We start from the raw sequence: 72,089 nt of genomic DNA on the forward strand, positions 1-72,089 counted from the left end.
TACTCGACAAAGTGTCGAAATTTTGCCCCTTAACTCGGTTTTACACCCTTATTCGTCTTAAAGTTTAGTTCTGTACACTTCCCTCATATGTGTAGCTGATTTTGTGAATTTAGTAATCGTTTTACATGCTCACTCGATGTAATTTCACAGCTTGTGTCTCCATTTATGTTCCGGGTATGAAGGGTGGTGTCGGGCCAATATGTTCGTCTTTTTATGGCCTGTTTTCACTATATTTTCGAGTAATATAAGGGCGAATTTGATGATTATTAATCACGTCCTAGATGTGTTTGTTTCCGTCTTAGTTCTGCTCTCATTTCCGTCTAAAGTTAAGGTCGATTATAATGTGTTATCCTCTATTCTCCAGCCGCGAAAAGGGTGACTTGTAGAACGGAAATGTGGAACGATTTGTGGTCTTTCGGAACAGTTTTGAGCTTGTGTTATATATGTCGCACTTATCTGATTGTTACTTAGAAAATCTGTCTCGTTTATACTTCTAGACTTGTGTTTAAAGTTGTCTCGAATCAGACTGTTTTTGGTTCGTTTTTATGCAGCTGTAAGGGCTATTTTGGAGCAGTTTTTGTGGTTGTGTATGGTCAGTTTGGGGCAGCCATGTAGGGGTGGTCAGGTGGGCTGCTGATGGCGGGCTGTGGCTGGCCGTGGGCTGGTGTGTGGCCACGGACTGGCTGCCTTTGAGGTGGTCTGGGTAGGAGGGGCATGGATACACTATATATGTACCCATCTCCCTTTGTTTTCCTTTTGTGTTGATATGCCATAGTTTATTTGGGCTTATTATAATTATTTAATTGGGCTTGTTATGTTTCCTCGATCGGGCTTATTACTTTTTGTCAGTTGGGCTTGACATGTTTGAAAAGTTTGGCTTGACATGTTTTATAAGTTAGGCTTGACATGTTTCATAAGTTGGGTTTTCCAAATTTTATTTATTGGACTTAAGAGTGAGTCATTTGTGTCAGTTCCACTCGATTCCGTAAATTTCACATAACGTAAATTATTCATGATTATTTATTATATTTTATTTAACCGTCATGTTTAATTATGAAATGAAATGTTTATTTATATGTTACAAGTATGAAAAGATTATTATAAATAACTACTTGCAAAGAGTCGTATTCTTGTAGAAATGCCATAATACCATCGTATGTGCTTGACATACATTTTCGCCCTGCTTGTCCTGTTCTGGCAGGCACGGGTTTGACCTACTTGTGCTATTCTGGCAAGTACGGTTTTGGCCTACTTGTGCTGTTCTGGCAAGTACGGCTTGTGGCCACTTCTGCTGTTCTGGCAAGTGAGTTTTATCTTAGTCTTTCCGCCACTTTCGTAATGTTCTGGCGATTGGGGTACTCGGTCTCCTTAGTAGTCGAGTCTTGGGTGCGTGTTGTGCTGGCGCACGTCGTATCGGGATGTACACCCGAGAATCTGCAGATTTAGACTAGGACCGTATTATTATCGTAGTCCTACCCGGGGAAATTATAGTCTAAGAGTGATAAATGTCTTGCATTATTTGGATGGTTACTTTGGTCATATCTCCTTGAAATACGTGCTTGTGGCTAAGTGGTCGTGTCTGTTTCCTTGTCTTCCTTCTCCATTTATTTATTGTTGCTTATGCTTTACTTACTTGTTTATTCCATCATTTCTTTTATCCTTGTTGGTTTTAACATGTATGATCCCATGTGTAGTTATAATCCGATTCACTCATGTCTTATCTAATATGATTGTTTGTTTATGTTCTTTGTTATATTCGTTTTGACATTTTGTGGCTGGGAGAACCTTGAGTTACTCCCCACTGACTGTGGCTTTCATGTTTACATGAATGACAGGTTCGTGAAGATGCATTTGTGGGGTTTAGACGTGTGAGCTAGCGAGTACCTTGGACTAGTAGTCGGTTTAGTAGGATTGTTTAGACTCACCTTTTATCATTTGTCATTCGAGGGATATATTTTCCCTCACCTTGACCATCACGTTTGTATAATTTAATCTTTATTTTCGCATTCTTTATTTGTGTTTTGGATTTTAATGAACCCGCGCTTTAAATTTTAAAAGTTTCAAAAATTTTCCTAATTTTCGCTTGAATTTATAATTTATATTTTCCGCGTTATTGCGGGGGTTCACATGCAGAGCACTTCACATGCCCACCTACCTGTAAAAAGGTTCCGTACGCATTGAAGAAAGCAGGGAAAGACATGGCAGCGAGTGATGACGTATGTATGTATAGCTATATAAATATAGCAATTTGAACAACCAACAACTAATATAATCTTAAAAAATTATATGTAATAAAATTGCGTCTGAATAAAAGATTTTGAATAAAAACCATCAATAAGTATATAAGCACTATGCAACAGTTAAATTTAAAGGGATACATAAACGTCATAAAGTTTTTTGCGGAAAATATTATGCTTAGACAAACAGATGTGCCAAACAGTTGACAGGTAAACGACGACAGAATGCAATAGCTTGCTGCCAAACCACAAATATTCTCGACACAATTATACAAAAAAAGATGCTCTGCGAAAGTGTGTTTGTCCATACATGGAGGAAAATTTATCAATATTAGACCTAATATCAAACCAACATCTAACAAAGCTGCATATAAATAACAATATGTCAATACACATCTAAACCATTATAGAAAATTTGAAACATTAACCCCAAACAACAACTAATACAAAATTCTAATGTCTATCACTTATATCAAACCATTTACCTGTATTTTAGCAAATGCACCTGGCCATTATGATAATGGCAGGTATGTTTGCAAGAGCTTTACAATTGTAAAAGATACCTTGATAAGCCTCGGTTACTTAGTCACGAAAACCCGAAGTTTGTGGCTTGCAACTGAAAATCGGTTTGCAGGAATCGTGATAATCGAGTTTGGTACATCAACTGACCATTGCATATCTGCTTTTAAGCTTTCCAAGATGTTTGCGAAAGCTAACCATGGCCGGGGAGATTTCCAAACAAGGAACCCAACACATACACTACCATACCAACCATACCTTTGGATAGCGACAGATTTTGATCGACAATACTTTGAGGGAAGAGATGTACAATATGTCCAAGTATCAAGTGTGTTCAGGAATGCCGCGGACTATGAAGCTAATGGGGAAGAACTCAGTGCATATGGAAATGTTCTAGCACCATTTATTCAAATTTACCTCTGAAAGGACAATGTCTGTGAAGTTTCAAATCAACCAAATAATTCTAGAGAGTAACCACCCATGTAGAGGTAAGAGTTTTCAATAATAGTTCACAACAGTATCGACGAATGTAGGTGTAAGAGTTTTAAATCATTAGATCGCAAAGTGTAATCCGGCAGATTTGGTGAAAACTAAATTCGAATATCAGTTTACAGATCTTTCTAGGTTAAATTTTATTATATGTGCAAAACAGTGGTCTTTGTGAACTGATGCTCATTGATCAAATCTTAGGCAACAAAGCTCCCAAACATAAATAAAAAATGCCCAGAACTACCTAAATGAATTGGCAGCAGTCATAGTTCATTAAACACATTTGGGATTTTTTGGATCAAAAGTGTGTCAAATTAATGCGTCGCTAGCAGATGAATTGAACAGTACATGGTCAATCTTCATCTCTTCACGATTTGTCTGGGATTGGACTTTGCGGTTAAATTGCTATAAACAAATCCTTTTTAAGTCACCGTTTTTCTGACAATCTAAACATCTTTCAGAAACTCATACTCACCATTTTTAATGTTTTTGCTTTGGGCTCCGTTTAATTGTTATGATACTATACCTTGATTAATGAGATTAGCCTATTTGATCATTTTTAGTCTCCGATCTCAGACGGTAATTAATTTATTGATTCTTCTCTTTCTCTTGTTCTGTTTTTTAACACAAAATCTCATTGAATACAGTACGTATCCATCACTTTGGAGTGACGGATACCATTTCCTCTCACAAATAACCCAAATAGAGGAGAGGGGAAATCACATGGGGGTGCCCCCACCTTGTCCCCCCTATCCGTTTTGTGAGTGGCATTACCCGTCACTTGCTCCGACCCGTCTTCAGCAAGACTAACTGGTTTTTAAAAGTTATCATCTTATTATTTAGAGAAGATGTTTCGTTAATTTAGCTTAATTTAACGACAAGACATATCGAATATATGCTCTCTTTTTTGTTAAGCTGACATTTGTTGATATTTAAATTTTAATTAGGGTTTATTTTGAACTTATAATAATGGATCTTTCTTTATTAAGATCTTTATTTACGAATGCTCTAAAGTTATAATAACGGATTGTATTTGGCAGCCTTAACAAAGGAATCCTCTTTTTAAAAATCAACTTACGATTTGTAGATTATGTATAATGAGGTAATTTATCAAATCATTTGTTTGATTAAAGTTTTTAGCCATATGTTTAGGGTCATATAACTCAAAGTTAAAGTATATAAATGTTCAATCTCCGCTTTATGTATATGTTTGATTGAAAGTTGTGCACAAAGAACACTTATCATTTAATAAATGTCAATTGAGTGTAAACAACTAATCAGTTATTAATAACAAAAAATGTTACTTTAAACGGTCAATATACGTATTAAACCCAAAATAATTTGTAAATGTTTCACAAAGGTGCTAATCATAAACAATTAGATGTATCCAATTACCACCAAATAACCTCCTACTTGCATTTATGTAAAAAACAATCTCCATCTTAAACTTAAAACAAATATAAACCATTTAGAATTTAAATTTATTAATGAATCGGTTTTAAAGACTTCCTGTTAATCCGACCTTTAAATGTACCAAGTAACTAGATAGTCGGAATTTTACTCTAAACTTACTGCACACACTAAATGACGTAAGCAAGAAATGACAGTTACTGTGCAATGGAGTGGCCCTTGTCTGTGCAGAAGTCAATTTCACATGGCAGTTTCAGGTTTCCATGCACAAGTTAACAGGCTTAATCATGACTAATTAATCTAATTGCCGCTTCATATTCTCAGTAACCACCCAAATATTTAATCCCATAATTATTTCACCATCTTCCAAAATTCATCCTCCTTAAAAAAAATATCAAATTGGAATCAAGCAATAGTAACTGCCAATTATGCCGCCATTCAAATGGCCACGACCTGTTTACAAAGACGACACTGACAAGGGAAAATTTGTTGAGGGGTACGAAGAATGGAAGAAAGAGACCTATGCATGCAAGGATATATTCATAACTCACAGTGTCGAGATGGCTATTCCAAATGGTGATGCACAAACACATGAATTCCTAACTTTAGAGCCTCTAATCAACTGTGTCTTTAACAAGCTCTATAAAGCTGATAAGCAGAGCATGTCACAGGTCTGCAAGTGTTGGGCCAAATGGTTTATCATAGGGAAAGATACTTCTAAGGTCGACAAGGATTATAAAAGACAGCTTGCGAGAGAAAACGACGATGGGTGATTACACTGTCAAGGAAAAAAAGGTTGGTACAACGTTTCTGCATCTGTGCATACTACAACTCAGACAAGGAAAAGCGGGCATATCACAAGAAACTGGCGAAATGGAGGAAAGGACACAACAGGTACGTGTTCTACGCTCTTTTGTCTGTTTAATTAGGCCTTATATAACTTAAGCTAAGAAGTTTGCCTTTTCCATGTAAATTAGTGGATGAAATATGCCAGTTGCAGACTTTGGGTTCATCATTGGCCAGTTTCAAACATATATGATATGTCTAATATATATTTCTATTTACATTTTGTTGCCTACTAAACAGCCATTATAAGTGTAACACCCCCATTTATTCAGGAGCCTTTAGCTAGACATTCCCAAATAAATAGAACTGTTACCATCTCGGTTTCCCGAGGTAGTGAATAACAAAGTCCAACTCACCAAAGTACTTTCAATTAAAACTTAATGATTACATGTTTATTACAACTTAACCAACTAAAACTTAATACAAAATAATTATAACTCGCAGCGGAAATAAATAAAGTGATTAAATATTCTATGTGGTCTAGACTTCTAGGTAGATTGGCCAAGTCCTCACGCATTCCCATAAGCTCTCAAGTCAGCTAATCTTTAGTACCTGCCAAATATGCTCCCCATTAAGGTTCACCACAGGTGTTCACGAATACACTGTCAACCACGAGGTTGAGTAGGAATAGCCAAACAACCACAATAAATGGATACAAGAACAATATTAAGTGGAAATGCAATGCATGCTCATGATCAATCCTCCGACGCTCCCGTTCATCCCGCCAATCCCTGGCCGGGGTACTCTCATCATCCCAACCGAAGTTGAGGTAGTCTCATCATCCCAGAACAGGTCTTGCAGAACCAGTTCTAAGGTATCTAATGCAAGTGCTCATGATATGAAAATGCAAACAATTGACCAACACAATTTCTTACCATCTCAAACACGAAGCTGAGGAATCCAATAATCAATATAATCATCTCAGTCACGAGCTGAGGTAGTCAATAATCAAATCATCTCAGTCACGAGCTGAGGTAGTCATTAAACAATATATCTCAATGCAACCAACCAACAATCATAAATCATCCATCACAATTCCAAATAATTCAACCAATAAAATTAGATAATACCATTCAAGTAAACATTAATAGTGATTGAGTAGCTATCTTATCTGGCAAGCAATATCCAATTTAAGCGGCTCAAAGCGATCCAATAATTAAAGCAATCCGACCGGATTATAATTTCTTCACAATCGTCACCTAATCAAAATATTATAATTCTTCTATCAATTATTATTCATTAATTCCATTACTATTTATAAATTATATTCATTCTTAAAATTAATTACTTATCATAATTATTAAAGGTTCATGATGCTTAAAACCCGATTCAATTATAACCCGATTAAATTGTAAACCCGAATAACCCAAATCAAACCCGTCACAACAACTCAATTTACCCCCCATGTAAAACCCATGAACATCGATCCTTTAACTCGTGTAAACCACCAACCCGACGTTTCCCCAAGTCAACCACCAACCCCCACCGCGAGTCCCTACTTCCGACAGCCCAACCACGGCCCAAACACCAGCAATGACCACCCTACTCAACCACTGTCATACGCCCTAGCTACCCACCTAGCAACATCCACAACAACCCCCTTCACGCAACACCCAACTCAATCCCTCACACACCACCACACACGACACCCCACCGTCTATGGCCACCACCTTCGTCACCACTGACTCACGGTGGTTCCATAGGTGGTCCCCTCGTCCCCTCAACAGCATTACACGGGCTATGACAGACAGTTTAAGATGGTGTGGACATGGGCCACGGGGGCGCTTGGGAACAAGCGTTTGCATTTGTGGAGTCGCCACCAATTTATTGTGGAAAATTGGAAACCGTTCGAATACCTCGTGCCATGTCAAGACACAAAGTAGTGACATGAACACTAAGCACTCGTTACCCTTAGCATTCTATGTCTAGAATGACTCTCGTGGATGCCAATGAACACGGATGTTCACAGAGATCTGGAGTAAGGGGTGAGGGTACGTATTAGGAAACTCTTTTGATCGAACGCCTAATCCCGCCCGCCTCGATAGCGGCCTCTACTAATGATTAGGTAAAATTGTCCATACTCGATATATTGTCGATTTATATCCATGCAATGCAACATCCATTAGATTAATCCTAGCATGTGAAGAATTAGACTAAGTCGGTGAACAAGTAATTAGCACATAAATTGGGGTCAAAGTGAATGTTAGATTAATTATATGTGAATGCCAAGTAAATAAATCATACATAATAAATACGAATACGAAATAAAGAAATAAATTACAATTGATAAACTTGAATTTACGTCATAAACATGCCCAAAAGAGTTTTAGAAATAAAATAAAAGAATAAATGAAAATTAGAAAATTGGAAAAAATAAGGAAATTGGAAATTGATTTAAATTAGGAAAATTGGAAAATAAGGAAATTTGAAGAAAAGGAAAATATGGAAAATATGGAAATTTGGAAAATAAGGAAAATATGGAAAATATGGAAATTTGGAAAATAAGAAAAATATGGAAATTTCGAAAATATGGAAATTATGGTGATAGTAAGAATAATGGTTAATTAAAATCCTAATTAGAAACCCTACGTCAAAACGAGAAGAGTTCAGAGGCAGAAACCACCTCAGAACAGGCGCAGCATCTCTGCGTCCTCTGGAAGAGGCGCAGCACTTCCTGCGTCTGTTCTTGAGTTGGGTTATGACTGTGAAAGTCAAACTCGCGGTTTTTAATGTTCGTTGGTTAATTTACATTGATATATTGATTGGTAACTCGAGTAGAAGTGATTAATTGATTTACATGCATCTGGGATCGTCATGAAGTGAAAGAAAACAATTTAAAACGAATTATTATAAGTTAGATATTATTTACGATGTTGGAATTGATTTATTTACAAACTTGAAGTTAATGGTGGAAACAAAGGATTACAAATTGATGAAGAAAACAGATTTAAAACATATATCAAAGACGAAATCAAGGGACTTGATATGAACAAATCGAGTCTCTAAAATCCGAGTTTGAATTTGTGACGAAAACCCACAAATATTAATTATAAGGGATTTAAGTCGAAAATTATTGAAATGGATTCATAAAAACTAATTTGAAAATTATTAGGTGAAATAAGGGAAAGAACGAAGAAGGAAAAATAAAAGACGAAAGGAACAAAAACCCGAGGAAGAAGAAGAAGTGCATCAATCGAAAGCGGCCCGGAAGAGGCGCGAGATGCTTGCGCCCTTTCGAAGGCGCATCAGTTGATGCGATTCTTCCCCACGTCAGATCTGTGTTACTTCCGTTAAAAAGGGTTTTAAAAGACGGTTTCGAGCATGCTTATGACATAAATTCTTATATTAATTATAATACAGAAAATAAATACACTAAATAAAATACATTAAATAAAATTTGGATTTTACACCCTCAGACTTACATGTTAGCGTCGCGAGATTTAACTAAATCGGTTTTTAGTGATAACTCGACTCGATCTATAATGCAAATATGAAAGTGCCCTTGAAAAAGGATTTAGAAGCAAATTGAGTTGATTAATTGATTATGGTGTAGTGGAGTTGGTCAAATTGGTTGGTCATGCAAAACGAGGCTGGTACTCAGAAGGATCTGAGCTTACGTGGTCGAAAGTTCAAGCACGTAGGTGCCAAAAAGCAAGAGCGTGGTCTAGAATGCAGAGGGAGAAGAGAAGGGCGGACACTCGCGTGAGAAATATGTGAGACCGAATGTCTCTATTTATACTAATCACGGAATTAGGGTTTAGGAAAGGTGAGAAAGATCCGGAAACAACCGACTTAGGCTAAAACACGGAAACTTGGACAAAAAGAAAACCTTGAGGAAAAGGCGTAGCAAGTGCTGCGTCCCTTGGAAGAGTCGCAGCACTTGCTGCGTCCTTTCCCAAGCGGGTGCCTTCTGCGCAAGAAAGCGCGTTTGACAGCCTGTCGTATTTTAGGCATAACTTTCTCTACAAGACTCGGAATAAGGTGATTTTGGTGGCGTTGGAAAGCTAAGAAAGAGATCTAGAACTTTCTCTTAAATAGGCCTAACCCAAAAAAGTGGTTATGACCTTGTAAAATGGGCCTAAAGGTCGGGTTATCATTTTAGCTAAAAGAAATGCACATTTTGTAACGTAAATTTTTAGTTTAGCCTAATGAAGTGACATGAGGCTCAAAATGAGATATAATCTCAACATTTTATGACATCCTAACCTTAGGTAGACAAGGACATTGCTTTGACTCGGGATTTGATGGTTTTAAGAAATGAAGACGGTTTTTGACCCAGACTCCAAATGAACTCTAATTACTGCCAAAACAACCGTAATGACACCTAGATGACGACCAAGGGGTAGACACAAGTGTTTGAGTTACCTTTTATTAACTGATTTCCGAAACGTCATAAAATCGCGACATATGCTAGACATGCGGCCCAATCATCACTGGGTGGTTTGCGGGAGATGCAGAAACGAGGTGTGTATAGAGCCCCCACTTTGACTGAGGCTTGGACAAGGCAAAAGTCAAAGTATAGCCATCAGGTCAATCGAAGATTACAACCTGACGACTATGGCGACGCGAGGCGGTTCAAGGGGTCTGAACCAAGGACCTGTCGTCTGGAACATTTTAGAGTCTGTCGGCTATCGGGGAGGGTCGTTTAAAGTCCATTAGACTACATAAGGAAGCTCGCCAGCCATAAGAAGAGACCATACCTGAGACTTCTTTCTCAAGATATTTCCGGAGGTGCATAGGAGCTAAGGGTAAGCGTAAGAGCTAAGGTTAAGCATAGGAGCTAAGCATAGGAGCTAAGGGTAAGCATAGAAACTAAGGGTAAGACCTAAAAGATATATAAGGATTGTGCTAGGGTGTGGGACCCTAAAGGAAAGCATCGACGGGAAGGAGGCCAAATATAAGTTCAACTTAAGGGGTAATCAAGGTTTGGGTGTAGGAACTCTAAGGGATACGATCCTAAAGGGTATAAGGTGATCCTAAAGGAATATGATCCTAAAGGGTATAAGTATATGAAATCTAGGGAGTTTGGGAACCTAAAGAGCTAGGTGTATGAACATGGGTATATGAACCTAAAAGGACGACGGGTATGGGAACTTAAAGGCTTATGAACCTAAGAGGAATTGGGATCCTAGGGTTAAGTTTAGAAACTAATGGGTTACTAATTCTTGTTTTAAACGTGTGCGCTTAAGCTTTTTGAGGTATGAGAACTCCAAAATAATTTATGGGTTTATGAACCTAAGGACGTTCGTGTGGGAGCTTAAAGGCTTATGAACCTAAAGGAAGCCATTTTGGGATCTAAGAATCTAGGGGTAAGAATCCTAACTTTGGGTTTACGAACCTAAGAAAGGAGGTTCTGGTTTAGGAACTTCTGGAGAACGGCACCTTGCCGAACTCTATGAGGAAACAAAAATGTCAAGGGTAGCAGGACGTAAGCGGGAACTGCTAAGGAAGCTGCTTGGGTCGTCTTCAAATAAACTTCGATAAGTCTTGGGGTTGATGTTGATCTCCACGTATTGAGAGGGATGATTGTCTGTCCGTGCACTCTCGTTAGGGGAACATAATCGAGAACTGATCTCCATGTCTCGAGAGGGGCGATCGGTTGTCCGTGTACTCTCGCTGGGGGAACATAATCGGGAACTGATCTTCATGTCTCGAGAGGGGCAATTGGCTGTCCGTGTACTCTCGCTGGGGGAACATAATCGGGAAATGATCTCCATGTCTCGAGAGGGGCAATTGGTTGTCCGTGTACTCTCGCTGGGGGAACAAAATAGAGGTGTGTCGAAACACCTGCCAAATAATATTCGCTCGTTGTGGCAAGCGAGGTCTTGATAAAGTATTGCTTCTGATACTTACCTGCATGGTTAGTAGCCATATAAGAATGCAATCTAATATATGCACGTAAGCGATTATCACATGGACCTCGAATGAGGAAACACATAGGTTTTGCAAAAGTTGTTTCTTTTTAAAAGTCGTTTAAAACTTGTTCAAAGAAATTTGTCGTTTGTAATGCGTTATGCATACTCAATGGGCTTTAGACATAGGACTTGACATGACACAGATATACTAGGACGCGACGCGAAATGTAGACTTAGGTTTGACTGACGCGACACTAACTTTGATTTGACGCGACACAGGGGATGACCTTGACATACTTTGCTTAAGTATGCGCAACCCCTAGCCAAGTGTGGGTGACAATGCGTATAAGTTCCAAAGGTATAAGAATTGCAAGAATTATGAAGGCATATAAAGGCAAGGCATGATCCATGGATCATCTGTCTACTAGGACTTCTTTCAACACCGTTTGCTGTAAAAGAGACCCCTCTTGAGGGACGATGACTTGGAGAATTGATCTAAGATCTTTGTCATTGTCCGGACCGAGTACTAGCTTGACTTAAAATAAGAGAGGAATAAAGGAATGGTGGCATCTCGGAAGAGAAGCCCCAAGATGAGAAGATGACTCTAGATTTTTGTAAAAAGGAGACTGGGCGACAATGAGGAGCCCCCAGTATAGAGGTGTTGGTTGAGTCTGGAAGGTTTAAAGAGAGGTTGAAAGTTGATGGTTAAGGTGGTTGATAATTGAGATTAAAAGTTAGAAGTGGGGATGGTTGTGTCCTTGAGGACTGCCTACGTATTCATGTGAAGTGAAATCAAACAAGATCGTAGTTCAGGTTTGGTTAATTTTATTTGGGTGTTGTGGTTGTATCCTTCTTGTGTAAGAAAAGACTGCCTACGTATCCACGTGAAAAGGTGAAATCAAACCAGATTGTAGTTTTGAGTGTGTGCCTAAGCTATGTTGTTAGGACCTTAAAGTGCAGGGGTCACAAGGGTATATTCCTTTGGTGGCTCGAAGAACTGATTTGAGATAACTCCCTCTGATCATAGATCAAAGAGGTATAATTAAGTTTGTAAAAAATTTCTTTGTCGTGTGAGCACATTTAGTGGACCCTAAGGATGATATGGGTATGTCCCATTCTAGCTAGCAAAGTATTTGAAGACTCCGTGTATGGGTCAAGGTGAAACTGGATTGGTTATTTGGAATGTGGAGCTCGGTAATAAGAGGCTTTGATAAAAAAAATCTCTGGAGTTTGATTTTGTGGAGTTAATGTCTAATGGGTTATGTCTTGTAATATGGCTTGGAAATGGAGTCTCTTGGCTTGATGTAGCCTGAGCACATAAAGGTAGGTTAAAATGACGTGGGATCAAGTTTCCATGTCTTGGCCCTAAAGGATGGGTATATTTGACAAGCTTGAGAAGATTCTCAAAATTCCTAACTATCTCCCTGTAACGGTCTCGAGAAGGACTTAGGGTGTATGAAATGTGAAAGGCTAAGCGAGGGTGCTAGCTGAACATCTTCATCGATGTCTTGATTCTATATAGACTTCAACATTATTCCGCTCAATATTGTACTTGATTCAGACTCGGATTCTTGGTCTAGAATATATCTCGGATTTTTGCTCAGATTTTTGATTCGGTTTTTTGAGTAACATTGACTTTCGATATTGACTTGTTTGATTGAGCCACTTCTTTTGACTCTTTTGTCTTGGATTACGGGCATAATTGTGGCCTTGGATATTGACCTCAGTTTCTCTTGATTGAGCCTTTTGTCTTTCATCATGGCTCGTATCGTCTTAGATTTTCTTGCTACCATGGTTTTGGGTCAGACTAGCACCTTTAGTGTGAAACGGGTTGGTCTTTTAGTAAACTGGTTGTTTATTGTGGGGAATGGTCTTGCCTTCCGTCATAGATCGTCAACAAGGGAGACGGTCTGGATTCGTCCTAGAATCTCTTAAGATATGCTCGTCCTAAACTGGGGTTATAGCCAGGTTTCTATTGCCAGACATGGAATAGGTAAGAAAAGTACACGGAGTTTCAGGTCCTCTACAACTTGGAATGGAACATCGTTTAAGCGCACTCACATCGACTTGGAATGTGTGGTTGTTGTTCGTTTTAAAAAATGCCTCAAATCAATTCTTGTTGTCACAGGAAATGGTAAAGGAAGAGATAGGATAAAATATGTGGGGTGAAAGTTGTACTTTTATTGAAATGAATAATGAATGTATTTAACATAGACTCGAGAAGACATGTGACTCGTGGGACAGCCTCCAGGTTGTCACTAGAAACGGAAATGGACACGAAGAAAGACACTATGGCAAAATTATGGGATAGAAAGCCTAAGAATCGGACTCGGACTCGGACTTTGACGCGATCTTAGATCCAGACTCGTAATCATCGGCCCACGCTTGAACGTTTACTCTTCGAGCAACTGGCTTTGGCATCTGACTTTGAGCATTCACCCATTTGAGCACCCCGTCCTCATCATTGGGAACATTGGAAGGATAACAGTCAAGAAAAGTTTCTTGATAAGTGGTATATCCATGAGGATTGCCTAACCTGTCGTGTGAGTTAAAGGTTGAGAGAGACAATTTCCCGCTTTCAATCATATCTTGGATCAAATGCTTGAGCTTATAGCACATCTCAATATCGTGTCCTTTGCCCCTGTGATATTGCCAATAGGCATTCTCATCCCTGAACCTAGACTTCTTTTCTGGATCAGGTGTAGGACCGATAGGTTTCAACATTCGTTGTTCTATGAGTCTATGAAGGGCATCAGTGTATGTAATACCAATGTTGGTAAATTTCCTAGGGGGTGTATCCTTCTTCTCGAAAGCCTTTGTGAATGACCTTGAAGAGTTATTAGGTTTCTTTGATGAAGGCTCCATGAGGTTGCCTTTGTTGATTTTGATTCCTGGATGAGAAGAACTAGGAATAGATTGCTCGCTTTTTGCTTTCTCCTTAAGACTGTCAAGTTTAGGGTTTGTCTGGACACTTTTCATTTTGAGAGGTTGGGCATCAAGCTTCTTACCCATTTCAGCGAACTGGTTTTCTATGTTGGAAAGCCGAGAGTTCAGGCTATCAATAGCTCCCTCTATTTTGGAAAATTTGTTGTTGAAGGCAATGGAAAATTATTATTATTATTATTATTATTATTATTATTATTATTATTATTATTATTATTATTATTATTATTATTATTATTATTATTATTATTATTATTATTATTATTATTATTATTATTATTATTATTATTATTATTATTATTATTATTATTATTATTATTATTATTATTATTATTATTATTATTATTATTATTATTATTATTATTATTATTATTATTATTATTATTATTATTATTATTATTATTATTATTATTATTATTATTATTATTATTATTATTATTATTATTATTATTATTATTATTATTATTATTATTATTATTATTATTATTATTATTATTATTATTATTATTATTATTATTATCATTATTATCATTATTATTATTATACTAGTCTTACCATAAGTAGGATTTCCTCATACTATCTTTACTAATTTATTATTGCCATAACTTATTATTATTATCAATATAATTATTATTACTTTTATAGATTATTATTATCAAAATACGGGGTATTACAATAAGTAGATGTCTTACTATAATGTTTATGGGGCAATTTATTAGGGAATGGTTTTGGCCATCACAGCATATCTAGAATGGTTATGTTTTTTAGATGATATTTGCATATTGAACATTGCTCTGAAATATAATACTCAGGCTCTGCAGCAAGTGCTGCAAAACTAATTTCAGAAAAGTTACATTCGTTTGACCTGGAATGAAATGTGAAAATGCCATGTTGTGTAGGATGCGAAAGTGTAGGTTAACAATGCTACCCAAATACGGTTTGCAAGTGAAAGGTTTGGAAGTAAAACAGTCGATCTAACAATGCTCAGTCAAACTGATGTTGTCAAATTTCAAATTGTCATTGATCTTCCAATATTTCTTTACTTATACTCTTTGATGCTTTCTCATTAATAGTCTTTCTCAGGTCAATATTCTGGATTTACCAAATAAACTTACACATGTCTAACTTAATACCATTTCTGAAACAAAAAATTACAGTTATTTAAGCATGTTAACCATTTACAGTTGAAACAAAGCAGACGTTAGTAGTTCTTATGGTTCAGGGATTTCTTCGGTTCGTAATTTCAGAGGAAATTAATTATACTGTGAGGTTGAAGATGCTTAGATGCAAAATGACTTGTGCCTTTGTGGATACAGCACCATCAATATAAAATAGTACCATGTTTAATAGTTTACATAATTATTTACTGATGTGCAGAATCAGTGATGAATAGATAGTCCTTCCATGTTAGTCTTTTTGATAGGATAATTGATTGTATGCTGCCAATGGTAAACGATGACAGTGGCTTCAATTCTAATTTTAGATTGACTAATACAGCATTATGCAGAAGTAAACTAGGATATGTCATTTTTTGGGGAAACGGAGACAGCTTATGCTCATTCCATATCAGTGTCTTAATGTATTGCAAAACAGAATGAGCACCGAACTGCCAATTTTTAAATGAGCGATGATAACAGAAAAGCTCTGCCTCCAATTTTTAACCCTTAAGTTATCAGTCTATAAAAATGTAGCTAATAATTCCTAATACTATTACCTTATGAAAGGTAAAATGTTTTGCGTGTCTCATTCTGATTGTGACTGTTACGGAAATGTTGTTAAATATAATCATAGATGAAACATGAACATCTAACAGCTCCTATTCAACATTATCTTAAACTGCAAGTATACTTTTATACTTTTCAAATGACATAACATGTGCCGCTTTCTTCAACAGAATGTGAAAAATTTCAAAACCGCTGCTGAATCGGAATTTGTGGAAGAGATGTGGATGTAGAAAGATGATGGATGCTGATCTTGCGAAAATAAACTTCAAGGATGTATGTAAATCGAAGAATGCATTTTGTCGGATTGAATGGAGCTGCAACGCAAGAATTTGTCAATCCATGAACTATCTTTTTTTTTCCATGTTTAGTTGTTGAACAATGCAGGGACAAACATTCCATCTATTTTGTCAGAAATGTAATGCTGCGTGTATGGAAACTTAATGCATCTTTTGTAAATATTGCCTTAGATGGGTTAGATGATGCAAGACTTTAGTTGAATCTAACAGTACAAGTTCTAAATGGAACAGCAGGTTCTTCAAACTTTCATTAAATTTCAAGGTTTTACATTTTAAGCAAAACAACTACTACAACAAAGATGAAAAATAAAGCATTAAGCCTAAACATAAACTTCATGAAAGTAGCAACTTCTTCACACTTCATCTTCAACCCATTAAGCTCAAATTTAAGTCCTTCTTCATTATTCATCTTCAATCCCATGAAGTCTTCATCTTCATAAGCATTATCCTTCCCAAAGCTTTTTTCTTTATAACATGTTCATCACCTAGCCACATAAGAAATTTGTCGCAATCAAGACACTTGAAATAAGCTTTTCGAGGATTCGATGTTGAACCCGATATCTTTAAAACCGCATTCCTACCACAGAAATTACAAATTTGATTTCGAAATTCAAGGTCTTCAATTGGGTCATTCCTTAGCCGTTTGGTAGATGAAGAAGGCATTAGAATGTTGAAATGAAAGACTTTAGGAAATTTAGAGAAAAGTAAAGAAGAATGGAGATTATTGAAATATTAATGAAAAAATATTAGGGGATGGCTGCTTATATAAGGGAAATAATGGAGGGAAAGTATTGTAGCAAAAATTTGAAAAAATGGGAGGAATAGCTTAGGGAAGAAATATTAAGGTAAGCGACGGTAGGAAGGAGGAGAATTGGGTTAGTTGAGGGAAGGTTTATTAAGTATTGGGCCCATTAGTTCGCCAGAAAACAGTCCAACCAACCCGCAAAAAAATGAGCAAAACGGACCCAGCCCAAACCACACCTAAACCCACCCGGCAGTGAATAAAAAATGAATAAATCTCAACTATTCATCCTACTATTAATAAGGAATAGTAATTTGGTGATGGTGTGTTACCATGTAACGCCTAACATTGACAAAATATGGTTGTTTAGTTGCAACTGGAAATTACTAATTTAACTAGACAGTACAATTAATATTGACATCTCAAAATATTACTAATCATTAAAAACTTAAACAGTTTAAAATTTCTAAAATGCGTCAGTTTGGCTTGTCTTTTAATAAGTTGTTTAAGCTAACTCATTTTCGTTTATCATCTAAGGTAGGCTATCTTGAACTTTAACTTAAATAGGCCTATTTATGATAACCGTCATCATCCTCATCACTAACAAATTAATCTTGATTCAAGTTGCCACTAAGTCAAACTTTTTTCATATCCATCAATCATTCATCCTATTAACATAATCAGTTTACAAGATTTACAAAAATAGTCCAAAAGTATTAGTGTAGAAACCTTGCAAAAATGGATTTAACAAAGTAGATACTTGAACGTTATAAAACAAAGGTCTATGAAAGTTAATTCCAAATCAAAATTACAAAACATTACCGAGGAATGAACCGACGAAAATAATTAATAAGAATTGGGAGAAATCTAATAATACAATTTAAACACCGAATAATTATAAAATGTAAGATTCTAAATAATATAAAATTAAATTTAAATTATTAACAGTTTAATATAATAATACAATAACTTACGTAACATTCAAAATAAACGGATTATATATCTTGGAATACCACGCGCAACGCGCGCGGTGCATCCAACTAGTTTATATAAATGTGGGAAGGAACGATGGAGGAAGTTTCCTTAAAATAATTATCTATATTTTCCCTTTTCTTTTTAGTTACTCCCATATTAGTATTAATAATCACAAACAATTACAATCTCGACTATATACTTAACATACACGGCCCACATTATTTCCATCTCAATTATTATTTTATTATTTTATTACCGTCTTACAATTTATTATTTAATTGATTAAATTATTAAATATCATTTAAAACATATTTTAATATAATTCTACCGTCTAAAATACGGGATATTACAATCTTCCATCCTTAAAAAGAACTTCGTCCCGAAGTTCACCAAAATACCCAAACAACAGAAATAATATCTCAAATAAATTCCAACTAAATTCCTTATTAAACTCTTCCCAAGATACTTTATTATTAAACTATCATAAAAATGTTATAAAATACGAGATGTTATATCCTATCCCCCTAACAAAATGGGTTACGTCCCCGTAACCAACTAACTCAAACAAAAAGACTAGGATACTTTTCTCGTATAGCAGCTTCAGCTTCCCATTTAGCTTCTTCCACCTTATGATTAGACCATAAAACCTTCACTAAAGCAGTCTCACCATTACGAGTCTTTCTCACTTTTCTATCCAAGATTTCCTTAGGCTTCTCAACATAGGACAACTGCTCATCAATCTCAACATGCTCAGGCTCCAGCACATGAGTAGAAATACTCACATACTTCCTCAATTGTGAAACATGAAAAACATTATGCACCCTATCCAAAGCTGGAGGTAATGTTAAACGGTAAGCTACCTCTACAACTCTGTCTAAGATCTCATATGGCCCAATATACTTCTGACTCAGCTTTCCTTTCTTCCCAAACCTCATCACACCCCTCATAGGAGACACTTTAAGCAACACTTTATCTCCCACAGCAAACTCTATATCACTCCTTTTCAAATCTACATAGCTTTTCTGTCTATCCAGCGCTGCACGCATCTTTTGACGAATAGTGTGAACTTGCTCCACCATTTCCTGTATCATCTCAGGTCGCAACACAACTGCATCTGAACTGTCATCCCAGCACATTGGACTCCAGCACTTCCTGCCATACAATGCCTCAAAGGATGCCATGGCAATACTAGCATGGTAACTGTTATTATATGAAAACTCAATCAAATCCAACCTCTCCTCCCATGATCCACCAAACTCCATTACACAAGCTCTCAGCATATCTTCCAAGGTCTGAATAGTCCTCTCTCTCTGACCATCTGTAGCTGGATGAAATTCTGTACTCATCTTCAACTGAGTCCCCATCAAAGATTGCAATTCTTGCCAAAACTTAGATATAAACCTTGAATCACGATCAGAAACAATATCCTTTGGCACACCATGAAGCTTCACCACATTTTTGACAAAAGATTTAGCCAACTCAGCTTTACTCCAAGTATCTTTCATAGGAATGAAGTGAGCTGACTTAGTCAATCGATCCACAATCACCCATATCATATTATTCCCTCTCTGAGTCTTAGGAAACCCCACAATAAAATCCATCGAAATGCTTCCTCATTTCCACTCAGGCACATCCAAGGACTGAACTTTATTTACCTTGTGGTCTCTTGTGCTCTCCCTTTACTCTTTGACAAACCAAACATCTAGCAACAAACTCGGCAACCTCTTTCTTCATGTTAGGCCACCAAAAAGTCTTCTTCAAATCTTTATATAGCTTACCTCCTCCAGGATGAACAAAATATGAAGTAGAATGAGCTCCAGTTAAAATCTTTCTTTTTAAGTCTTCATCATGAGGCACACACCATCTCCCATCAAACCTCAAACCACCATCGCTGCCCATGCGAAACCGCTTCTTCCCGCCTTCCATCACGGCCTCACCCACGACCTCTCTCCACCGCGCCACTCTCGCATCTCCTTCTTGCTTCTTCCTGATCTCTTCATACAACTCTGGCTCAATGGTCAAATCTCAAATTGTATCTCCTTTCTTAATCATAGAAATGCCTATCTTTTCCACCTCCTCACGCAATTTTATCCTAGACATGGCGGTACACAAAGCATGGACATATTTCCTACTAAGTGCATCCGCCACCACATTGGCTTTCCCTTCATGATAAATTATCTCTATGTCGTAATCTCCAATTAACTCTATCCATCTCCTCTGTCTCATATTTAGTTCCTTCTAGGTGTAAATGTACTTTAAGCTCTTGTGATCAGAAAATACCTTAAAAGTAGCTCCATAAAGATAATGACGCCACAATTTCAAGGCAAAAACCACCGCTCCTAATTCCAAATCATGAGTTGGATAATTTGCTTCATACTGCTTCAGCTGTCTCGAGGCATAAGCTATTACTTTCCCATTCTGCATAAGCACACATCCCAAACCATTCTTCGAAGCATCTGTATAAACTTCAAAATTCTCACTCCCTTCAGGTAAGGCTAAAATAGGAGCTGTAGTCAGGCGCTCCTTCAGGGTTAGGGATGCCATCTCACAACTCTCATCCCACTGAAACTTATTCTCCTTCCTCATCAAGGTAGTCAAAGGCTTAGCTATTTTTGAGAAGTCTTTTACAAACCTCCTATAATAGCCAGCCAACCCCAGAAAACTTATAATATCCCCCACATTCTTTGGTCTCTCCCACTTGTCCACTACCTCAATCTCGCTTGGATCCACTGACACTCCCTCCTTAGACACCACATGCCCCAGAAAGGCAACTTTCTCTAACCAAAACTCATACTTGCTCAACTTAGCATAAAGATTATTTTCCCTCAGGGTCTGCAACACAATCCTCAAATGCTTCTCATGCTCTTCTTTATTCTTAGAATACACCAGGATATTATCGATAAAGACAACCACGAACTAATCCAAATAGAGACTAAACACACGGTTCATCAAGTCCATGAAGACTGCCGGTGCATTAGTTAATCCAAATGGCATAACAACAAATTCGTAGTGTCTGTACCTTGTCCTGAATGCAGTCTTTGGAATATCTTCATCCTTAATTCTCAACTGATGGTACCCCGACCTCAAATCAATCTTAGAAAAGATTCCAGACCTACTCAGCTGGTCAAATAAATCATCAATCCGCGGCAAAGGGTAACGATTCTGGATAGTCACATTATTCATCTCTCTATAGTCAATACACAACCTCATCCTCCCATATTTCTTCTTAACAAATAACACAGGTGCTCCCCAAGGTGATACACTCGGCCTCACATAGCCCTTATCTAACAACTCCTCCAACTGCTTTTTAAGCTCCTCCAACTCTTTAGGTCCCATCCTATAAGGTGCTTTAGAAATTGGTCCCGCCCCAGGTTTTAAGTCAATGCCAAAATCAATATCCCTCTGAGGTGGTAACCCTGGAATCTCATCTGGAAACACATCCGAGAAGTCTTGCACAACAGGTATAGATGCTGTCCCAGGTATCACCTCCCGCGTGTCCCTCACACGACACACGATAAACCCCCCTCTCTTCCTCAAACAAGATTTTAAGGTAACTGTTGAGATAAGTTTTATTTTTGGTTTAACTACAAATCCCTTGTAAGACACTATTATTCCCTTAGGTCCACTCAAGGTTACTTTCTTTTGATGACAATCTATAAAGGCTTTATATTTACTCAACCAATCCATCCCTAAAATTATCTCAAAACCACCCAAAGGAAATTCAATTAAATTGGTCAAAAAGATAGCTTCCCCAATTTTAACTGACACATCTCTATACACACGACTAAAAGGTATGGAATCCCCCGAAGGTATATACACTAGGTCTTTTATCTCATCATATCCTTGAAAATTTAAAGTCCTAGCATGCTCACTTGAAATAAAAGAGTGGGTAGCTCCCGAATCGAATAAAACAAAGGTAGGTTCAGAATTAGCAAGAAATGTACCCATGACAACATGAGCATCCTCCTCAACAGCTTCCTTTCCCATCATAAATAATTTCCCACTGCTCTTAGCTCCACTCTGGCTAGCTGATGCTGACCTATTCTGCTGATTTCCACTGTTCATTATCTTCTGAAAATTATTGCTTTGATTGTTGTTGAAGCGATTTTGATTGGAATAATTGTTGTTATTGCTCCTCTGATAATTGCCACCACCAGATCTTGGATTATAACTCCCATAATTCTGCATAGGAGTACGATAGCCTCCACTCTGGTTCACATTTACAAAACCCCTTCCCCGACTTCCCACATGAACTCTGCAATCAGCAATCTTATAACCTACTTTCCCATATCTAAAACAAGTAATCACACCACCTCCCGAAGCTCCTCCTCTGCCGAAACCTCCACGGTTTCCATTCCCATTCTGCCTATTGTTGGAGAAAAAAGATCGGTATGGATTCACATTTTGTTTTTTATTCCCAGCATTCTCACTTGCAGTCTCAGTCTTTCTTTTCTCACCCTTTTCTTTCTTTTCCTCCTTAAGCATATCCGCAATTCTCTCTACATGTCCAGCTCTTTGATACACATCATGTTAGGTTCATATACCTATTATTATACTCCTCTAATATTGAACTAATTAACTTGTTAATTATTTGTTCTTTAGATCTAGTGTATGCATAACAAAATGTAAGATTTATAAGAAGAACAATGTTCCTTACATTGTTAGGTGTTTCAAAATATGTGGGCACAAGTAAGGTCACCTTCCTTCACTTGTTCTTGAGCTAAATATGATGGATGATCCTCCTAAGACTCCAAGTATAGAAGCCACTCCAATAAATTGCACCCACGATTAATCCCAAAAATTCCTACTAATATTAACTAGATATATAGTAGAAATATAACATTAATTATACTAATGTTCTTATATTACTACCTCTAGTAATAGATTATGAGTATTAGTATATTTAGAGAGTTTTATGAACTTGCATGTGAGGAAAGTTAGAGAGAAGCATAAGCAAAACAAGAGTTGTGAAAAATGAGCAACAAGTGCTCACTTTGAGAGCACCAAAACCGGTGGCCTCTAATGGCATGGGGGAATCTTTCCCATTTGTTTTTACTTGTTTGTTTAGGCTAGGTAGTAAAATGTAAGAGTAGGAATGATTAAAGCTAGTATGTAATGTCACTTTCATGCTTTAATCATAAAACAACAAAGACAAAAGAGCATCTTTTGCTCTTCTTATTTGGCCGAAATATTGGACCATTTTTGGTCCATTTTTGCCTTTTGTCACTTGTCCCACAAATGCTTATAAGTCATATGTTTAACTATCTTACATATTTAATTATTAATGTAATCATTTAACACTTAAATATTACAATTAATAATATAATATACACTCCACTTTTTGAGTAGTATACTACTATTATATCATCATATAATGGGTCCCATAATTACTAGTTAGTTAAAATTACAACTCCTTGTAACTTTAAATGACTAATTACCTCTACCTCAAAACTTATATAATACCTCAACTAATTTAGTAATTTAACACTTAATTACTAAATTTAAATCTTATTTAATCACATTACAATAAGACGTAAAATTGCACTCTCATAATTAAGGAATTAATTAATCAGACGCATACAATTAATTAAATATCTATTTGGGCCTCATCCTATAGGTGTGACCTAAAGGGATCAACTGACCACCACCGTCACACGACAGTAATGTCAAACTCTAGTTAGCCAATCATTACCGATTAATGACGGTTAGTCGACTGTATAAAGAATCATCCCTCACGTATTCTTTATATGAGATTGAATAATGATATTTAAATCATGTGATCGCACTATTGTTGAGGACACATTTCCCAACAATCTCCCACTTGTCCTCGACAAGTGTGCGTCACCAATTCTCTTGTCCTATTACAATCTCCCACTCAATGCAAGGTGTCTTGCAGGTCGTACTTACATTTAATCATATCTTGAGTGGTTTTCTCGATCTGGAGATTAACTGTCTGACCGGAATTATCTATCAGAGATACCTTCCGAGCGTGGCCACGCATTTCCAATTAACTACTCCTCGAGTGGCCTTGAGATTTCAAACAACCCTGACAAGGGGTGGACAATTCCTATCGCCCTATTCCCTTCGTTCAGCCACAGTCCATCATAACCCAAAATATACCCAGTTTGACCTCAGTTACGAAATCGTAGAGTATAAATCAAAGCTAATCAGAAGTTGTGCCAACTTAGGCGAATATTCTCTAGTCAAAAGAATTGACTCATAAGAATACTATAGTAGCTCTTGCCACGACCAGGCTTTATGAATTACCAGAACTCTATAAGCGGCCACTGCCCGACAGATTGTCCCATACAGTCTGCCTATGTGATCGACTAGTCATCCCATATGACTCTATGGCCCTTGAACTTGCCATCAATCGCATCACACTCTAGTCACTTCGAGACGTCACCTCATATAAGTAACTAAGGGCAAATACCATGTCAATCCAGTTCACTTTAATGAGGTTCAATTTATCTCTACAACCCATTCAGATACGACAAAGTAATGGGTGAGTTTAATAAAACTCAAACGATAAATGCGATTATCACATATGAATAGTCAATACACTATTACTACTTCATATTTATAATCTTTAGTGTATTATTAACACTAGTTTAAATGCAATAAAAGCTTGGAAAGTAGATATACCCGATATCCATATATTCCAACTTTATCAATTGCTATTTCCTTCAATTCGATGTTATCTTTAATGACATGAATTCATTTCTAAGTATTTGTCTAGGCTTCTTGCTAGACTTGGGCTCTTTAATTTGAAAGATGCCCCCACTGTTATCACATAACTTGTGATAAAGTCATTTGTAGAGGAATTCACCCTTAATCCATACATTGACGATTTTATCACAATTTACCTAGATTCCTTTTGTAGAGTTTTCAATGCGCGAAACTAAAACACTTTTCTTAGTCTCTTACTCCTTAGTCAATAAATCAGCCTAGGATTTCAACAAATCCCTTTTGAGTTTGGAAACTAAAGTTTGTGCAACACTTCAACACCTAACTTAGTTTGTCATCCAAACATGTTAACGAGTCCTTAATTCTTCTCAAGAATCTCAAGGATGTTATTTAAGGCTTTCACAAGCCATATTATGGAAATTATCCCTTTTATTGACTTATTATGCTCTCAGCATATATCACATCATGGCACGTGCGTCTGTTGGCATACATGATCATTCTAATGGCGGAAACATTAGAATTCGATTTCAAGTGATCAACAACTTAATAGGTTCATAGAATGATTATGACTCCATCATAGTAATCCTACTTCCATCATCATGAATAGCCTATTTGACTTTGTTGTTGTACAACAGATGTGAAATATCTTATCCACATAAGACTCTCAACTCTATGCCAATATTCTCTCACATAGATTCAAAATCTAGAATACTTTGCATCCCTTTCCAAGTCTCCCAATCACTCTTGCCAGAAGAGAGCATTGGTACATTATACTTCAATAAGTAATATGTTATCAACATATAAGACATGGAGAAACAATTCTAGCTCCCACTTAACTTCATGTATATCATGATTCTTCAATCATGTGAATGAAACAATTCACTATAATCACATGAACAAAAAATATAATCCTTTAATGCTTGCTTAAAATCACTTAAGAAAGCTACGCATAGGATTCTTAGATCTTCATCTAAGATTTTGTGTTTCAAACACTTCCTTCTCTAAATTCCCATTTTAGAAAAGCGAATTTTATTTGCCATTTTTCATTAAAATGAAATGTGGCAAGTCCTAACACAATATATCTGATCAACATATTTATGTAAATCTTATGCATTTGAGTACTCGGAGCTCTATTTACTTTTGAGGAGACCCACGCCTTAAAGTAAATCTACTCTTGAGTAACAATTTTTTTTGGATTGTAATGCTTCGCTCGTATGTAACAAGGTCATGATATTATCACTTTCACAAAGTAATATTTTTGAACAATAAGACATGTGCGATAAACTCCCACTGAACTATGCTCTCATACTATCTTCGTAGACAATAGTTCAATACCAACTCCCACTCTATAATTCTATTACTTTCACAAAGTAACATTTCAACTATAAGAGATGTTTGTGACGATTCAATCTACTCCCACTCTATCTCTCAGAAATATTTCAATATTCATGAGAGATAGCTTTGTGAGTCACAAACATATATATTTAACGGAGTATTAGGAGTTTTACTTAGACTATGTATTAGCTTTCAAAAGGCCATCCTTACATGGCAGCTTGATAATATACGAGTCTTATCCATGTCATCTGTTTAATAGACTCTCTATTCTAGGTATCTTATGGTTGACCATCCGTTTAGAATAATGTGTCCATATGGTATCGTAAATTCCCTACTTGATGAGTTCAAAAGCTCATTATAACTTTATAATTGATCTTACATAAGTAAGTTGTTACTTTTAGTAATGATGACATAAGGAGAATCAAATTCATAGCTTATGGACATATAATGATCCCATCATCATAATCGTCTATTTGATCAATTTGAGTTGTTTATCTAATGTTTCTCTACACAAGTAATTTATGATGATGATTTTAGAACAAATAACATAATAAAACAAATGATTTGGGTTGAAATCCAAATCACCAATATCTAAAATACAACCCGTGTTTAAAGGATACAAACCAATTTCCAAGTCACAAAAGGAAATCAAAATAGTTCTAAAACATGAAATACATCATAAAATTAAAGACAAAGCAAATTAAAGCCAAGCTTCCTTTGATCCATCACCATGGTCGGCTACTCTAGCTCCCCATATGATCCTCTAGGTTTGCTTTTCCTTGCCTTTGTCCTTGGTAGGAGCCCCTATTTACAATAAAAAGGGTAATCATCACAACTTGTATCACATACTAATTGAGATTGAAACATAAAAGATAGGGATAGTTATATACCTACTGAAATAACCTTTCCAGCTTTAATGTCGCCAAGGTATTTGGAACAGTTCCTCTTCCAATGCCCGACACCACAACAATAGTGGCACTTGTCCCCGGTGGGGGCACTGTACTTGGGCTTGGAGGTACTAGCTTCACATGCTTTAGCTATATTCCTGTTGGGAGTTCGCTTCTTCCTCTTATTCCCACCTTTCTTGAAGGTTCCCTTGCTCTTATGATTGACATTGAGCACATCTTTGGTGGTGCTAACACTTAGCCTCATGTCCCTTTCGGCTTGCACAAGCATTTTGTCCAACTCATCAAGGGAAACTTTCTTATCTTGCATATTAAAATTCACCCGGAATTGAACATATGCTTTGATTTTGTTAAGGGAATGAAGAATTCGATCAATTACGAGTTCATTGGGAATTTCCACCTTATGCATTTTCAAGGTCTAAACATGCTCCATCAACTTGAGCACATGAGGGCTCACCTTTTGACCCTCTTTGATGTTAAGATCAAAAAATGCGGAAGCCGCCTCATATTGAATGACCCTAGGAGCTCGTGAAAACATGTTCACAAGCCTCATGTAGATCTCATGAGCGGTTCTAATCTTTATAGCACTTCGTTGGAGTTCGGCCTCCATAGCAAAGATCAACACATTTTTGATCGCGGCCGACTCCTTTTGGTAAACCTCATAGGTTTGCCTAGCGGCGGGGGTGGACCTAGTATTAGGTTCGGTGGGAGATGCCTCAGTAAGGTAACGAAGCTTGTCGTCACCTTGCGCGGCCAAGCGAAGTTGCGCGTCCCAATCGGCGAAATTAGACCCATTCTTTTCTAACTTACATCAATCCATGAAGGATCGGAGCCATGACACATTGGTAAGCGTGGTGGAACTAGTGGATGCGGATGCGATTGGAGTTGCCATTGCGGTTGATTAAAACAAATTTGACTACAAAATAGGAAATGAAGGAATTAATTATCATCTATCGTTTTAATAATACTCGTAAATTTAACTACAAGCATTGCATTTATATAGTGACCTCCACCCAACTACATATATGATTCCGAGATCCAAATTCATATCAACTCGGGCACGGTGAGCCGATTCATCCCTTATTAATATAACTCGGCGGATTAACTCTTTAATCGATTCTACTTTTAGAACTCTCGGTCGATAAAAATTACTCTAATTCTTATCTTTAGCCCGGAACACATGCGACTGCGGTCAACAATACTTCCGTTTAGCTCAATCCAAATTTCGATGTAATAACTTTTTACTACCCCACTTCGCCAACGTAACAAGGTTTGTATTACGGTGAAGCCGGATTAACTCCCTTATGAAATTGGTACTTCATGGGTTTCTACTATTTGGTAAGGCTATTTCTCAATTATTATATGTGAGAGGTCTTGTCAATTTATTATCTATCACGTTTTAAGTGAACTAAAGCGGTGAACTACGATAATTATTAGTGACACGGTCGATGACTCGATATAATATGCATGTGTTGTTATGGCGATTTGGCAATGCATACAACATATTAAAAGAAATGCAAAGCAATAAATAAAATTCCTAGTATGGCCTTCCTAAAATAGAAAATCAAATAATCTATTACATATTCAGAAACCAACTCCTTTGGTCCCTTGAATCTTCAAATGGCACGTCTTCCAAGACACCGTCTTTGTCGGATCACCTTTCCGAATGGCACCGTCTTTGAAGATGCTCCATAATTACAAATAATAATAAAAATACAAAGCTATTCCTATTATACATTTGTAAAATGGAAAAACTAATGAAATAAAAATAAAAGTGATACGAGATCACATTAAATTACAACCGAATCAATATTCCCTTTCATTACGGATAATATTGATTAAAACTAAGGCCATACTAAGATAAAATTACATAATTCAAAATTATATAAATAAAATACATTCAACAATTGAAATATGCAGCATTATAATATGTACCTATCATGCAAAATCATGTGCCAAATCGCCCTATTTAACTTATGTCATACATATAACCCGGTTTTATGGAAATGCGTGATAATAACCTTTTAAAATCACTAATTAACACTTAAATCAAATTTAAGCTCAAGTTAATTATCCTAACACTTTTTAGGACTCAAAAATTAGTCATCACTCAATTTTTGACAATAATTCAACTTGATTTAATTTTATGCTCATTTTTGACCTTAAAATCGTTATTTATATGAAATAAATCCAAATTAAATTATAATAATTTCAAAATTTGAATTTTAAATTTTTGAACATTCTGGAATAATTCCATGACACTCATAATGTCAAAAATCATGGTTAAAATTTTTGAATTAATTTTGAGAAAATATAGTTGCATTTTATCGGTTTTAAATCATAAAATACATAAAGTATCCGAAAATTAATCCAATAATTTTTAAAACTTTAGATCTTATTAGTGGGATATTAATGCAACTTAAAATAATTTTCTCAAGCCATGCAATACGTTTTAGCTAATTTTTGCTAAAATAGTCGCTATTTATGCCATTTTTACTCTAAAAATCCATAAACCATGCTAAAGAAGATATTTTAATCTAGAAATTTACATACACTCTGTAAATCTTTCATGTGACATCATATTAAAAGATCATGGCTTAATTCGTGATTTAACTATTTTTAACCATTTTACTTCTTTTAATCCATTTTTATATCATAAAAATCATAAATCATGCAATATTAATCAAATTAACTCGACCTTTTACACACAACTTTTAAAATATGCATGTGAGGTCATATAAAATTTCCAAGGTCAGAAACTTAGCATAACTATTTTTAGCATTTTAATTCCCATTTTAGTCATAAAAATGTAATAAAATGACCAAAAATCATTTAAATGAGCAATAAATTTCCATAAATCATAAAAATGACCTAAAAAAATTTTAGGACCAGAATATATAATATGCATGGTGATTTCGTGGCTTATACTTATAAATCACAAATTTTTAGTTTTATATGTTAACCTTTTAACTCGGAAAAACATTAACCGATTATGCATGCAACATCCTTATGCTCTGATACCACTTGTTAGGTTCATATACCTATTATTAGACTCCTCTAATATTGAACTAATTAACTTGTTAATTATTTGTTCTTTAGATCTAGTGTATGCATAACAAAATGTAAGATTTATAAGAAGAACAATGTTCCTTACATTGTTAGGTGTTTCGAAATATGTGGGCACAAGTAAGGTCACCTTCCTTTACTTGTTCTTGAGCTAAATATGATGGATGATCCTCCTAAGACTCCAAGTATAGAAGCCACTCCAATAAATTGCACCCACGATTAATCCCAAAAATTCCTACTAATATTAACTAGATATATAGTAGAAATATAACCTTAATTATACTAATGTTCTTATATTACTACCTCTAGTAATAGATTATGAGTATTAGTATATTTAGAGAGTTTTATGAACTTGCATGTGAGGAAAGTTAGAGAGAAGCATAAGCAAAACAAGCAAAACAAGAGTAGTGAAAAATGAGCAACAAGTGCTCATTTTAAGAGCACCAAAACCGGTGGCCTCTAATGGCATGGGGGAATCTTTCCCATTTGTTTTTACTTGTTTGTTTAGGATAGGTAGTAAAATGTAAGAGTAGGAATGATTAAAGCTAGTATGTAATGTCACTTTCATGCTTTAATCATAAAACAACAAAGACAAAAGAGCATCTTTTGCTCTTCTTATTTGGCCGAAATATTGGACCATTTTTGGTCCATTTTTACCTTTTGTCATTTGTTCCACAAATGCTTATAAGTTATATGTTTAACTATCTTACATATTTAATTATTAATGTAATCATTTAACACTTAAATATTACAATTAATAATATAATATACACTCCACTTTTTGAGTAGTATACTACCATTATATCATCATATAATGGGTCCCATAATTACTAGTTAGTTAAAATTACAACTCCTTGTAACTTTAAATAACTAATTACCTCTACCTCAAAACTTATATAATACCTCAACTAATTTAGTAATTTAACCCTTAATTTAAATCTTATTTAATCACATTACAATAAGACGTAAAATTGCACTCTCATAATTAAGGAATTAATTAATCTGTATCACATATAATTAATTAAATATCTATTTGGGCCTCATCTTATAGGTGTGACCTAAAGGGATCAACTGACCACCACCGTCACACGACAGTAATGTCAAACTCTAGTTAGCCAATCATTACCGATTAATGACGGTCAGTCGACTGGATAAAGAATCATCCCTCACGTATTCTTTATATAAGATTTAATAATGATATTTAAATCATGTGATCGCACTATTGTTGAGGACACATTTCCCAACACATCATCCATGTTACTTGGTTGCCCAGCTGCCAACCTCTTCTTGATAGTTGTGGTCAATCCCTTCTCGAATCTAAGTGCCAACATCTCATCACTGAAGTTTAAGTCTGCCACATACTCAGATAGCTCCATGAATGTATTGTAGTAGGTCTCCACTGTCATCCCATCTGGCATTTTGAAAGAGTCAAATTCTACTCTCATTCTGCTCTTAATGTGCTCTGGAACGAACACAACATTCATAACCTTCTTGAATCCCGACCACCTCACATAATCACTCCCATTATTTGCAGCAGCCTCTCTCACAGCGTCCTTGCTTCTAGTCCACCACATACCAGCTTTCCCCCTTAGATAATAAGCAGCCTGATCCACTTGTATTTCCGCAGGACATTTCAATAGCTCAAAAAGATTATCAAATTCTCTATGCCAATCTCCCAATAAAGAAGGTGCTCCCAAACCATCATACTTCGCCGGATTGTGCCACGCAATAGAAGCATTCACCTTGGCTAAATCTTGCACTGACCCCTTGGCTTTCAACGCAGCTGTCAAGGCCTTACTCATAGCAATTAGACGATAAATCTCCTCTTGAGACATAGAAGTGGGTATAGGTGTAGATGTAGCTTTCTTTGGAGGCATGGTTCTGATATTAAAGGAAAGAAAATACACACATAAGCTTTTGCTCAGGAATTTACGCATAAGGTTTTTAATTAATACACCTGCAAACAAAGCAATATGTGGTTGACTGGACTGGCCTAAAGCCGGCCAACCGCGTGACCCATGACCGTCCAAAACCGCCACACCCCCACGGTTGTTAGCCGTTTTAATAACCATCACCCACAAAATTTATTGCTTAATCGATAAATTAATACACTAATCATGGCTCAGGGATCACATAACCGCATATCACTAGACATAATATTTCTAGTTCACATAACATCCATTCATGTAAATTAATTATTCACGCTATAAATTAATTCAACCCAATTTATATAATTTCAACCAATTAATTCAATTTACTATTTGGTGCATATTATCATCCAATTTCACAAACTAACTTCTAACAACTATTCCAATTCACACGGGCCTAGGCCAAAATAATACCGTCACATATTACTTACCTCAATCCGCATCCTGCAACAAGGTTAGAAATTTCTATCCTAAGACAAACAATTGACCCTTAAGACAGAAGATATTTTCAATTTACCCCACTCGTTCAGTTCTCTCAAAGGTGACCGGTTCAAAACTAAAAGGGCCAGAAGTTTGGTGTGAGGGGGCCCCTAACTCATCCCAAGCCTTAAAGGGGCTCCTAACAGTTTCTACCCGGGTTCATTTTAGTAGACTCATCCTAAATTCATTTGGTTCATTTGTTTTAGGCCTGAGGAACGTACGCTCTGATACCACTTTGTAACACCCCCATTTATTTAAGAGCCTTTACTAGGCATTCCTAGATAAATGAACGTGTTACCATCTCAGTTACCTGAGGTAGTGAATACAAAGGTAAATGAAACCACAGTACTTTAAATAAATATAATATTTAAATGGCCTTATTACATAATCCAAATTAAATAACTAAATTAATTAATACAACTGCAGCGGAAGAACTAAATAATACGAATAATAAATATTGTTTGTTCTTCTAAGGTGATCTAGACAGCTAAGTAAAAGCCATATCCTCTCGCCCTTCAGCTCCCCTTCTAAGTCAGCTCAAATACCTGAAATCAATCTGCTTCCCAATTATTGGTTCATCACAGGTATTTAACGAATACACGGTCAACCCAACGGTTGAGTAGGAATATCTAAACAACAAGAATAATACAACAATAATACAGAATAAACATTTAAATGATCAATCCCGATCACAACTCAAATCTCCACACATCCTCATACACAACCCAAGACACCCTTTTTCAATAACCCAAAACACCCTTATAAGCAATATCAATCCCGAAACACCCTTTTATATACCGCCACCCGTGGACCGGTTCTTCATTTTACCCGCCACCCTTGGACCGGCCCTTCAAAACAACAATACAATATACAATATGGATAGTGATAATCAAAAAACACAACACTCAACAAACAAACCTCCAATTCCAACTAACAATTATTAAATGAATTACATCAATGCATATTCGAGTTGAGTAGATAACCTACCTCAGCGGCAAATCCAATAAAGTAGTCCAATAAAATCATCAGAAATACTCCACTTCAAAACCGTCACCTAAACGAAATATATAATTTAATTATTAATTATTCAATTTATTATATTAATTTAATTACTTACAATTTAATTTAATTAATTATTTTTCCCGTGTAACGATTACATAAACCCGACTTACTAACCAATTAAATGAAACAAAGCAAACCCATGGCACACCCCACAAAACCCACGTGAACCTCGTGAAACAAACACAAACACCACCAAACGACACGGCAAAAACCGAGTCCCAAACCCCTCACCAAAACCCGCCTATTGCGAAACCCCTAGCCACCGACACCACCACCCAATCCTACCACGCCCTAGCCTGCACCACGGCCAACCCCGACAATCCTTAACCACCACCTGAACCCTCCTATACAGGCTGTGAAAACACGCCCTAAACAGCTCCGAAAACCCGACACGAGAACAACGAAACCCGACCAATTCACCACCCTACTGCCACCATGACCACCCGTGGCCGCCACCGTGGTCTCCCTTGAGCCACGGTAGTCCCACCACTTGCTACAACCCCGCACAACAGCCCAAAACAACACACAAAACGAAAAACAACCAAAACCCGTTTAACCACCACACCCGACACCTCACCGTACCAAACACCACCTCAAGCCACCCCGACACCACAATTAGGACCGCCCATAACCAAGCTATCTAGCACCCAGGCCCCGTGTTTATTCATCCAACCAATAAGTCACAAAACCCATCTTAAATCCGCGACAACCGCTACTTTAAACGTCAAATTCACCACCCACAGTGGTCGACAATAGCCACGACAGGTCCCAATGACATCCCCACGGTCACGGCCAACTAATGAGGGTAACGGCACGGTTCACGGTGGTCCATATGGAGTTTAAACGATAATTTAATTAAATACGACTATATAAATATAAATTAAGACGGTGTTACCTTGAGGCAACAATAATTGGATGAATTCTCTTACTTTTCTCCCTTAGATCTTTCTCTCCCTTGCCTTAAATCAATTATTGTGTTTTTATGTTTTTGTATGCTTATGGGTAGGTATAACATCTTATTTATATAAATGTGGGAAGGAAAGATGGAGGAAGTTTCCTTCAAATAATTATATTTATTTTCCCTTTTCTTTTTAATTACCCCCATATTAGTATTAGTAATCACAAACAATTACAATCCCGACTATATACTTAACATACACGGCCCATATTATTTCCGTCTTAATTATTATTTAATTATTTTATTACCGTCCTACAATTTATTATTTAATTGATTAAATTATTAAATATCATTTAAAACATATTTTAATATAATTCTACCGTCTAAAATATGGGGTATTACATAAACTTTATTAAATAATAACAAGTTTAGTTATGAAAAACGTAAACTAATGAATAAATGAAACACAACTCGTCTATGACTATGTCATCCATGCTACACTACTCGACTCCGAGTCCAAGGTGCGACCCAAATCCCGATCACGTCAACAAGCAAAACCTGTACTTAACCTGCTCCCCATATGATCGGAAATATCATATGGATCGACACAAGCCACCCCGGATATATGTGACAATTACAAAGACAAACGAACGTCAGTTTCAATAAATAAATAAAGTGCGACACGACTCAAAGTGTGTGAATATGCAACATGACTATGATATGAATGACATGCTATCAAACAACAACCACCACGGTACCGGGACACGCCCAGACATACCGACAACCACACTGATACGGGGACACGCCCAGACATACTAACAACCACAAACAAGTACCGAGAGACGCCCAGACGTACCGGGTACGAAAGCCAACCAGATCCTCTGCCAGACGTCGTGTCTCAACCACACGAGTCCCTCCAAACTCAAGCCAATAATGTGCATATGCCTCTTGGAGTGGGAAGATTCAAGAGGCGACTCAAGCGGAAAACGGTCTCCCAACCGTCTTCTGTCTCCTCCACAACCACAACACCATCACAAATTGCCATTATACAAGTTAATCGATAACAAATGCAAGATCACACTAGTATACTAAATACCAACTCATCTTGACAAACCTTTTGTTGTTATACCTCATAATTACCTCTTAATGACATAATTAGTGACTAAGTATGTTATAATGCAACTAATCTAATTACATGAGACTAATTACAACATCCACCATAAAACATGTGACAACCACAATATTGAAACTGAGTAGGATTAACCTACCTTTTAGCATCCTCCATAAACTAATCCAAGACAACAAGAATCCATCTCATAAAACCATCTCATCCTACAATAATCACATAATAACTATCATAATACATCCTAATCTATTATACAATACAAAACTCCTTGTTATTACCCTCTAATTACACATAAACACATACTAATTGCTAATTAATCAACCCAATTGAAAACTCCCAAAAGTTAGGGTTCATAAGACTAAAAAAAGGTAGATCTTAACTTACAAATCAAGATTAAGGAAGGAGGAATGTGAGAAATCCACTAATACAAGATTGAATCAACTAAAATGGTGTTTGTGGGGGGGGGGGGGGTGTTTAGAGAGAAGGGAGAGAGTTTGGAGAGATAAGGAAGAAGATAGAATGAATGAAGATAAGGGGATAAGATTTCCTTATCCCGTGTTCTGATTTAGCGCCACTCGGTCGAGTGGCGAGTCCACTCGGTCAAGTGTCACTCACTCGATTGAGTGACGAGTCCACTCGGTCGAGTGCGACACGGTTCTCAGCAATGACAAGTTTTCGTAAAACAGTCATATCTCACTCGTTACTTGGTCATTTTAGGCGTGTGACCTACCGTTGGAATCGTACGATAACAAGCTATCACCTCCAATTGGAATCACATCTATATCACGTCTATATATCAAGTTATAACAGTTTCAAGACGATCCTTCTATGGGTGGACATTATAACAACTCCACTAAGTCCAGTATAGGTTATACTTGATCCACTTTATAGTTATACCTCACTCCCGAGTCACATCTAGTCTAGTATAAGGTTCCCTCACGCATACTAAGCTTCCTTTGTGGGTCCCACAATATCCGGGTATTACAGTTGTTGACATGGACTCATCCTTGTTCTTGGTCGTAATCAGTGCTAAATGTATTGGTGTGTTGGTTTGACTTGGTAGTATCAATATAGGACGGAATTGTAGTGTTGGGTAGGTTGGATGTGGTGGTTACCTTCCTCTTAAGTTCCATGTTATCGGTTATAAGTGTCCTGTTTTTTTTTGTCTATTTAATTTCTTATCATGTTCTTCAATAAAGGCTCCTCCAGGAAGCATATCCTTTAACGGTCTAGGGTGTCCTGTCCCTCTATTATTTGGGGTTTTCTTCCATTTTGGAATCAGTTAGATTATATTATTTCGGGCTTGTCACTGTATGTTTTTGCATGTTGCAAAAATGGGTTAATAAAGGTTGGTATGGACCCTCTATGTCAAGCGTGGGTTGGATTCGTCAGAAGTCGGTGCCTTTTGGAATCCGTGGATTGGAGATTGATTGAGGGGTTGTCCTTGTTCTCATCTATCTATATGCTGGATTTCTCGGTTTGTTGGTCTTATGATCAAACGGTTCGATCTCTAAGGTAAGAGAGAGTTATCTCCATTGATGGTAGACTTCATCGTCCTGCTTTTCACCTTTTCTTTCTATGTTCTTTTCACAAGGGCGTAGTACACCTTGTTATTGTCACCCGACGACTTGTATGTATCAACGATATCTGGAAGTCAGTTATGATGGTGAAGTTGGTTCAATCGCTCGTTAAAAATATCCGTTTTACTCCATACTACTTTAGTTTCATTAGTTTCTCTTGCTGATGCTGTATTAGTTTTAAATTGTAGATACCCGCATCTATCGAGATTGACGTTTTTAGAAATCCCGCCAGCCACCCGATGATGACAGGACACATGTATACTTAAATGACGTGGTCATGGTACGATACGTCATATGGATGTCAAGCAATGTTACATCGACGATTTAAGTTAATTTAAATAGTGTTTTAAATTAACATTTGGAAATGTTTTGAAATAAAGGGTTATTTTATTTCTTTACATTTGTGTTTTAGATAATTTGTGAAATAAAGGTTTTTATTTCATTTGTTATATATTTTGAATGATTTAAATGAAAGTTATTTCGTTCGGTTTTGATTTTTGAGTTTTATTTTAAATCAAGTTTTAATTAATTTGAAAAATTAATTTAAATTTTAAATTTTAATTTTAATTTGAATATTTAAAAGTTTGATTTATTTTGATTTGAAAAATAAAAAATGAATTTGTGTGACGGTGTTTATTTATCATTTTATTTAATTCAAAGTTTCGAGTTTTTAATGCGGTTTTTAAACGCGTTGTTGATGCGATTTATGGAGTGATTTTTGATGCAATTTTGAGCCATATTTGGCACGAGTTTTGAGGCAATCAAAAGCGCATTACCTTGCCCTCCAACCCTGTTTCGAACCCCCATCCAAGCACCCACAAATCCCTCCTTAAACCCAACTTAACCTCGACTCAAACCAAGTCAATACCCACCTTCATGTTCTTTTTTAGCAGCACCAAACCCGCTCCCAAACACCTATGTTTAGCTACCTAGCCACGTCCTAGTCATGTCCCAACCATAAAAAAACATGAGCTGCCCTAGCATAGCCTATATGACCCAAGAACTAAGCCCCAACGAGCCATAACAAAGCTGACCTGAGTCCCCTAGCGTGCTCTATTTTTGCGTGAGCATTGGAGCTCGTTTCTTGAGCTCCAAGCTCCTCCACCAACTTTCCTTACCTTTAACATTAAGAAATCAATATCCTATACCCTTTAAAACTTCCATTTCCAGCCGTAAAAGATAGAGAAATCGTTCGAAAAGATTGAGGAAACTTGAGTTTCCTAAAACCGTCTTACTACTTTCCTATTCTTTAAACAACTCGAAAACCCTAATGCCTCTAACCATATTAGCTTTACACATATCCTACCATTGAATATGAACACATAGAATAGAAACCTAGCCTTACATGCCCGAAACTCGAAGAAGAACTTCATCTTTTTACTCGAGCACCCGAACCTAGAAAACAGAGCAGTCTCGTTCGCCTCTAGAAAAACTCCCTCGAAACCCCATCAAAACACTACAAAAATTCACGAAAATTGACATATACAATCTAGGTAGTACCCTTGATTGATTCATGCCTTCGTACAATGGTATTGATAACAATTAGAGTATTAATTTGCTCAATTTTTTGCCCTTGCTCGCGTTCTGTCAAGCCCATGTTGGGACTTGTTTTTAGTTATTTTAAAAGCATCTCCAGTATGGTTTTTTTGATAAAGATCAAAACTTTGGAGTCTAATAATTCCAAAACATCTTTCGGATTGAAAATCCGTTGAGTATTGAAGTCGTGGTGGTTATTCGAAGATCGTTGCGTAAAAGTTGGTTAAACATGTGAAACATGTTTGTTGGTTTGAGTTTAATTTCGCTTGTTGATTTCAAAAACATCGTAGACATACCCAAAAGATTGCATCCCGATGTTTGTGGACCATCGTCAGAGACACATGTAAGTTGTGGGTGCCAAAAAACACTCCTTTTCCTTCTTATTGCAATTTATTTTGTTAATTATCGCCTTTATCAATTTATCGTATTAATAATGTTATTTATGCGATATTATTGTCATTATTGATAATTATGGAGGAGGACGGGATTAATTATTATGATGAATGCCAATGCATTGGCTCTTACTTGTGTGGTTTTGGTTTCCTGTTAGGACTTTGGCGATTTGTATTGTCATATTAATTGTTTTTTCATGTTTTATCGTTAAATATGCTAGATTTATTCTCGTATATTTAGATCTATGTCTAATTTAATGTTATTTCTTTAATTCTGAAGCTATAACATGTTTTTTATGTTTAATTAGTATATTTATAATTAAAGTTTGCATGTTTGTTAATTTTTGCTAATTCATGACTTAATTGGATTAAATAATGAAATTATTTAGTTTTAATTCGTATTTTGGCATGATTAATGAGATATTGGCATGAACATGATGTTTGCTTGCTTAAATTATATTATGCATGATGATTTAATTTGGTTGTTCATTCACCATGTTAATTTAATTAATTAGGGTTTAATTAATTAGAATTGTATAAAATCGCATAAATTAGAATTATTTGTGTTGATTTGGTTGCCTTGCATGTATGTTGTGTGTTTATGTGTCACGAATTTATAGGCTAAGAATTAGTCTACTTTGCATATGTTTAACATGATGCACATGGAAAAATAAGCATGTTTAGATTTAATTGTTTTAATTGAGATTTAATTGAAACCGTTAACATGTTTGTGCAGTTATTGTCATCTTTGATTGGTTTGTCGATTCATCTCATGGATGGTGCAATGAGGCACATTTCCATAGTTTTTTTAATGTCTAAGTTTAGTCCTTTTGCTTGCCGTAATCGTATGCTAATGATTTGTGAAACAATTGCTTGATTTGAATGCATGTTTGCTTCTTTTCATTCTCATATGATTAACTTATCTCATGTCACTTATTTGAAACTTGACTTGACCTATAATATGCCTTGTATGCACCCTTGGTGGCCACGTTTAGCCACGTATGGTGTTCGGCCTTGATGGCACGTGTTTCGTTGATTTGGTGTTCGTTAATGCCTTGTTTGCTTATTGGTTTTTATTGCAATTGTTCTGATTGTAATCTAACCCATGTTTGTTTACAACACCGCATTAGTAAGAAGTTTCTTTCTCTCCTCTTTGTGTGTTTATTTATGCTAGTATAGTTTAATGAACTCACATGTTTAAATCACTTGAAAAAGTTATGTGCATTTAAACCATTAGAATTGCTTTCACATGCTAGGGTTTAACATATTGATGCATATCGACAAATACTAGTTCTGTGGATGTGGGAATTTGATAACCCACCGGGATTTTTCGAACACATGGAGTCGCCATCGAGTTTTAAGGAAAACTCATAAACCTTTTAAGAGAAAATGGATTCCTGTGAAAGTACATATTGGGAAGCTCATTCAAACACCGAACCCTGCCCGTTGTAAACAACGGCCTCTACTAAGTTAAACAACGGCCATTTAACTGAACTAGCATTTGTCGAATGCATCCAATCATATTAAACCCTAACATGTGACAATCAATTCTACGTGGTGTTTATTGCAAAAATTACTTTGTCCAAGTTATTTTAGCATGTGCGTTCATTAGCTATTCTAGCAAACAAATAACCAAAATGCAGAGAAAGAAACTTCTTACTCAAGCGGCGCTGCAAACAACATGGGTTAGATTACAATAACAATTGCAAAACCCATGAAGAAGCAAACAAAGCAAAGCAAGAATAAACATGTGATTTAATCCAAACATAAACAATTCAATGTAACTATATAAGAATTGAACTTGAAATAAACTACAAATGTAGAAATTAATTGCATAATTTTTAGAATCGAAATTGCAATTAAAACAATTGAATTACAACAAATAAGAAGCAATAAACACAAAACAAACAGACTCGTACACTGTATGGATCAGGCGACTTCCTCTGGCCTGATCAGAGTCGTGCACTGTACGGGTTCAGCACATATTTCACAATTTAATTCTAATTGTTATCCAAACGATTCAAATTAAATGCAAAAGATATGAAATAAATTACACAAATTCTAAAGCATAAAAATACAACATACAAACAATTCTCAGGATTTAAAAAATTTATTCGTCAATTAAAACCAATTATTTCATAACTAGCTCAATTAAAACAAACATGCAATTTTAATTTAATTATTTCATAACTAAATTAAACATGTGAAAGATCAACGCATAGGATTCATACCAAACCTTAATTCAACATGGGAACAATTTTCATATAGTATTCATACATGAGATACATGTGAGATAAACAAATCGACACAAACAATTCCTATTCATGTGATTTCAAGCAATTCTAATTAATCATATCCAATTAACTAAAATAACATGTGAACAATTCATGTGAAAATTAAATTAAATCAATTTCATTGATTATATCTAACCTTCGAAACATATGACAATTATTTCATAATTGCAATAACAACATGCTAATTACCGATAAACATACGAATTCAAATCCGACATAAATAAGAACAAACATGTTTAAACAAATCACATGGTAGCAATAATTGAGTAATTAGCCTATCAGAAAACAATTCCACAACAATAAAGCCATCCATTGACATTCAACAATAATAATCCTATCCTCCTTAATTCATCACCAACAATATAATAATTACCGTAAGAATTGCATAATTAATACGATAATTTAAATTAAAAGCGACAAAAACAATAATTAAAAGGAGAAAGAGAGTAATTTGACACCGTCAGCTTACACGTATCTCGGATTCAAGGTTATTGTTACGTTTACGACGGTTTTCAAATCAACGAATGAAATCAAACTTCAACTCAACAAACACGTTTCATGTGTAAAACCAATTTTGCGCACCGATCTTCTACTGACCACCACGACTTCAATGCTCAAAGATTTTTCAATCTAAAAGTTATTTTGGAATTCTCAAACTCCAAAGTTTCAAACTTTAGCAAGAACTAGACTTAAATTGCTTTTAAAATGATTAAAAACAACAAAGAACAAGGGCTGGACAAAACACAAGCGAGGGTAAAGAATTGAGAAAATTAATGCTCTAAACGTTACCCATGCTGTTGTAAAAAGGTACAAATCAATCAAGGGCACTACCTAGATTGTGTATATCAATTTTCATGAATTTTGGTGGTCTTTTGAGGTGGTTTCGAAGGGGTTTTTCGAAGGCAATATGGGCTGCTCTGTTTTTCTGGCTTCAGTGTGTTTCGTGGGAAAGATGAAGATGGTTCCTGGTTTTTACTAGTTGTAAGGCTATGGTTCCATTATTATATCATGGTAGAGGATGAGTAAAGCTTATATAAGCTTAGGTGACTAGGGTTTTGATGTTTTAGAGAATAGGAAAGATATCGAGTCGGGTTTTGGTAATTATTTGCTCTAGCTTATTTTTTACTCTATTCTCTATCTTTTTAGATATTCTATGGCTGGAAATTGGAGAAAAGGAAACATCGAATATTTCTTACTTCGCAGGGAAGGAGAGGAGTTTCGGTTTGTGTGCTTGGAGCTCAAGAAACGAGCTCCAAGAGAGCTCGAAAAACAGAGTACGCAAAGAGGCTCGAGTCAGCTTTTTTGTGGCTCGTGGGGGAACGAGTCAGAGGTTAGGATAGGCTAAGAAAAGGTTGGGGTCATGGGCTATGTGTAAGGAGTGATCTAGGCTAGGTTGGTGTCGGGTTTAGAGGTGTTTGGTGTGGATCCGGGCTGCTGCAAACAGGGTATACGGGATTGGGAATAGGCTATTTTGTGTCAAGTTTTGGAGAGGCTTTGGGAGGGGTTTTGGGCTGGCTATGGTGGCGGTCGAACATGGTATCATATGGGAAGGTAATGGGCTCGAAAGTGCCTTGAGACTCGTGCAAAACATGGCCCAAAACACGCATAAAAATCGCTTCTAAAATAGCATTGAAAAGAAGTTTAAAAACCGCTTTAAAAACTCGAAACTTTGAATAAATAAAAACCGTCACAAAAACACATTTTTGATTTTCCAAATAAAAATATACAAATTTGAATTAAAACTCTTTAAAATAATTTATAACGATAAATCGTAAATAAAAGGTCGCAACTCGAATTAAATTCAAATCGAATGAAATAAGTTACATTTATCTCAAAAATCATCAAATCATAAATAAATTGAATAAAAACTTTTATTTCATAAATTTTGAAAACACAAATGTAAAGAAACAAATAAATATTTATTTTAAAACATTCAAAATGTCAATTTACATAACTATTTAAATTAACTAACACCGTTGACTTAACCTTGCTTGACATCCATATGACGTATCCATACACGAGCACTTCATTTGAGAATACATGGTCCTATCATCATCAGGTGGCTGGCGGGATTTATGTAAATTCTAATATCGATAGATACGGCTATCTACGAGTCAATTTATTTATTTTTTTTGAAGAAAAATGCTCGAACGCATTAATCAATTAATAATCGATCAAAAGTAACAACAGCGTTCACAGAAGGTGGAAATCCATCCTCCCATACGACCTTACCTAAAACTCGTGGAACACAATGATCTAATTCGTGCGCTACGCAGTTATTAACTCGACCCACATGTAACCAAATAACAGACTCAAATTTTAAACTAAAAGCAATAATATCTTCTTTAAGTTGATGAAACATGCTCCGTCCCGTCTGCCGATCTCGAATTGCCTCAATGACCTGCAAAGAGTCGCTCTCCACCTCCACATTTCGAACACCTCATACCGCCACTTCTTCAAGGCCATCCAAGACCGCAACAACTTCTGCAAAGTGAACCTCCCAGCTCTATTCCCGACCAACTGACATTCTCCACAGCACATGACCCCTCCTATCACGACACACCACTCCCGTGCTAACACCCTCACCCTCCTTCACTTCTGCGTCCACGTTAATTTTAACATAGCCCTCTCGCGCCGGTCTCTTTCTGGCCTCCTCGTTTCCTCGTTCACCTCCCTGTTTTCGCCCCAAACGCTTGCCTTCCTCACCCGTATCCCCTACTCCCACTTGAATAACATCCTTAACCCGTCTCACCACTCCCTCTGAGACCACCTCCACATTATCAAAGACCACCTTGTTGTGATGTTCCCAAATGGCCCAACAACGAACCATCAAAGTCGCGCCCTCCCCCACACACATTTCCCGCCAACACCTTTCCACCCATTCCTTCACATCACCTCCCCTTCCTTCTGCCACATCCGCTAAACCCAGGCCGTCCCATACCCATTTCGCCACCCACAATCCCGAAATAAATGAAGACTCGATTCAGTAAAAGAATGACAAAAAGCACAGAGAGAATACTCACCTCCAACTCGGGCATCGATGTTTGCCCTTGTGGTCAAAGTTTCACTACACAGTTGCCAGAAGAAGAGCTTCACACGGGGCCAAACCGAAATCTTCCAGAGCTGATTCCAGAGCCATCTCCCTCGTACCCAATTTGAGCCACCCGCCATATTCCCCATGTCCCCCGCCAGCATCTTGTAGGCAGTTCGTACTGTTTACAACCCATCCTTCTCGAGCCCCCAATACCATATGTCTCATGGTCTATTCGGACTAATCCGAATATATTAAACTCTTTCCATTTCGAAAAGAAGTAGCAGTTGGTTCAACTTCTCCTCATCCCAACTTGCATCATTCAGCTTGATCAACTCGGTTACCAACATATCCTCCTTCCCTTGTGGACACGGTGAAATGATCCGTCCCGTATGCATATTCGAGAGCCATGCATGGCCCCACACCTTCGTTTTAGTCCCATATCCTATACATCTCCGCAACCCATGCTTCATCACCTCCCTAGCTTCGAATATACTCCGCCAAGTATAGCTAGCATTATATCCCAGAACTGCCGTCATAAATTCACCAGCTGGAAAGTATTTGGCCTTCATAAGACGGATCCAAGTACTAGTAGGGTTATTTATAAATCGCCATGCCTGATTTCCCAGGAGAGCAAGATTAAATTGCCGAAAATCACGAAACCCCAAACCACCCATTCCCTTTGGCCGAGCCATTTTCCTCCATGACTCCCAATGAATTCCCCTTTGTTCTCGTCATGTCCCCACCAGAAGCGTGCTACTATCGATCTCAGCTCATCATAAAAATTAGCAGGAATTTTAAAAACACTCATCACATAGGTAGGGAGCGAATTGGCAACAGCCTTTATAAGAACCTCCTTACCAACCCTAGACAAAATTTTCCCGCGCCATCCTTGTAACCTTTTGCTAAGATTATCTCTAATAATATCAGTAATCACCTTCTTTAACCGTCCTACCACAGTCGGGAGATTGAGATAATGAGCATGTTCCTCTACTTCTACCACTCCCAATCTTGCCGCCACAGCACTCCGCTGGCCTCTAGATACCCCTCTACTGAATGAAACAATCATTTTCTCCAAGCTCACAAGCTATCCGAAAGCCGCCTTATATCGTCGTAATATGTCGTTAATAACATCCGCTTCCTGCATCGTTGCCTGGACGAAGAAAATACTATCATCTGTAAATAGAAGATGTGAGATAACAAGGGCCGTAAATGACACCCGAATACCATGTAGAGCACTATTTTAAACCACCCTTCTTAGCATGTTAGACAACGCCTCAACACAAAGGAGAAATAATTACGGGGATAATGGGTCACCCTGACGTAACCCTCTACTTGGCCGAAATTCATCCGAAGGAGCACCATTAATTAGGACCGAAAAGGTGACTGTTGATACACACGCCATTACTCTTTGTATCCATCCCATGTCAAAACCCATTGACACCAACACCCGTCACAGAAAGACCCACTCCACCCTATCATACACCTTCGTCATGTCAAGTTTCAGCGCCATGTGTCCATCCGTCTGTCTATTGTTCTTCATAAAATGAAACATCTCAAAAGCAATTAAAATGTTATCTGTAATTGGACGACCAGGAGTAAAGGCACTCTGATTTTCCGACACAATATCCCCAAAAAACAATTTCAGGCGATTTGCTAAAACCTTCGACACTAATTTATAGGCCACATTCAACAAGATAATCGGCCAAAAATCACGAATTTTATCTGACGCCTTCTTCTTTTGAATTAGGACGATATTGGTCTTATTTAACCTGCTTGGAGTCACATCACCACGTAAAATCTCCAAAACCGTACTAATCACATGAGGTCCGATTTCATGCCAATATGACTGAAAGAAAAGACCGTTCATACCATCCGGACCTGGAGCTTTAAGTGGGTGCATCTGGTTAAGGGCCTCCACAATCTCCTCCTAACAATAATCCACATGTAGAAACCGATTCATCCTAGCTGTGACCCGTCCCTCTAAACCCAGTAGCACATCCTCGAAATTAGAAGGTTCGACTGACGTAAAGAGGTTTTAAAAGTATTCATTCGCCACTCTCGCTACATTCTTGTCACCCGCACATTCCCGCCCTTCGTCATCAATAAGCTTAGCAATGAAATTCTTCCCCTTCCTTTCCTCTGCTCTAGAATGAAAAAATTTTGTGTTCTTCATACTATCTCTCTCCTATCAAAAGTCAAACTTACCGGGGCGTGGTCTGACCATTCCCTATCTTGGTGGAACCATTTCGCATACGGGAATAAATCCAACCATGACGCCGAAAACATAGCTCGGTCCAACATACTTTGTCTATTATTAACTCCAGCTTGGCCATGATCGAAATTGAAAGTATACCCTTCCCACGCTACATCCTTTAAATCACAATTGTCGACCGCCGCTTGAAAATTATTCATCTGCCATTGTACCCTGCTGCCTCCTTTCATCTCTGTAGAATATAAAATTTTATTAAAATCCCCTATGCAAATCCACGGAAGAGAAGACTGCCCATGAAGTAGTCGAAGTAAATCCCATGAAAGATGTCGATCCGATACAGCTGACCACCCATAGAACCCCGTGACTCACCACTCTTTCTCACCCTCTCGAACATGAAAGTCCATATGATGCATAGATGCCAACACAAATGAGCAATCCACTTCCTTCTTCCACATTAAAGTAAGACCACCCGACCTCCCAACACTATCAACCTCAATCCCATAATAACCATCCAATCTCTCCCGAACCCTCTGCATCTCACGACCACAAAGTTTCGTCTCGCTAAGAAAAATCATGGTCGGGGCTTCCCTATGTACCAAGGTACGCAGGGCATTAACCGTGTCAGCGTTGCCCAAGCCCCAAATGTTGAGACTTAAGAGATTCATTGGGCCTGGCGGGGTTGAGTTCCCTCAACCTCTGCCTCAGGTATTAAGACGGCCCCGTCTAGCATAACCTTAAGTCTCTTCTCACCATCACTACCATCCTCTCCCACCCTACACCGTTTCCCACCACTAACACAAACCATCGATTCTCCACTACTTCCTTGACCCCCCCCCCCCCCCACCCATGCCTGTTTTTTTCATTCCCTCCTCTTCGTCCCACCCGGCCCTTTACTGCCCTTCCCATATACCAGTTCATTCTGTTGAGCCCCCCCTCACAGCAGCCTCCCGCCTGCCCTCATCAACCTCCATATCCCCACCCACGACTTTTCCCATTCCTTCTGCTCCCGCACCAAACACCTCCTCCACTTCATCACCCTTCTTCGTCTCTTCCACCCGTCCCCCAACTTCCTCCTCTTTCACTAACTTCGTATTAACCGCTCCTTAATCACTCTCCAATATATCATGAGGCCCAGCCTGCTCGTTCCTCTTCGTTTTATCAGCATCATGTTTAACTTTAAGATCGAGAGCAATAGATTGAAGTTCAATTATCAAAGAAATGTCCTTTTCAGCTTCCTGCTTCTTTTCATCTTCAAAGGTTGATTTCAGATTCCTCTGTGCTTTCCGCAACCCCTCATTAGATGTCTTTGTAATTTTTCAAGGAGAAGCCCGAAGCCACTCCCCAAACGGCAGTTCATCATCCTCATAAGGACCATGTTCGCAATCCTTTTCTTCGTGCCCCATAACCCTGACCCATAGCAAAAGATGGGTAATCTTTCATATTTCACATCAAACTCCACTACCCTGCCGTTTTTTATTTTAATGGTATTGCAGCTTTAAGTGATTGCTGGACATCGTGAATAATACGAACTCGTATTGCCCTATTAAAGTCACAGTTCGAGCCAGTATCAGCTTCGATAAAGTACCAAAGCTCACCCCAATCTTTCGTAAATTTGCCTCACTTGACCTCCCCGAAATAGGAAGGTCACACACCCTTGACCAAATAGAAAAATGATAAAGAGGTACGTCAGTAACTTTACCTGAATTATTGGGTTCATTAAAGCACCAAACAAACTTCTCGAAGTGCCACGGCTGTCCTTCCAAAACTCTCGCTTTATCGCGTTTTTCTTCGAAACGAAAGACAAAGGTTTCTCTTTTGCATCCACCACATTACCGGTAATCGATTTAGTTGGATTCAATAATCGCACCATGTTATCTATGGCTGCTTTCAAATTAATCGGTCTTGAAACCCACATCTTCCCGACGAGAATGCACCTGCCATTCGCTTCATCAGGTTCCTCCTCCCATACAAACCCTAATCGACCAGCCCCTTCACCCTCTTAATCGTTAGCCATCGACCCCTTACCCTTTCGGTTTGAGTCCCGTGTGCTACTCATCAACTGTACCTGCATAGAGAAACAAAAAGAGTCAAGAAAAATAAACAAGAGCCCTAACTCACGATTGAAATCGTGAGAAAAGCCCCGAGCGAGAGGAAAGCCCTAAGAGAGATTATATAGAAGCCCTAGGAACCCTAGACTAAGGGTTGTAAAACCTTTCATTTATTAAAACAACAAATATAAAAATTACACAAGTCGATTTAAATTGACCATTGTTTGACTAAGTAGAGGCCCTGTTGTTTAGAACGGGCGGGGCTAGGTGTTTGAATGAGCTTCCCAACATGTACTTTCACGCGAATCCATTTTTTTCTAAAACAGTTTCCAAATTTCCTTGAATTTGGTGGCGACTCCAAGTGTTTGAAAAACCCTCGTGGATACAAATTTCCACATCCACATAAATAATGAATGTATTGTAAGTTCAGAGAACCTGAACATTATGTAATACATCTTTTCACTACTATAAAAAAAAATCTACTTATGACTCAACTTATTGATGACGTATTAAATAAAGATGAGAACTTATCTTGTAGCATTGTTATGAGAAGTTATGGAGCCTGGGATGTTAATTTATTTTCAATCCAGTACACTCTAAGTTCACTGAACATAGATTGTTCCATCAATAGACTTAATGCTGGTAACTTATAAAGTTTAAGAATATTGCAAGTTTTTTCAGATAAATAAAGTGCATTTATTCTATGTAGTAAGTGTAGTGACTTTTCTAGTTTAGGTATTATTCATTTCTTAAATCACTATAAATAAGTGATATGTAAATCCATTATATTCATCAAATTTTGAATATAATTTGCACATAAGAGTTCAAGTTTAATTTAATACAAGAGTTGAGAAGTAATTTAATTCTATCTTTCTTTCTAGCTGCAGTTACTAAAACAAATCATTTAATTTTACATCGCCTATGAATTAAACTATTGACTTTACCAAGATAAAATTGTGAGAATTACAATGAAACATAAGTAAGTAAAATGAGTTTTTGTAGATAATAAAACAAACACTTGACAAGTGTATTCAATAATATGAGAAAGACTCCTCACCAAAAAAAAAATAATATGAGAAAGACTTGGTTTAATCCCCCTCTAATATGCCAATTAACCCCAAATGTAAGACTTTTATTGTAACACCTCCTTCTTACCCGACCAAGTTAATTAGGAAATGTTACCGTCTGGGTTTCCCGAGGCAGTGAAATCAGAATTACAATTAAGAAACTCTTGATATAAATAACAAGATTAGGGATTACATAAACATAAACAAATGATAAAAGTAAACTATACAAAAATTACAATTCGATATCTATGTCATCTACGCTACGCTACTCGACTTCGAGTCCACGCCGCGGCCCAAATTCCTATCACGTCAACAAGCAAAACCTGTACTCAATCTGCTCCCCATATGATCGGAAATATCATAAGAATCGACAGAGGCCACCCCGGAAATATATAGGTGACAATTACACAGACACACATCAAGTTAGTTTCAATATATAAAGTGAGAGACGACGCAAGTGTGTGAATATGCAACATGACTATGACATGAATGAAACGCTATCAAGCAACCACCACGCCGGTATCAGGACATGCCCAGACGTACGTACAACCACCGGTGCCAGGGACACGCCCACGACACCACAACTCACAAATAGGTACCGGGACACGTCCAGACGTACCGGGCCCGGAAGCCAACCGGGTCCCCTGCCAAACGTCGTGTCTTAACTACACGAGTCCCTCCAAACCCAAGTCATTAATGTGCACATCCCTCTTGGAGTGGGAAGCTCCAAGAGGCGAATCGAGCAGAAGACGGTCTCCCAACCGTCTTCCGTCTCCTCAACAACTACCAAACAATCACAACTGTCACATTCTCCAATACACATGACAAATCCAATAAATGTAAGATACCACACAATATACTAATTACTGACTCATCAAGTCATCTTAACCAATACCATGTCATAATGCATTTTGCGTAGCATATATTAAAACTGAGTAGGATTAACCTACCTTTTTAGCAAATCCCGCTAAACAATAAAGCAACCGGATACAAATGTGCTTCTCCATAAAGTCGGCACCTAATTACGATAATTAAATATAATTACTAATTAATATAATTAAATTAAATACGTAAATTAATTAATCAAAACCGTCTTAAAGCTGCCCAAAACCCGCAAAAACGACCCAACACCTATGGCCAACCACCACCAAAACCATCACCACTGGCCACTGCCACCGTGGGCCACCACCACCAGCCATAGTGGTCCATTGTGCAGCACCCACGACCACCAACAACACACAAACACCAAAAAAACACGGCGACAACAACAACACCCACTAACAATAACTCCTACGGCCCTACCACGGCCACCCTGGCCACAACCGCCCACCTAGGGTGTCCCCTGACCACCGTCAAACCCCACAACACGGCAACAACAACAACCGCAGCTGACAACAACAACTACAAACACACCACATGACACCCTCCTAAAACAGCCTATTTTCGACCACCTAACACCACCCATTCAACCACCTAAGACTATCACTAGAATCTCCTCACTCCCCATGACAAGGACCACCCAAGAGCTCCCCAAGTGGGCCACGACAACCAAGGTAAAAATTTGTCTTAAAACGGTCACACAACAACAATAAATACCCATATTATGCTCAGTTAAACTCGACATATGGTGGTCAACGGTGGTCCTATGGTGATCAACGACGATCCTAGGGCGGGTCAAGGTCGAGCGGATCAACGGTATTAATTAAATAATATATAAACTAGTGTAAGACGATCTTACATTACGATCTCGAGGCGGAGGGACAAAATCTCTCTTGGAATCTCCCTATTTTCTCTCCTCTCATTTGTGTGGTGGATTGTGTTGAGATGTGGTGAGCTGAATGGACAAAATGGGTGGATAAGGGATAAGGTGGGTGTATATATATGGATAATTATTATGGTAATATACCTATATATATATAGGGTTGAGATCCTATGAGAACTCCTTTCCTATGAGAACCATGAGAACCTCAAGTTCAGAACTTTTGTACCAAACGTCCAGAACTTTTATACCTCAGGTTCAGAACCTTCGTATCAAAGGTTCATCTATTTCACCGGCCAGGGAACAAAATAAACATAATAAGAACAACTGACACTAATTCAAAAGTAGATCATAATTGCAAAATTAACAACCGATGACGACAAATTGAAACTAAGAGCATAAGAAATAATAAGGTTGAAACAAATATATAAACATGACCAATTTACAAAACAAAGAGCACAAAGTCAACTTAAACAATATAAATTAATCAAAAGAATAGCAGAAATGTTTGTGTAAGGGGATCCGTTGTATAAGACATAGATCCGGGAATTAAAAAGACAAAAAAAAATTGAGTGATTTATACTTGAATGATAAAAAAAAACCAAATGATTTGTACCTTAATAATAGGACAAAAAGGAGAAAAATTGAAGAAAGAATCCATAAAATGATAAAGGATGTGGAATCAGATTAGGATTGGGGAACTAAGAAAAGATGAGTACTGAAGAAGGCGAAGTGAATAACAAAGCAGACAAAATACCTTTACTTAAAATAACAATTGTGCATGTCAGATGTGTGCCGTTAGATTGTTTGATCTAATGCTGGAGAATGGTTCTCATGGTTCCCATAGAAAGAAGGTTCTCATAGGATCCTATATATATATATATATATATATATATATATATATATATATATATATATATATATATATATATACACATATATATATATATACATATATATATATATATACATATATATATATATATACATATATATATATATATATATATATATATATAGGGTCAGGATCCGGTGAGAACCACTAACATAATGAGAACCTTGAGAACCCTTACTAAATCATCATCAAATCTTGTTCCGAAAGTTTTGATGGATCATTTACCCTTAGTTTAATTTATTCTAACACATTTTAGTATAGCTAAACAAATTTTTTTGATTTTATTAACAACATATAAACTTAATGTAAAAAAATACAATTAGGTATACTAAAATGGCCGTAGATGCACGAAAATCAATTCTAGGTGCATGAAAATTGTTACATGCATGAAAATGATTACTAGATGCATGAAAATATCAGACTCTACGTGCACGAAAACGAGTTCTAGGTGCGTGAAAATTGTTAGATACATGAAAAAAGAGTACTAGGTGCATCAAAATTAATAAAATATTTCTCGTCTCGATTCCGGTCAATAATTTATACTTTTTGGACCAAGAAATTATGTTATCTAGACATAAAATTCTATGCTGAATCCAAATATGTCATCATTTTTTAGAAAAAATATCATTAAGGTGGAGTTCTCACGGTTCTTACTATGTAGGTGGTTCGCACCGGATCCCAAATCTATATATATATATAGAGGCAAGATCCGGTGAGTTTGACACTTTTCGTGAGTTTCCCCCGCGTATATAAGCAAATGAGTTGACAAAACCCAATTATCAAAATTTCAGACGTCATAAAGTTCCCAGCTCTTTCTCTCTCTTTCTCCCCCTTTCTCTCTCTACTGATCAAACACTCTGTTCATCAAAAATTCACGCGAAATTTGTTTCATCAGTTCTTCAAAATTTGATCAACAAATTTGATCAACAAATTCATCAGTTATTCAAAATTTGATCAACAATTCATTCATTATTTTGATTTTTTCAATTAAAACTATCAATTTGTTCATCATTTTTTCTCCGAAAACCCTAATTCTTCAAATTCGACTGAAGGTATTGATATTTCTTCCGATTTCTGATTTAATAATCGAATAACTTCAGTAATTGAATCAAATAACAAATTCTGACTTGATTTACGTGTTTTTTCCATAATTTTCAGCTTGAACGATGCTGAATTCAGACGATCAAACTCGTACTCTGCTTGATAATATTGCTGATAATCAAACGACGATGAATCCAGGTATAAATTTGTGACATAATGCTGATATAATAACTGTTGTTATTAGGTTGATAAGTTTTTTGTTAAAACTACTGATTGCATGTAGATTGTTTTCATATTGTTACTCATTTTGTCGTTATAATAACCACTACATAATATCACAGTAATTGCATGTAGGTTTTCATTCATGATATCATTCAATATCTAGTATTTGAATAACTGGATTACAATAATACAATAACTGACTTACAATATGATATTACATTAAAATAATTGTGATGCATTGTGCTGGACTAGGCTACCAATCTCAATAGAAAACCTTCCCCTCTCTGATAGAATAATTGTATTTGTATAATACAATAATTGCATTATAACGTTAAAATAACTGTTCTAGCAGAAATTGTTTTTTTCATAATAAATACTATTTTATAGGATCAGACAAAAAAATCCTTACAATAACTACTCTTTAATAATGAAATAACTTTAATATTACATTAAAATAACCGCGTGTGCATTGTAGTGGACTAGGCTACCAATCTCAATAAAACCCTCCCCCTCTCTGATAGAATAATTGGATTTGTATAATACAATAACTGCATTATAACGTTAAAATAACTGTTGTAGCAGAAATTGTTTTTTTTTTCATAATAAATACTATTTTATAGGATCTGACAAAAAAATCCTTACAATAACTGCTCTTTAAAAATGAAATAACTTTAATATTACATTAAAATAACTGTGTGTGCATTGTGGTGGACTAGGCTACCAATCTCACTAAAACCCTCCCCTCTCTGATAGAATAATTGGATTTGTATAATACAATAACTGCATTACAACGTTAAAATAACTGTTGTAGCAGAAATTGTTTTTTTCATAATAAATACTATTTTATAGGATCTGACAAAAAAATCCTTACAAGAACTGCTCTTTAATAATGAAATAACTTTAATAGTACATTAAAATAACTGTGTGTGCATTGTGGTGGACTAGGCTACCAATCTCACTAAAACCCTCCCCTCTCTGATAGAATAATTGGATTTGTATAATGCAATAACTGCATTATAACGTTAAAATAACTGTTGTAGCAGAGATTGTATTGTTTTGTTTTGTGTAGAATCTAAGATATTGAAATTAATAATACCATAATAGTTCTCCTGTTTTAATGTTTCCAGGCATTGAAATTAATACTACCAATGCAACAACTTTGTCTACACCTACTGTTGCGTCTGAAACAGGAGAAAATACTATCCATAATCTGAGATTGAGATATACTCCAGGTGGCAGTGAGGAGTGGAATAGGATGGTAGAAAATGGTTTCAAACCTGCTTCCGGGGTTAATTTTTGTAAAGCTGGAGGAGGCAATAGAGTTTTACAATTTATATGATGTAGCTTGTGATTTCATACCAAGAAAGTACACACAAACAAGATTTCGTGATGGTTTGATAGACAAAACATCAATGGTCTGCAACAGACATGGATTCAAAGAGAATCGCAAAAAACTCAAACCTGTTGTTGAATTTGAAAACACAAAAGAGAATAAGAAGAGGAAAAGATCTGTAGAGCCAAAGAAAACAAAAATAACAACATTTGGTTGCAAGCCAAAAATACGGTTTTGTGCTGTATTCAATGACCTTAAGGAGCTAATAGGGTATGCTATTGATACGTTTTATGAAGGTCATAATCACAGACTCTGCTCACTCAAAGAACGGGAATTCCAGAAAAACGTAAGAACACTTAACCTTTACATGAAGCAGACAGTTGTTAACAATTGTAAACTCAACATCGGGGCTACCAAGACATTTAGAATTCTGGCGGAACAATCAAATGGGTATGCAAATATTGGTGCATCTCTCACAGAATTCAAGAACTTCAAAAGAAATATTAAATGTTATATAGGTGACAAGGATGTGAACATGATTCTCGATTATTTAAAGGCGCTTTCTGAATCACAAGATGGCTTTTACTATGCTTATCAAGTTGATGAGGATAATTATTTGGCTAAAATCTTTTGGGCAGATGCACAAGCATGAATGAATTATTCCTTGTTTGGGGACACCATCACCTTTTATCCTACTTACGGTACTAACAAGTACCACTTGGCCTTCACCCCATTCACTGGTGTTGACAACCACAAAAAATCAGTGACTTTTTCTACTGCACTTGTCGATCATGAGAACGATGGGTCATTCAATTAGGTGTTTAAGAAGTTCCTTGATTGTATGGGCAACAAGGAACCTCAGTGCATTCTTACTGATCAAGATCCGGTAATTAAACTCGGGGTGCGTTCTGTATTCAAGAAAGCAAGACATCGCTACTGCATGTGGCATATAATGAAAAAACTTACCGATAAAGTTGAGTCACAGATTTATAAGGAGACTGACTTTGTTGAGCGGATATGTGGAGTTGTTTGGGATACTGACTTGGAACCCATTGAGTTTGAAGAAAAATGGACTCAAGTGATTAATGACTTTGAGTGGAATGATAATACTTGGTTGACATACATGTATGGCAAAAAGTACAAATGGATACCTGCTTACTTTAGGGATTTGCCTTTAGGCTGCCTTTTGAAAACTACACAAAGATCAGAGAGTCAAAACAGTTATTTCAAAAGATTTGAGAGCATAGATGGCACACTTGTAGAATTTTGGTTGCGTTTTCAGAGTGCAATGGAACAACAACGCTATAATCACAGATTTCTTGATGCTGCAAGTGACAGCACATTGCCACAGGTTTCTCTAAGACAATGATTGAGAAACATGCCTCTAAAATCTACACACACACTGTTTTCTATGAGTTCTAAGAGCAAGTGCAAATGGCTCCCTGTTCGTGTGCCGTTAGGGGGTTTTCTGAGCAAGGAAACATGCACATTATAAATGTTGAAGATGCCTACAGGAAGCATAGAATATTTCAGGTTATTCAATTTTATAAACATAATTGTCTTTTTACTTTAACATACAATAACTGTAATAAAAGAATACAATAACCGTGTTTTACCATTTAAAAAACTGAAGGATTTCTACCTTGGTGTTCATTGCTAGTCTATATAAAATAATTCATGTTGAACTATATAATAACTTTGTTTGCCTTTTAAAATAACTACACTGTAATGCAGGTTGCTCACAATAACGAATCAAAGGAAACAACATGTACGTGCAAGATGTTTGAGAGGAAAGGAATCCTTTGTAAACACATTATATGGATTATATCAGGAAAAGGATTGAAAAGCATACCAGAGCAGTACATTGAAACTAGATGGACGAAGAAATCATATAGAAATCCTTTGTATGGACTGGATGGAAAGTTATTGCAAGACTACGATCCCACTGATTTGAGAAAGTTGGAATTATCAAGGGTGTGGTCAGAGTTTTATGCAACAATAAGTGTTCTTAACTCGATGCCTGAAAATCAAATGAAGGAGCTAAGTTTGATGCTTTTACAATTCCGAGAGAAAATAAATCCAAAAAAAGAGAGATTGACAAAAGAACAAGAATTGGAAATGCTCTTAGGTTGTTCAGCAAAATCAAATATTACTGTTCTTCCACCAAAGATTGCAAAAAACAAAGGAAGCGGCAAGAGAATGAAATCAAACAAGGATAAGGCAATTGAGAAGGCGAGCAAACCGAATAGGCTATGTAACAACTGCAAACAAATGGGACACCATGACAAGAGAAACTGTCCAAATCCGTTTGTTGAGCATGCTTTGGAGGAAGAAGATGAAGAGGAAAATGAAATGGAGGATGAAGATGAAAAAGAAGAATGAAAAATGCACTACGCTTTAAAATAATTAAGATTACGTTTTAAAATAATCCATATTATGCTTTACAATAACCGCAAGATTGCAAAATAATTGTGTTAGACTTTTTTACAAATAATCAGGGGTATACTTTACAATAAGTGTGTTAGACTTTTACAATAATCAAAGTTATGCTTTACATTAATTGATGTTGAATTTTTTTGCAATTGTTCTGATTTTTTTCATTTAATAATACCTTGCGCTATTACAATAATCATGTGAAAACTATACAATAATCACAATTATGCTTTATAATAATTGAAGTTGAGTTTAATTGCAATTGTTCTGATTTTTTTCCATAAATATATTATTTTGATAATGCTTTACACTAGCCAATTTGTTACAATAATCAAAGATATGCTTTAAATAATTGGGGAAGAGCTTTACAATAATCAGATACATGAGAGCTTTAAAAAAATCAGAGGTATGCTTTAAAATAATTGGGCAAACGCTTTACAATAATCAGCTACATGAAAAGCTTTAAAATAATTGCATTTGATCATTTGAATAACTGAATAATCATGTGAAAACTATACAATAATCACAATTATGCTTTATAATAATTGATGTTGAGTTTATTTGCAATTGTTCTGATGTTTTTCCATAAATATATTAATTTGATAAAGCTTTACAGTAATTGATAATGCTTTACACTTGCCAATTTGTTACAATAATCAAAGATATGGTTTAAATAATTGGGGAAGAGCTTTACAATAATCAGATACATGAGAGCTTTAAAATAATCAGAGGTATGCTTTAAAATAATTGGGCAAACGCTTTACAATAATCAGCTACATGAAAGCTTTAAAATAATTGCATTTGATCATTTGAATAACTGTCTGGAGATATTACAATAACAACTTATAGGCATTACAAAAACACTTTCTGAAAAAATTTGTTCAATCAACCAATAACAGCTATCTAAACATTAGATTATCCGACAAAATCCATCTAGAATTGTTCGCTAAATCCATCTAGAATCAAACAATTGTTCTTTTATGTGTTTCGCCGAGAAGGACCATTAATGGCTATTGTTTTAACCCTTTTCCTTCCTGATCTTCTGACTTTTAAAAGATCTTTCTCTACTTCCAATATACTCCCCTTCAAAATTTCCACTTGTTCCAAAAGAGACGCTCTTGACTCGTTGGCATCTGACATCAACAAAATAGCCACCATCTCAAGCCATATAGGAATCCTCTCAACTCTCTTCTTAACCGCATACAATCCCTTCTCGTGCTTCCCTTCATATGTGAGCATGTGAAACATGGTGAAAAAACCCGATTCCTTATCAGCCTTGACATTCGCTTTCCATTCAAAATCAACATTCACTAATGTAAATGTGTTAATTAGAACTCCTTCTTTTTCTGTTTTCCTTGTATCCAAAAAGTCAGAAAAACAATCAACATACATCATGTACAAACAAAAAAAGAATTAGAAAGCACGAGTATACAATAACAAGTTTAAAACAATACAATAACTTTGTTACAAAGAATACAATAATTAATTTGAAAAATAGAATTTGTATATGATCAGGAGTTAGAAAAACGTACTGTAATCTTTGCAAGTCTGTAAAAATTGGATTTTTCCCAATCTTTATGCGACGTATGGTCCAGCACATCAACCGTCTTGTTCATAAAGTTCACACAAACACAAAAGTAGTACTTCTCTAAAGACAACGGGATGAAGACAAGGTCCACATCGATCTCAGAGTTTACAACATTTTCACCTAAATAATAGTACCAAAACTGCACAACCTTGTCTTTCTGGCTGTCAGTTACATCATAAAAGTGTGAAGAAAATTGAAGATAAATGATTAAACATTCTACAGTAACTGCACAATGAAAAACAGATCATACCATATGTTGTGTCCCAAGGAACATCATCACTGGCGCTTCTTTCTCTTTAACCTCCATGAAATTCAAGACAACTGACCACGCAGCTATTATGCGCAACTCAGTGTAATTTTCGGGCTTCGTAGAAAGAATATCAGACCTATCCAAGATAGCATTGCCCGCAGAAAACAAAAGTTCACTGCAAAGGACTAAAAAAACCTTAGTAATATTTTAAAATAATATTTAAAAAATTACTAGCAGCTACATTAACTGAGTTTTTCATAATACAATAACTATGTTAATGTAATTCAATAATCGATTATTGTATTACATTAACATAGTTATTGTATTTTGAAAAACTCAGTTATTGTAATTTGTAAAAAAGATAGAATAATTGAACTTGTAGAATACAATAACTGCAATACAGTATTAGAATAATCACACAAACTTGTTTCTCATTGAGTTTGGAGAAAAAAGAACATACTCATTTGCAAGATTGTAATCATCCAAGAAACAATAATCAACAACTTGTTTCTTCTTGCTTGGCATAGCACGTGTATATCTGCTGTTAGTCTTCATAACGTTTGAAACAACAACAAGATTTGTATCTGCCTTGCCACAGTTTATTGAGCAGCCAAGACCATCAGAGTTCGGTCTACTACCTCGGCCTAATCTAATCTTCCCAGCGCTCATAGGTGTATCAGGCATACTCTTTTTCCCAGGCCCCGGAGTACCTACACCATCACCCGGTTCCTCTGCCATAACCTTAGCAGCTTCCAAAGCATCTGCTTCAGCCCTTGCCACTTCTAACTGAGCTAGCTTATGCATCTCAAGCAAAACAGGCAGCAAAGGTGCCTTTGCCTTTGTAAAATCATCAACCAAATCCAACAACTGTTTCCTAATTTTGTTGATATCGGCTAAAACCAAGATGGCAGCTATCTCAGCTCTATATATGATCCTTTTCAATGGGTCATGCAACACTGATTTGAACAACTTCCCAACATAAAACATCATATGAATCATGACAAAAACACCACAATCCCAATTCTGGGACCCTTCCGTTTTCCACCCAAAAGCCACATTTACAAATTTGAAATTGCAGACCTCACTGCCTCTTTCAAAACCTTTCTCGACAAGAAAACTACCAAATATTTCAACCTGGTTACATTTTTAAATCAAAATTCATCACTCAAGAACAAAAAACATAACTAAAAGAAGTAGATGAAAACAAAAACTTATAATAAGGTATATACAATAGAGTTGGTAGCCAACACCCAGATACTATCTTCAAAATCATCATATACACGATTGTCAAGATAGTCCACAGTCTTCCCCACAAAATTAACAACGACACAGAAAAAATGATCTCCAAAATGAACAGGGATAAAACCTGGCATGATAAAACGCGTACATAAACCTTTGCTGTTCTCAACGATAAAATAATCAACAGAAGAAAGAAAGAAGAGAAAGGATTGGAAAAATTACCAAATTGGCACCAATGTCAAGAGAACCTTGGCTGTTCTCAATGACAGTGTCCCAAGCATTACAAATTTCCTTTCTGTATAAATCTTTCTCATCATCAGCAGCTTTGATAAGGTTAAACAAAGAAGCCTATGAAAAATATTACCACACTATAAGAGAAAATGAAGTATCACAATTGAAAAAACTTGGTTAACTGAATACAATAACTACTATTCTGCTTTACAATAACTATCACAACAATAACAGCTTCATTATAATACAATAACCACACTAACGTATTGAAATAATAAAAAAAATAACTACCAGCTACAATAACTGAGTTTTCATAATGCAATAACTATGTTATTGTAATACAATAATCGATTATTGTATTACAATAACATAATTTTGTATTATGAAAATTCAGTTATTGTAACTTGTACAAAAGATAGAATAATTGAACTTGTATAATACAATAACTGCAATACACTACTAGAATAATCACACAAACTTGTTTCTCATTGAGTTTGGAGAAAAAAGAACATACTCATTTGCAAGATTGTAATCATCCAAGAAACAATAAACAAAATTGAAGAATAGGAAAACTTGTTTAGCTGAATAAAATAACAGCTAACATGCTTTATAATAATCAAGTAACTACAATAGAATAACTGTCATAACCATTATAAATTTACTGATACAGAAATATATAAAAAAAAATTCACATACCGAATGACTTGTACAAAAAAAACTTCTTGTGGTGGATAACCCTTTCCCAGCCTTGACCAGCATGTCATTAAGTAAAAATGACCAGCAATCAATCACGTTCGATGTGATTATAGTCTTAGCAGACAGTGAAATAATGTCACCTCGAGTTAACATGTTGTGACATGAAAACACAACCAAATCCTCCCTGCCACATGGAAACAAATTATATAGTAAAAACAAAAACCCAAACAACAATAAAAGCTTTTAAAAAGTAGATATATTAGCAAAAAAAAAAAGAGAGGAAACGAAAAACATATAATGCTTACCCAATTCGTAGGTCATGATCGTGCAGAAAACAGTAATCAAGTACAGTCTTCCTCCGCATTAAAATAGGAGCAAAAAAACTCCTTGTACTCACAAAAAAAAACAGACACTACAACTGCATCAGGATTGGGTGATTCACAATCTAAATCACACCCTATACCACAATTCCCAAAAAACGTATGCTCAGGCATAACGTCTGAATGCAGCAGGTTAAGCATTTATAACAGAACTATCTTACATTCTAGCCCCAACAACAGCCTCGTTGACAACTTTGTTAACAACGTCAGCCACACTACCCAAGTCCACAGCTTCATTCTCAACATCAATATTATCAATGCCGTCACTAGTTGGCACCTCCTCATTCAGTTTCTCAAACGCTACATCAGGGATCTTATTTTTTACCTTTCTCCCGAGAATAAACCACCTTATATTTTTCTGGATCAAACGCTAAACCCCCATTCTTTTCATCTTTTCCCTTTTCATGCTCCCCCTTTTCATGCTCCTTGCAAAAACTTTCATACAACGGCAGTTTACTTCCCGCCTGTTTCATTTCCTCAGCTTTTTCACAAATAAAATTGAAATATTTAGTGAACAAAGAATCATCGTCACTAATGAAAGTAGGAGTCGAAGAAACTGAAGTGGTTGTCGAAGAATCTTCAACTGTTGAAGAGCCACACTCCTTTCCCATCGCTTCCTTCCGTTGCGTGTACAAATGGAGAAATATCTCAATATCCCTCTTCATCATCAAAAGATGTGCTTTGAAAACCTAAGGAAAAAAAAGAATAATTATACTAAGTCTTTACAATAACTATACTAAGTCTTTACAATAATTTACGATAATTGAAAAAAATAACTGCCACAAAACTTTAAAATAACTACACTACACCTTTACAATAACTACAAAAAAATGATGGGAAGAATGATTGGAACTTACATCAGCAGCCGTTGCTCGAATAACATCATCAATATCAAAACAGTCAGGCAGTTCCAGATACTTTTTCCCAGGTTCAGGTTTATCAACGACTGCATGTACCTCAGCAGCTTTAGCTTCTCTTAAGCGTTTGCAGACAGGATACACACCATTGACATATTCCCCATTCCCTAGCGAACCAGAATTGAGCTCTAAAATACCCCTACTAACAAAAGACTTCTCATCCCAGTGCTTGATAAGAGGAGTCTCAGAAGACATTGTATATTCCTTAAAACTCATACGATGGAAGTATGCCACCATAACAACAAGTATGCAACCACGCAAAGTAGACGACCCAGTTCTACACCGCTCAACACCTTCGACTAATTTATCAAACACATACCCACACCAATCCAAATGATGGATACGTGAAACATCTTGCACCGCTTTAAGAATTGAAAAGTCAATTCCATAATTTGAAGAGGGAGCAAGGACAATGGACATAGCATAAAGCACAAACAGCCTCCAAAATTCATCTCCCCCATCATCCCCCATATCAGTAATTGCATTATAAACAGCAGGGATAGTAACATAATTTGTCCCTTCTACATTAAACTTCTTCCGGAACTCAGCTTTCAACGTTTCTTGTGAAGACAATAAACTATGTCCAGTGTAAAGAACCTCAACCTTATCACCACCATTTGGCAATCCAAAAACATCATACACATCATCTTTTGACAGAAAAAATTTGACATCTCTTGCTTGAAAAATATGAGCAGTAGCATTAAAGTGTTTTATAAACAATGGTATAACACCCAATGGCAAATTGTTCACTTTAAAATCAAGCAAACCACCAAATCCGATCTCAATGACAGCCTTTCGCTGATTTGGACCAAGTTGTTTTACCAGATTAACCAAACCATTAGGACGACAGGTCACTTTAATGTTTGCAGCACTGAAAATGGAAAATCAAGCAAAATATAAAAAGAGTGACACAACAAAACAAAGGAGAAATAAACGGAAACTCATAACAGGGGGCAGGACACATATACTCACATGTTCAATCTTGGAGTTCCAGGAACCGTACCGAGCTTCTTTTTTGGAAAATTTACTTTTGAGCGTTTCAAATCAGCTTTATTACCAACTTCAGGTCCTTATTACGTTTCGGACCCATTTGTTTTTATCACTGAGCAAACAGAATACAAAATTATCAGAATAAACACAAAAAATATGACAACAACAAATACAATAACTGAGTTTTGATAATACAATAATCAGGATAAAATAATACAATAACTGGACTTGACTAAAAATGATAACTAAATAATTTACGTATAGAATAACTAAATTACTAAATTACAATAACTACCCCAATACATTACAATAATAAACATCACTATATTACAATAACAACGTCACTATATTACAATAACAAACTTTTCATATTAAAATAACTGGACTTGACTAAAAGCTGACTTAAAAACACTAACCAAAGATCAATAACTAAAATAATACTCATTACAATAACTGAGTTTCTGCATTACAATAACTACCACAATACATTACAATAACAACATCAATATATTACAATAACACAAATAATTCCAAACACACACACATTATGTTGATTAGAATTATACGAATTCACAACAAAAAGAAAAACCTCAACAACAGATACAAAAATGAAAAATGAATTATGAAACCCTAAATTATGCAAAGACAATGAAAAATGTAAATTAACAACAAAACACAACAAATTAAACTATATACTAAACAAAATGAAGAATAAACACAGAAAACAAGAAAATCAAGTAGAAAACAAGAAGAAGAACATGCAAAATTAAACAAAATCAACGAAAAAAATAATTTCAGCTCATTGATTACCTGTTGAGAAGAACGAACAAACTGAGAACCACGATTATGAGAGAAACGACGATAATGAAGTAGAAGAACGACACAAATTGAGCACAAATTGAAGTAGAAGGACAGCGAAGATGAACAAAATCAACGAACGCACTGATATTTTCAGAGGGAAAATATGAGAGAGAGAGAGAGAGAGAAAAAATGGGAGGAAAAAAGAAGTCAAACCATCAAAATTGGGTTTATATATGAGATGTAAAATTAAATCTCAGTCACATATCTTATGTTAGATGAATGGTCCAGATTTAGAGGGGTAACTCACCAAAAGTACCCTAACTCATTTGATCCTATTTCTCTCTCTCTCTCTCTCTCTCTCTCTCTCTCTCTCTCTCTCTCTATATATATATATATATATATATATATATATATATATATATATATATATGTTCAGATGAGTCCACAATTTTGGTTGAGTACCTAAGTCCTAATCTAAGCCTCTAGATCTTACAAGATCAATGGATGAGATTAAAAGCAAAAACACACTTACCCACAAGTAATTAATGCTTTCTCTCTCATCATTTCCATTCTCAATTAACATAATCAATTATTTTCTCTTTTTCATCAACTAATACATTCAATTTATACAAGTTTTTGTACCCGTGCACTGCACGGTTTGCGATGTAGGGAGTTAATCGAAGTAGATATTATGTATAAATCTTTTGGAGTGAAGGCGTAAGATTAATTCATTAGTAGATTTTAGATGAAATTTTTGAAAAATTATTTTGTTAATGCATACTCATATTAATATAGTTAAATCTTGTAATATATTTATAGTATTGCTCGAGACCCACCACTCGACGCACCACCGCACCCAGCCCCAACCCCTCATTTCTACTGGGCCACAACCTCCCACTCAACTTATATCTCAGCATACAACCCCCCGCCCCCCCTCCCACCAACCAACTAACCAACCAATTCGTATCTCATTAATCACCTCCTCGAACATCCCATACCCCCTCTTGTCTCCGCCATCCCGTAAGCCCTCTCCCACCATCCCTCCGACATAACTGCCATCCTCTGACCCTTACCTATGCGCGACCTCTAACCCTGGCCATCCCTGTATGAAAATCCACCCTATCGTACCCACTTGTCGCAACCCCTCCCCTTTCACAACCTCTAATCCCACCATCGACACCGCCCCTTCATATCTTTATTCAAGTTGTCAAATACCAGTACTTTTATTTTTTTTCTTTTGTTTATTATTTTGACACTTGTTTCACAACATTGTTCATCATTTTTGTCATGCAACCAAAAAGTTCTATTTACGCCGTTACATTGAATAGTTTACGTTTTCCATTTTAAGTTACACCTATTCCATTTTATTGTTTCCGTTTCCTTATATGGATTTCTTTGATTAATTAAACGACCCACATACCCTTGTCTACTTTTGTAATTTTTGGTATGGGTGACAATAGGTGTGAGGCTCCTATGAGGGTAGTTTTGTAAGTACACCAATTCTCATTTAAGACGGCATTATTTGTCTTAAGCTTTAGATGGGGCAAGTTTCATACCATTTGTTGCTTTTCCTGAATAGTGTCATCTTAAGGGAGACTTACGATTGTAGGTATGCATATGAAAAGTAGAGACACCCACTTTCTTAATATTTGTGCAAAACGTAAACGTAAATAATTCAATAAAAACGGAGGATGTATAACCTTTCCCACCATCATGTTTCCCACCATTTACTTGATCCTTCCATTTTCTTGCCAAACTAAGTTTAACTACAGAGTATACACAAGTGTTCCCCACATTTTTGAAATACATTTTGTATTCAATACTCGTACCATATAAGATTTTAAAAGCCCTAATCAAAATTTTGATACTCCTATATTTGTAGATGTAAACAACCTTAATGGTCTTGTCCTAGAAACATTTCAAATGACCTAATCTATAAAACCCTTAAACTAGCAACCTAAATTTTACAAGAATATAGCCACTCTAAAACAATTCATCAAAAATACAATTAACATGAGTAGATATCATCCCACCCTCACTTGACCAAGTCTCGTAGGACACGATCTCATAATATGTTTATTATGAAACTTTCAATTGTAGTAAAAATGGTATAGGAGTTAAAAAAAACTAAGTACGAATCGTGAATAAAGGTAAAATAGGTACGCTTATTATAAAAATAGCCAAATAGGTACGTAAAAAAGTGTCATTTCTGCTTACGATCAACAATAAAAAGGTCACAAAAAACAAACAAAATGGTAGGGAAAAATTGTCTCTCATTAATAACTTAGTAAGAGATCGTCTCTTCTAAGTTTTTGTGCACTGGTACTTTGTCCTTGAAATTATTCTCTCACTACTCGGTATCACACTATTATTTATTTTTATAATTTGAAACTTAAGAATTTATCAAAATACAGAACTATTATGAAATAAATATTTGGTACTATATATGGGGTTCATGTCATCATGATTTTATTATGAGACTATTTCATTCGATATATTGTGACCTTCGTGTTGCTGTTTATTATTAAATAGTATATATATTTTATAGCTATTTAAATAATGACGTGAGTATTCACCTTATTATTGTAGTCTTGTGGAATATGTAGACCAATTTTATTATGTACTATTTTAAATACCGATATAATTTTACAACACTTTAATATATACACAAGGAAGTCATTATTCACACTTCGTTTCTTTAAGAAAATGGGAATCTAAAGAAATCAGTCTTCTCTAATTCAACGTATATAAAATGTTACTGTTACCTTTGTTTCTCTACTCATAAGGATTTGTTCTTATTCATTGCCTTTAATATTCTTAACTTAAATGGAGGATGCTAATTGACGACATGATTAGTTAATTTGTATAAATGGATAGCAATTATATATTTGTATAAAATGATAAGATTTCAGGTAGTCAAATATATCCCGAATATCAAGGAGTATAAAATGATAATACCCCGGATTTTATGTGGGTAGATCAAACGAATTTTTTAGATGGAATATGTAAAATATCAATCAATTGCCTTTAATATTTGTTTAGGTATTTTTTACCAGGTTGATTGATTAGGGTTAATGCGGTCTTACGCGTTGGTTGATTGTAAGATTGTTCGTACGTTTAATAAATAGAGCGCATAAAGTAAATTACCACGTGAGATTTGGTGACGCGTAAAACCCAAGGTGGGAACAACCGCGGGAGGGACGGTACCCTCCCAATTATTGCACTATACTTGAATAAGAGGATGATTACAATTGAGGTGCAAGGCTAATCCTGCTGGCACTAGGCGTCCGACCTGCAAGATCTTGGCGGATGTATATTTGAGTACAATATTATGCTAATGTCGTGGTGTTGATGTATTCTTGAATGTCAATATGTGAATGTCCTTCTTGATTTGCTTCCTTGGCTATTTATAGGGTGAGAACCCTAGATATGTCCTACTTTGAATATGGAAAGGGAATATAATTTCCATATGAACTATTTCCATACTTGGCCGCCTTCCCCAATTCTCCCTGATCTCCCTAACTTCTCCCTAACTTCTCTTTCCTTAATTCGGACGCCTTCTATGATGGGCTCCTGATCTTCCTTTAGCCCGTTTCCCCCTTCTCCCAATTTCGGGCTTCCTTCCTCCTTATTACTCCTCTCCTAGCATTTTATTTTATTAAGTGGGCCTTCCTTATTATGCTATTTTTAGCCCAAACAGTTTGCCCCAAATTTCTTGTGAAGTAAGCTTTAAGGTGTTGAGCAAGGAATTTACGTAACCGAATGCTAAAAACCCTAAGCCGTCTTTTACACTCCTTCCCATGCAATCCATCATGTCAGCCGCCCTATTCCTCTTTTCTCGCACCCTACTCCCTCTCTCCTCTTTATAACTCCAACCTCCACCTTTCACTTTCATTAATCCCAAATCATTTCAAAAATATTCTTCTCTCTTAAACCCTCAACCTTCCTTCTTCTTTATTTTGCCGGCTTCACTGTTCCACTTCCTCCGTCTCTTTCACCAGGTATTTCTCCCTCTTTCCTTCTTCTAATTTCCATTTTCTCTCTCCACCATGGGTAAAACTCGACAATCTTCATCAACCTCCACACCCTCCGACCGTAATCTCGACGCAACCTTTCCTTCTCGGGGACTTTTTAAGCATCCCCACGACTGTGATTCCGCTTTGACAATGGTCGACATTCCCATGATCAAGAGTCTGCTTGGTCTTGGTGACGGGGTTGACATCGCCATCCCAGAACCGGGACAAAAAGCTGACGCCCTCCGTCCAGGGTGGGTTAGTTTTTATATGTACCCATTTATATACGGCCTCCGTTTTCCTTTTCCTAAACTCATCCAAGACTTCATCTTTACCAACAACTTCGCCATGGCACAAATTTCTGCTGCCATTTGGAGAGTTCTTCTCTATTCTCTGGCTGCCGGTCAGAATACTGGTAAATCTGTTACTCTGGGAGATCTAGCCCATATGTACAACATCACATCCCTGGGCAGGGGTCAGTTCTCATTCCGGGGCCGTGGAGAGGCTCCTTTTAAACACGTGTCCAAATCCCGTGATGAGAAATGGTTTGAGGACTTCTTCTTTGTGAGGAAGAACTCCATCCAGCCTCCTGCTGATTACATCTTCGAGAAATGGGTTCTGACTTCGAGTAAGTAGCCTTCCTGTCACCTGATTTATTTTATCTCGCCGCTTACTAGCTTACTTCATCGTATTCGTGCAGGCCCCTGTGACCTGATCCGCATTGGTGCCAAGATCCCTGCCTGCAGCAAATTGTTCAGCATCTCTGAATCTAAGAGAAAGTTCCCAGACCTGCTCCTTGGTTTTTCACCTGCCTCTTCCTCCAATCTTCCTCAGTCGGCTCACAGCATGTCTTCTGGTAAGGCTTCTACAACTATTTTAATTTGCATGTTGTTTCTCTCTGACGTTTTAAGTATCCTGACGCCTGAGGTGATGTCTGCTTGCAGGCTCCAAAGTTGATCCCTTAGAAATCATCCTCCAAAGTGCCAAAAGGAAGAGACCTTCTGCCAGCCCTGATGTGGCCTCTGCCTCCAAGAGGAGTGCTCCTGCTGCTTCCTTCAAGACTCCTCCTACGTTTTCCAGTTCTTCTGCCCCCGAGCCCTTGGAGGTTGACCCATTGTCTCGTCATCCGCCTACTCCTCCTGCCAGTCCTCGTGCTTCATCCAGCGGAGGCATTACCGCTTATTTTCCAGAGGGCTTTGGGAATGTGGACAAGGTGCCATACTGGCCGGAGATCGACCAGCTGCTCTTCCCTCCTCTGAAGGAGACATTCTCAGAGTTCTCCCTAGAGGAGATGGCTGAGAACGACGTGCACAATGCCTTCATGGTAAATACTCTTCATTTTCTACCTATCTGTTTGCTTTTGCTTAGTTTTCTCTTCCTGACTTATGACTTTCTTGAACTTGACCCTCCAGTCTGCACTCTATAATAGGAAGATGATCAACATCGTGCAGACCACTAGCCGTACTACCAACGTCAAAAACCAGGAGCTGAAGGGGACTATTGCTGATTTGGCGCAGCAGCGGGCTGATCTGAAGGAGCGTGTGGTGGAGCTGGAGACTGAGCTTGCTGTCACCAAGAAGAAGCTAAAGGAGGGGGCTGATCAGCTGGCTCGTACTCAAGCGTTGTGCAGCACTTTCTCTGACTCCCTCAAGCGCTCTGATGAGAAGATCAGTGAGCTGATCTCCCTGGCCACCAACGTCGTTGCCTATGCCACCTGGCGGGGAAAAATCAGCGGGATGCGTGCTGCCCTTGAGGAGGCACCCACCCAGCAAGCTATAGAGGAAGAGGAGAAGCAGCTGGAGATGCTCTACCCCACCCAACCTGATCTGAGTGCGCTGATGCCTGAAGTTGGGGAAGTGAATTCTCCTGTATTGGCTGAGCAAGCTGCTGGGGGTGACGCTGGAATGTCCCAGGATGCTGTTGATGGAGCTCAGGAAGCTATGGCGGCTGAGGATGTGCAAGCTGGTGCGGTACCTGAAACGGGAGGTCAGCAGGCAGAGGAGATGCCAGAGGTGGAGGTCATAAATGTGACCGATAATTAAGTATTTTTATGTTTTGATGAACTTTTTGGCAGTCTGGCCCAGAGGTGGCAGACTTTGTAAGTTTTAAAACTTTTTTTCTGTGGTTGCTCCGCCAAGGTGGCGGTTAAATTTGGGGTCGTATTTTGGCCATGTTTTGGAATGCCCCTTATAATAGTTTGGCAAGGTTTTAGCTTACATATCGTGTGCTTGTTATTTATTTTCCCTAGTTTAGGAAGTTTGCCGTGTCGGCACCGCTTGATCGATTTAGGCGAGTCCCGTCATCTGAAAAGGCCGACGTTCGACTCGACTAGTCGCCGTGTCGGCCGATGGGTGATTTAGGCATATGCCGCAATATAAGGAGGAGTGGCCGTGTCAACCTAAGAGGTGATTTAGACCAGCCTGGTCACTGAAGAGGCCGATCCGGACTAAGCTAGCCGTGTGTCGGCCGATGGTGATTTAGGTGTATGCCGCAGTTTTGGACTACTTAACCTTGTTCATGACGCAAGGTGTGTTCATCACGTTTAAAGCCGACAGGGGCGTAATTTAGGCAAGTTTATCGTCATTCTAGGACCAATGGGATGCTGTAGGATTCAGGTAGCGCAGATATCCCTGCGTTCCATGTTTGTGTGCATGCATGCTGGGGCCCTGATTAATTGCGATTAGTGCGAGCTACGTCCAGGGGGTGGTATCAGAGGTAGCTGGGTAAGCGTTTTTAGCTGTCAACCAGGCTCCCTTTCGTATGTTCCACATCCGCTTTGGTGAGGGTACTCCTTGTGGAGAAAATAGGTTAGGCATGTTGGAGTGCCATGTGCCTTGTCACCCCGCGTTGGCAGTTGACAGTCCTGCTAGACATCCTTTCAAAGTACTATAGACACTAGGATTCAAAGTGATGTACTTAGAGAAGCCTGAAAATAAGAAAATCTATTAAAATGATGTGAAGTACCTGTCGCCATCTCATGGGGTACCAGAGAAATTGTGGTCCCAGGACGCTGCCAGACCACACCATCTAATAGTAGTTTAAAGTTTTAAAAGAGCTAGAGACACCAGAAATAAAAGTGAAATTGGCAGTATGCCTACTACCAGATTTTTATTTTAATTTTAAAAATGATTTGGCTTTTCATAGTACATCATTCTGAAAGCTAAAGTCTACTTGTTATTAAAAGTAATATCTCTTCAGGTGAAGTATGTTCCATGGGCGTTGTATGATTTGACCGTCCATAGTCATCAGTCTGTATGCGCCATGGCCAACAACTCCTTCTACCTGGTATGGTCCTTCCCATTTGAAGGCGAATTTGCCTTCTTTTCGATTCTTGGTGTTTTGAAACATCTCTCGGAGAACCAGGTCTCCTACCTCCAGGAGCCTGACTTTTACATTCTTGTTATAGATCTTGGACACTGACTGTTTATAAGCGGCCAGACGGATTTTTGCGCTTGCTCGCAGCTCGTCAATTGTGTCCAGGCTTCTGGTCATCTCTGTATTATTTAGTTCTCTTGTCATATTTTCATACCTGTGAGTGGGAACTAGAACTTCTGACGGAATGACTGCTTCTGTGCCAAACACCAGGCTGAAGGGTGTTTGACATGTTGCTATCTT

The 72,089-nt window shown here is 36.9% G+C and overlaps 2 protein-coding genes across 2 annotated transcripts; one reads left to right on the top strand and one right to left on the bottom strand.

Moving 5' to 3' along the window:
- Positions 1–20,061: 20,061 nt before the first annotated feature.
- Positions 20,062–31,906, bottom strand: LOC141607704 (uncharacterized). The gene is made up of 5 exons (XM_074427058.1): positions 31,311–31,906; positions 21,037–22,549; positions 20,578–20,952; positions 20,317–20,454; positions 20,062–20,253 (listed from the first exon to the last, which is right to left on the bottom strand). Exons 1-5 carry the CDS (start codon positions 31,904–31,906, stop codon positions 20,062–20,064), a joined length of 2,814 nt encoding a protein of 937 aa, XP_074283159.1.
- Positions 31,907–55,777: 23,871 nt separating this feature from the next.
- On the top strand, positions 55,778–56,305 carry LOC141607705 (protein FAR1-RELATED SEQUENCE 5-like). Its single transcript, XM_074427059.1, has one exon. It carries the CDS (start codon positions 55,778–55,780, stop codon positions 56,303–56,305), a length of 528 nt encoding a protein of 175 aa, XP_074283160.1.
- Positions 56,306–72,089: the final 15,784 nt, after the last annotated feature.

Source organism: Silene latifolia, chromosome 10 (assembly GCF_048544455.1).
Source record: "Silene latifolia isolate original U9 population chromosome 10, ASM4854445v1, whole genome shotgun sequence".
Taxonomy (NCBI): Eukaryota; Viridiplantae; Streptophyta; class Magnoliopsida; order Caryophyllales; family Caryophyllaceae; genus Silene; species Silene latifolia.

Bases quoted from the DNA above. Each gene is read 5' to 3' on its own strand.
- LOC141607704 (XM_074427058.1), bottom strand. From the start codon at position 31,906: ATGCCTCCAAAGAAAGCTACATCTACACCTATACCCACTTCTATGTCT. The intron at 22,550-31,310 runs GTTGGCAGCTGG...TGTGTATCAAAG, and splicing joins ACCACAACTATCAAGAAGAG to AGCTGGACATGTAGAGAGAA. The intron at 20,953-21,036 runs GTTGTTATGCCA...TATTTGGATTAG, and splicing joins GGTACAGACACTACGAATTT to TTCGTGGTTGTCTTTATCGA.
- LOC141607705 (XM_074427059.1), top strand. From the start codon at position 55,778: ATGGGCAACAAGGAACCTCAGTGCATTCTTACTGATCAAGATCCGGTA.